This window comes from Arachis ipaensis, chromosome B3 (assembly GCF_059453495.1).
Source record: "Arachis ipaensis isolate K30076 ecotype BB chromosome B3, ASM5945349v1, whole genome shotgun sequence".
NCBI classification, from domain to species: Eukaryota; Viridiplantae; Streptophyta; class Magnoliopsida; order Fabales; family Fabaceae; genus Arachis; species Arachis ipaensis.
Genome location: NC_142438.1, coordinates 96,773,358 through 96,845,446, shown reverse-complemented (window position 1 = coordinate 96,845,446; position 72,089 = coordinate 96,773,358). Strand labels below are relative to the sequence as shown.

The 72,089-nt window shown below is 39.4% G+C and overlaps 2 non-coding genes across 2 annotated transcripts; both read right to left on the bottom strand.

Annotated features, from left to right (window-relative positions):
* Nucleotides 1-23,821: 23,821 nt before the first annotated feature.
* LOC148571688 (small nucleolar RNA R71) lies at nucleotides 23,822-23,929 on the bottom strand. Its single transcript, XR_015880399.1, has one exon. It is a non-coding gene; the product is annotated as a small nucleolar RNA R71 (small nucleolar RNA).
* A 25,252-nt stretch (nucleotides 23,930-49,181) lies between these two features.
* LOC148571687 (small nucleolar RNA R71) lies at nucleotides 49,182-49,289 on the bottom strand. Its single transcript, XR_015908686.1, has one exon. It is a non-coding gene; the product is annotated as a small nucleolar RNA R71 (small nucleolar RNA).
* Nucleotides 49,290-72,089: the final 22,800 nt, after the last annotated feature.

Sequence of the window (72,089 nt, the reverse complement as noted above, 5' to 3'; positions counted from 1 at the left end):
TAAAAATAATCCAATGATAACTCTGAACAAATTAAGGATATGAAAGAGTAAGTAAAAAAAATAGAGAAAACAAACTAGAGAGTTGAAGTCTTGCGGAGGTAATAACTCTTCTCTATATCCCAATCTAAAAAGCAATAAAAACGAAATCCGAAGAACTATGAATGTGTAGAGAGAAAACCTAGAGGAGGAGTAAATTCAGATCTAAAACTAAAAATTATGCGGAATGAATGTCCTCTTCCTAGTCTCTGCATGTTCCCTGGCTCTAATCTGCGTTTTTGGGCCGAAAACTGGGTTGAAATGCGGCCCAGAATCCACGCCAGCGATTTTTACAAATTCTGCAGATTGCGCACGTCACGCGATCGCGTCATCCACGCATTCGCGTCATCCAGCGTTTTTTCTTGCCATGCGTGCGCGTCGTCCACGCATTCGCGTCACTCGTGCGGCTTCCAATTCATGCGTTCGCGTCACGCACGTGAGCGCGTCACTGCGATTTCCTCCATTTCGCGCGGTCACGTGAGCCATGTGTCTGTGTCGCTTCTCGCTGGTCATCTCCTCAATTTCTTGTGTTCTTTCCATTTTTTGTCAGCTTCCTCTCCATTCTCTAAGCCATTCATGCCCTATGAAGCCTGAAACACTTAACACACAGATCACGACATCGAATGGTATAAAGGAGAATAAAAATATACAATTAAAAGATCTTTAGGAAGCAAGTTTTCAACCATGGAACAATTTTGGGAAGGACTTGTAATATCATGCTAATCATATGAATAAGTGGGTGATGACTTGATAAAACCACACAATTAAACACAATATAAATCATAAAATAATGGTTTATCAACCTCCCCACACTTAAACATTAGCATGTCCTCATGCTTAGTTGAAGGAGATAAATATGAATGAATAGGGACATGTAAGACTCATGCAATGCAACCTATGTATATGAATGCAACTATATGATTTTGTCTATCTAATTAAAAATAAATGAGTTCTCTAAGACAAAACATAGAGCAGATTCCACTAGTTTAAATCATACAGTAAAAGCAGGTAAATTTGTAAGAAGACAGCTCGTGAAAGCAAGGGACATGGAGTCGAGCATTGAACCCTCACTGATGGTGTGTGTGCACTCTAATCTCTCTAGTGTATAGGGTCATCACTCTATCCTTCTCTAATCATGATTTCTAATTTTTGTTCTTCACCTAACCAATCAACAACATTTAATGTACCAATGCAAACATCATGAGGTCTTTTCAAGGTTGTAATGGGGCTAAGGTAAGGGTAAGGGTATATGTGGCTAAGTGAGCTTATAAATTGAATCTTTAATTAACCCAAGCTTTCACCTAATCATATATGTATATTCTATATAACTTCAAATTTCATACCTAGCTACCCAGAATTTCCTTTTCACATTCCATACTCATGCATCAACCTTTGTTTTAATTTTTCTCCCATGTGCATTGATTGTTTAATTTAGCATTGGGGTAATTTTGTCCCCTTATTTAGATTTATTTATTCTATATATATATATATATATATATATATATATATATATATATATATATATATATATATATATATTATTTTTATTTGTATTTTTATTTTTATTTTTTTAAAAAATAAACATAGCTTATCAATGCACGTAGATTTTTAATTTTCTTTTATGGGTTCACATGAGTAGGTACCCAAATTCCCATCATGACACATTCCTTTATTAACCCTTGTTCCCACAATCTTTCCATACTCAATTAGCACACAATTTCTATATTAAGCTAACCAAAGATTCAGTTGGGATATTTAATTGTTTTTTCGCTTAAGGTTAGTAACGTGGTAAAATGTAGAACAAATGGGATTAAAACGGCTCAAAGGGTAGGCTTATTTGCGATAAGTGAGCTAAACAAATAATGGCCTCAATCATATGCATGCATATAACACTTTAACATTGGACATATAGGATAAAACAAAATTCAAATTACAATCATAGAGAAGTAAACACACAAGAATAAAATAGTTATGGTTAAATAATGTAACCATGTATTTGGGCTCAAAGTCTCACAGGTTGTGTGTTTCTTAGCTTAAAAACCATGTTCCAATTACAACTTCAAACAAATTTAACATAAAGGTTTTGATTTAAATTAGTGAAAAATTTCCGGTCTTAGGAGAAACTTATTGTCTTTTCAATCAAGTAGAACATGCATGCAATTAACCTATTACTATGCAATCTATCCTATTATAAAAAAAAAAAAGAAAAACTAACTAAATATTCTATTTTATTGGTGTTAAGGAAGAGAAATTACCTCTGAAAGTCAGGTACTGACCGACCGACCTCCCCACACTTAAGGCTTTGCACCGTCCTCGGTGCCATCTGTCAGGAACAAAGGTGGGCTGGTAGCAGTATCTCCACAGTTGGGACCATCATGGCTCCCTGTGCTGGTAAAGGAAGTGGAGTCTGGAGTGTCTGGGTCTTTGTCAGGTCTATGGTTGCCTGTGAGTAGCTCCTTGAGGTATTTGAATCTGCGCTGGTTGCGACGCTCTCGTAGCTTCGCTTTCAGGTCTTGCTGGTCCAACCTCTCCAGTATTTGATGGAGTAGCTGACTTGTTGAAGGTGCTTGTGGTGTGAAAGGGGGAATGTCTGCAGCTTGTTCTGCGGACTGGCTGGTAGTGGCTGTTGGTGGCTTGAGATATTTCCCGTTAGGGACGTATTGATCATCCCGTGGAAGCATGACTTTGGTGTCCCCAGCTCTGTAGGAGACTCCGGCCGCTGAGACAAGATCTGAGACCAAGGCGGGAAAAGGTAAGTTGCCCACAATTTGTACGTATCCCATGGCATTCCGGATGTGTCTTGGTAGGTTTAGAGACTGGTCTGTAAGGATGCACCATAGTAGAACGGTCATGTCTGCAGTGAAAGAGGACTCATGAGTACTTGGAAAGACGTAATGGGACATAATCTGTGCCCATACGCGAGCCTCCAGGTAAGTGCGGAAGCCGATATTCCCTTAGGTTGGGAACGATGGTATCCATAAATCCATCTGCTGCCAGGTTGTGCGATAACTCTGAGAACAGTGTCCCAGTCAAATTGGTACGTCTGGCGCTTGAGTGCGGCCTCTTGAAATGCGTCTAGTCCTTCTGGAGCAGGGGAGAGATCCAACGCTCATTGAATGACCTCTTCTGTAATGGGGATTTGCTTCTGACAGAGATAGACTGACTGCAGGGGTTGGCAAGTGGAAATTAGAGTAGAACTCGACTACCCATGAAAGATTAACCTGTCGTGGATGTCTTTGTAGGAATCCCTAGTGTCTTTGTTCAATTTGTGGGTCAACAAATTCAGCAATACGAGTCGGGAGGATAAGCAGGTATTCGTTGTTGTAATTCCTTGCTGCCAGGATGTGAAACATCTGCTCACAGTAGCGGTTGGGAAATCGCGCAGTGTCCTTTGCTGGGAAGGCTTTCTCTTTTTCATCGACCTTTATAATCCTCTTAATTCTTTTTGTTGAGGGCTTAACTGCAGTGGAAGATGGCTCTGCCACTAATGCTCTTTTTGTTCCTCTCCTTGCTGGTGGCTTGGGAGTAGCTTTCTCTTTTCCTTTCTTGGTGGCCATCCTGAAAGGGACAGAGTAAGGATGTTAAAACTTCAAGGGTTAGAGCAAGGTAGAGAATGGGAAAGGTGGTAACCAATGCACATTAAAGATGAATGATGTTAACAAATGGTCATGACTACATGTGAAAAATCATCAATGGAAATATAGCAAGGGCATATGACGACAGTTAAATGCAAGGTGTTTATTGGCATGCCGGCAAAGGCAAGAGTAGCACAGATCAAGCATTCAATGTCCAAGTTAGATTACCAAGTCTGTCAAACTAACTATGTTTGTAATAACAATTATATTTAATTAATAAAATATAAAAAGGGTTTTGTGAAAAGCAAGCATTTAGAGTAGTAGATTAAAAGAAATCTAAAAATAGGGCACAATGCCATACGGGCATTTTCACAAACACATAGCATGCATGGTAAATAAGCTATTGAAAGTATTAAATTGAACATGCAAGTAACCCGATAAAATTAATATATAATTGTCAAATAATTCCTTTACAATCCACAAGCAAAATATAAGAAATAATGACCCAAATAAATTTCCAATACCAATAAAAAGAAAAAGAAAGAAAAAGAAAACATGGATAGTGAAAGTATAAAGAAAAAGAAGAATAGAACATAAAAATAAGAAGAAGAATAGAAAAGGAAGGAGGGAAGAAAAAAGGAAAAACCTTGATAATTGTGGTGAGAGAGAGAAAGTAGAAAGGGAGAAAGAAGGAAGAAAGAAGAAAAGGGGGGGGGGAGAAAAGAGAAAAGAAAAGGTAGGATTTGGGGAAGAAAAAGATAAGATATTTTGGCATATTTGGATGAGTTGTGCGACGCAAGCGACGCAGACGCGTGACTTGATCTGTGCTAGTGGCGCGAGGGCAGCCTCACGCTCGCACAACTCTCTGTTCGAAACTCATTGTTGCCAAATTTCAAGGTGACGCGTTCGTGTGGTGGACGCGATCGCGTGAATGACCAAGATCGGAAAACAACGCGGACGCGTGGGGCACGCATTTGCGTGGTAGGGCTTGTGCGTCTAGCACCATTCCAGCCCCGGTCCAGCGTAACATTCTGCGATACACCCTCTCTTACGTCAATTTTCAGAGCGCGTGTTCACGTGCTTGACGTGGACGCGTGGGAGACATTTTTCCCACATGATACGGACGTGTCGGGGACGTGGTTGCGTGGATCAAGTTATGCCAAAAGCACGCCTCCAGCCATGCTTTCGCGTGACTCTCTGTAAGATTTACTTTTCTTCCTAGGGCCCATACGATGCGGACGCGTTGGTGACGCTGTCGTGTCGCAAGCCTCTTTCTTCCTCTCTCTTTTTTTTATGCAGTATGCAAATGCAAACTATATGAACTAGTACGGAGAAGAGTTATTGAAAAAGAAAACTAAGAAGAGAGAAAGGAACGATCATACCATGGTGGGTTGTCTCCCACCCAGCACTTTGCTTTAACGTCCTTAAGTTGGACGCTCCACTAGCTCAGTCTTCTGCTGTGGGTGGATCATCCAAGAGGAAGATCTCTAGCTCCTTCTTACTCTTCATCTTTTCACCATGATAAAGCTTTAAGCGATGTCCATTGAATTTGATGAATTCAGAGCTTGAAGGATAACTCAGGTGGAAAACTCCATATGGCTCAGCCTTCTCTACTCGATACGGGCCGTCCCATCTTGATCTCAACTTGCCTGGCATGAGCCTCAATCGGGAGTTGTAAAGGAGGACTAAGTCCCCTGGTTGGAACTCTCTCCTCTTGATGTGCTTATCATGCACAACCTTCATTTTTTCCTTGTAAAGCCTGGAGTTCTCATAAGCTTATAGGCAAAGGCTCTCTAATTCCTGCAGTTGCAAATTCCTTTCAGCTCCGGCCTTCTCAAATCCCATGTTGCACTCCTTCACTGCCCAAAGGGCTTTGTGCTCTACTTCAACTGGGAGGTGACAGGCTTTTCCATAAACTAAGCGGAAGGGACTCATCCCAATGGGTGTCTTGTATGCCGTTCTGTATGCCCAGAGTGCATCTTGTAGTCTGGTGCTCCAGTCTCTTTTATGAGGTTTGACTATCTTCTGCAGTATCCACTTTATCTCTCTGTTAGACACCTCGGCTTGCCCATTAGTCTGGGGATGGTAGGCTGGTGCACGAAATTGTGATTCACAACTCCGCACAACTAACCAGCAAGTGCACTGGGTCGTCCAAGTAATACCTTACGTGAGTAAGGGTCGATCCCACGGAGATTGTTGGCTTGAAGCAATCTATGGTTATCTTGTAAATCTTAGTCAGGAAATCAATTATGATTATCAGTTTGAATTGCGGAAAATAAGAGAGTATGAAATAAATACTTGTTATGCAGTAATGGAGAATATGTTGGAGTTTTGGAGATGCTTTGTCTTCTGAATCTCTGCTTTCCCCCTGTCTTCTTCTTCACGCACGCAAGGTTCCTCCTATGGCAAGTTGTGTGTTGGTGGATTACCGTTGTCAATGGCTACCATCCGTCCTCTAAGTGAAAAGGGTCCAGGTGCGCTGTCACTGCACGGCTAATCATCTGTTGGTTCTCACTCCTGCTGGAATAGGATCCATTGATCCTTTTGCGTCTGTCACTATGCCCAACCTTTGTGAGTTTGAAGCTCGTCACAGTCATTCAATCCCTGAATCCTACTCAGAATACCACAGACAAGGTTTAGACTTTCCGGATTCTCAAGAATGCTGCCAATGGATTCTAGCTTATACCACAAAGATTCTGATTAAGGAATCCCAGAGATATTCATTCAATCGAAGGTAGAATGGGAGTGGTTGTCAGGCACGCGTTCATAGATTGAGAATGGTGATGAGGGTCATGGATCATCACATTCATCATATTGAAGTGCGAATGAACATCTTAGATAGAAACAAGTGTGTTTGAATGGAAAACAGAAATAATTGCATTAATTCATCGAGACATAGCAGAGCTCCTCACCCCCAACAATGAAGTTTAGAGACTCATGCCGTCAAAGAGTACAAAGTTTAGATCTAAAAATGTCATGAGGTACAAAGTAAACCTCTAAAAGTTGTTTAAATACTAAACTAGTAACCTAGATTTACAGAAAATGAATAAACTAAGATAGATGGTGCAGAAATCCACTTTTGGGGCCCACTTGGTGTGTGCTGGGGCTGAGACTTAAGCTTTACACGTGCCTAGGCTGTTTCTAGAGTTAAACGCCAGGTTGTAACCTATTTCTGGCGTTTAACTCCACTTTGTAACCTATTTCTGGCGTTTAACGCCAGACTGCAACATGGAACTGGCATTGAACGCCAGTTTACGTCATCTATCCTTGAGCAAAATATGGACTATTATATATTTCTGGAAAGCCCTAGATGTCTACTTTCCAACGCAATTGAGAGCATGCCAATTGGACTCCTGTAGCTCTAGAAAATCCATTCCGAGTGTAGAGAGGTCAGAATCCAACAGCATCGGTAGTCCTTTTTCAGCCTGAATCAGATTTTTGCTCAGCTCCCTCAATTCCAGCTAGAAAATACCTGAAATTACAGAACAATACACAAACTCATAGTAAAGTCCAGAAATATGAATTTTTCCTAGAAACTAATGAAAATATACTAAAAACCAATTAGAACATACTAAAAACTACATGAAATTAACCCCAAAAAGCGTATAAAATATCTGCTCATCACAACACCAAATTTAAACTGTTGCTTATCCCCAAGCAACTAGACAAATAAAATAGAATACAAATAAGTCAAGAAGCAATAATATCTCAGAGTTTTTGAGTGAAGCTCAGATTCTAATTAGATGAGCGGGACTAGTAGCTTTTTGCTTCCGAACAGTTTTGGCATCTCACTTTATCCATTGAAGCTCAGAATGATTGGCATCTGTAGGAACTTAGAATTCAGATAGTGTTATTGATTCTCCTAGTTCAGTATATTGATTCTTGAACACAGCTACTTTATGAGTCTTGGTCGTGGCCCTAAACACTTTGTTTTCCAGTATTACCACCGGATACATAAATGCCATAGACACATAATTGGGTGAACCTTTTCAGATTATGACTCAGCTTTGCTAAAGTCCCCAATTAGAGGTGTCTAGGGTTCTTAAGCACACTCTTCTTTTTGCTTTGGAACTTGACTTTAACCGCTCAGTCTCAAGTTTTTACTTGACACCTTCACGCCACAAGCACATGGTTAGGGACAGCTTGGTTTAGCCGCTTAGGCCAGGATTTGATTCCTTTAGGCCCTCCTATCCACTGATGCTCAAAGCCTTTGATCCTTTTTATTACCCTTGCCTTTTGGTTTTAAGGGCTATTGGCTTTTTCTGCTTGCTTTTTCTTTTTTTTTCTTTTTCTTTTTCTTTTATTTTCGCCATTTTTTTTTTCTGCAAGCTTTTGTATTCACTGCTTTTTCTTGCTCAAGAATCATTTTTATGATTTTTCAGATTATCAAATAACATTTCTCATTTTTCATCATTCTTTCAAGAGCCAACATATTTAACATTCATAAACATCAAATTCAAAAGACATATGCACTGTTCAAGCATTCATTCAGAAGACAAAAAGCATTACCACCACATGTAAATAATTAGAATTTTTCTTATTAAAAACTCAAAAAATATTGCCTCCTTATTCTAAAGAAAATCTGCTATTTTATTCATGTTTAATGATGATGAGAAAAATAAATTATAGCTTAATTAGAGATAAAATCAGAATATAGATACTAATTACTACTACTCATATATAACTTCTAAGGTAAAACTCAAATAAGAACAATTATCACAGAGTTAAGGCTAAGATAAGAACTCAACAACCTTGAATTTGGGAGGTGGATGCCTCTTTAGTCTGTGAAGTACTTGGCCCTTCAAGAGATAGTTTCTGACGCTTTAATCCCTTCAGTTCACGCCCTTGCTCTTCTTGTTCTCTAAGCAATTTGCAGAGCATGCTGTTTTGATTTTGCTGTTCTTCCTTCAGTTGATCCACAGCTTCTTGCAACTTGGTGACAGATGCTTCTAGGCGCTCCCAGTATTCAATTTGAGGGATTTTTGGGAGGAACTCCTCTTCTTTTCTCTTGATGGGGTCGTCCTGCACTTGTTGTCCTTCCATAGACTTTTTAGTGATTGGTTGCTCAACTGAAATATACTTATCTACTCCCATCTTTATCCCAGCATCTTTACATAACAGAGAAACTAAGCTTGGATAGGCTAATTTGGCATCTTTGGAGTTCTTGTTTGCAATTTTGTAAAGCTCACAAGCAATCAGCTGATGAACTTTCACTTCTTTTTCCAGCATAATGTAATGAATCATCACTGCTCTTCTGATGGTGACTTTAGAGCGGTTGCTAGTGGGTAGTATAGAGCGCCCAATAAAGTTCAGCCAGCCTCTGACGACTGGTTTGAGATCTCCTCTCTTGAGTTGGTTTGGGGCACCCTTTGTGTTGGTTGTCCACTTGGCTCCAGGGAGGCATATGTCCTCTAAGATTTTATCCAAGCCCAGGTTTGATCTCATCATTCTCCTATTAAAGGAGTCTGGGTCATCTTGCAGTTGAGGCAGCTTGAAGATTTCCCTTATTTTATCAGGGTGGGTGTGAACAACCTTCCCTCTGACCAAAGTTCTATAGTCATAGAATGCGGTTCCAGCTATCCTCTGCCTGTCCGTCTGCCATAGATTAGCATAGAATTCCTGAACCATGTTTCTTCCCACCTTTGTTTCAGTATTAGCTACGACTTCCCAGCTCCTGTTTCAAATTTGCTCTTGGATCTCTGGATATTCATCTTCTTTCAGATCGAATTTAACTTCCGGGATCACTGACCTTAGACTCATTATTTTGTGAAAATGGTCTGAATGTTCTTTGGTTATGAACTTCCCTTGATTCCAAAGTGGTTTTGGAATGTTCTCTTTCTTGCCTCTTGAGCCGGTTTGTTTTTCCTTAGGAGCCATGATCTTAGTGGGTATTGGTTTAGTGATCACAGATAAACACACCAAACTTAGAGGTTTGCTTGTCCTCAAGCAAAAGAAAGGAAAGGAGAGGGAAAGAGGGAGAGCCAAGCGCAACTTGTGGAGGAGAGGGGGAGAGGCCGAACCAATATTTAAGGGGAAGGGGGGTGGGTTTCGAAAATTATTTAAAAAAGATATGATACAAAAAGTGATTTGGAAAAGATAAGTATGATAGGAAAAGATGTGATTTAGAATTGAAAAGATATGAAAGATATTTGAAAAAGATAAATCTGGATTTTGAAAAAGATAATGTGAAGATTTGAAAAAGATATTGATGAGTTGAAAAGATTTTAGAAGGAAAAGAGATAGATTTGTTTTGAAAAGGATTTGAAAATACTTTGAAGAGGATTAAGAAAAAGGGTTTATGAATTAAGATACATTTGATATCTTTTGAAAAAGGATTTGAAAAATTAGGATTTGTAACATGTTTGTGCAAGAAATCATGAATTGAAACATAAAAATTGGAAAAAATTTGAATTGAAAATGAAATTGCCTACTCCCCACAATCCTGGCGTTAAACGCCCAACTGCTGCATGTTTTGGGCGTTTAACGCCCAGTTGCTGCTTGGTTTGGGTGTTTAACGCCCAGCTGTTGCTTCTAGCTGGCGTTGAACGCCAGAAACCCCTTTGTCACTAGGCGTTTTTCTGAACGCCCATGATGCTGTAAATCTGGCGTTAAACGCCCAGAAGTTGCTTCTTTCTGCCATTTAACGCCCAGATGGCTATCTTTACTGGCGTTAAACGCCCAGCAGATGCTCCGTTTGGGCGTTTAATGCCCAGTTGTGTTTCTTACTGGCATTTTCTTGCCAGTAAGCTCCTTTTTCCCGTTTTGTGCTCTGAATTCTTCTGTAACCCTGTGGACTTATGCAATTGATTCTTTACCTTGTTAGTATTAAGCTCATATAAATAAAATGATGAATAAAATAAAATAAAATAACAGAAAAAGTTTTGCTGAAGGCTGGGTTGCCTCCCAGCAAGCGCTTCTTTATTGTCTTTAGCTGGACCTTGCTGAGCTTTTAATCTAGCGTCAGCCTTGAGCACTCTTGCTCAACATTGCCTTCAAGATAGTGCTTGATTCTTTGTCCATTAACAATGAACTTCTTATCAGAATCAATGTCTTGAAGCTCCACATAACCATATGGTGATACACTTGTAATCACATATGGTCCCCTCTACTGGGATTTCAGTTTCCCGGGGAATAGCCTGAGCCTAGAGTTAAACAACAGAACCTTTTGTCCTGGTTCAAAGACTCTAGATGACAGCTTTCTGTCATGCCACCTTTTTTATTTCTCTTTATAAAGCTTGGCATTTTCGAGAGCAGTGAGTCTGAATTCCTCTAGCTCATTTAGCTGGAGCAATCTTTTTTCTCCAGCTAATTTGGCATCAAAGTTTAGGAATCTGGTTGCCCAGTAGGCCTTATGTTCCAGTTCCACGGGCAAATGACAGGCCTTACCATACACAAGTTGGTATGGAGAGGTCCCTATAGGAGTCTTGAATGCTGTTCTATAAGCCCACAGAGCATCATCCAAGCTTCTTGCCCAATCCTTTCTACGGGTACTTACAGTCCGTTCCATGATTCTTTTTAGTTCTCTGTTAGAAACTTCAGCTTGCCCATTTGTCTGTGGATGATATGGAGTCGCCACCTTGTGGCGAATCCCATACCGGACCATGGCAGAGTAAAGCTGTTTGTTGCAGAAGTGAGTGCCCCCATCACTGATTAGTACTCTAGGGACACCAAACCTGCTGAAGATATGTTTCTGGAGGAACTTCAGCACTATTTTAGTATCATTGGTGGGTGTGGCAACGGCCTCTACCCATTTTGCTACATAGTCGACTGCCACCAGAATATAAGTGTTTGAGTATGATGGTGGGAAAGGTCCCATGAAGTCAATTTCCCATACATCAAACAACTCAATCTATAAGATTCCCTGTTGAGGCATGGCGTAACCATGAGGCAGATTACCAGCTCTTTGGCAACTGTCACAGTTACGTAAAAACTCTCGGGAATTCCTATAGAGTGTAGGCCAGTAGAAGCCACATTGGAGGACCTTGGTGGCTGTTCGCTCACCTCCGAAATGGCCTCTATATTGTGATCCATGGCAATGCCATAAGATCCTCTGTGCTTCTTCTCTAGGTACACACTTACGGATTATTCCGTCTGCACATCTCTTAAAGAGATAAGGTTCATCCCACAAGTAGTACGTTGCATCAGTAATTAATTTTTTCTTTTGTTGCCTGCTGTACTCCTTAGGTATGAACCTTGCAGCTTTATAGGTTGCAATGTCTACAAACCATGGTGTTTCCTGAATGACAAACAAATGCTCATCCGGAAAGGTTTCAGAGATCTCAATAGAGGAGGAAAACTCCCCTTCTGCTGGTTCTATCCGGGATAGATGATCAGCCACTTGGTTCTCTGTCCCTTTTCTGTCTCTTATTTCTATATCAAACTCTTGCAGAAGCAACACCCATCTTATAAGCCTGGGTTTTGAATCCTGCTTTGTGAGGAGATATTTAAGAGCAGCATGGTCAGTGTACACAATCACTTTTGATCCTACTAAGTATGATCTAAACTTGTCAATGGCATAAACCACTGCAAGAAATTCTTTTTCTGTGGTTGTGTAATTTTTCTGGGCATCATTTAAAACACGGCTAGCATAATAAATGACATGCAGAAGCTTGTCATGCCTCTGCCCCAACACTGCACCAATGGCGTGGTCACTGGCATCACACATTAGTTCAAATGGTAAAGTCCAGTCTGGTGCGGAAATAACTGGTGCTGTGACCAACTTAGCTTTCAGAGTCTCAAACGCCTGCAGACACTCTGTGTCAAACACAAATGGCGTGTCAGCAGCTAGCAGATTGCTCAGGGGTTTTGCAATTTTTGAAAAATCCTTTATAAACCTCCTGTAGAATCCCGCATGCCCCAGAAATCTTCTGATTGCCTTAACATTAGTAGGTGGTGGTAATTTTTCAATTACTTCCACTTTAGCTTGATCCACCTCTATTCCCTTGTTTGAAATTTTATGCCCAAGGAAAATTCCTTCAGTCACCATAAAGTGACATTTTTCCCAGTTTAGAACTAGGTTGGTCTCTTGGCATCTTTTCAGAACAAGTGTTAAATTGTTAAGGCAGGAGCTAAATGAGTCTCCAAATACTGAAAAGTCATCCATGAAGACTTCTAGAAACTTCTCTACCAAATTAGAGAAGATAGAGAGCATGCACCTCTGAAAGGTTGTAGGTGCATTACACAGACCAAAAGGCATTCTTCTGTAAGCAAATACTCCAGAAGGACATGTGAATGCTATTTTCTCTTGGTCCTGAGGATCTACTGCAATTTGGTTGTAACCTGAATAGCCATCCAAAAAGCAGTAATATTCATGACCTGCTAGTCTCTTTAGCATCTGGTCTATGAATGGTAAAGGAAAATGATCCTTTCTGGTGGCTGTATTGAGCCTTCTGTAGTCAATACACATGCGCCACCCTGTAATTGTTCTTATAGGAACCAGTTCATTTTTTTCATTATGAACCACTGTCATGCGTCCCTTCTTGGGAACAACTTGAACAGGGCTCACCCAGGGGCTATCAGAAATAAGATAAATAATCCCAGCCTCCAGTAATTTGGTGACCTCTTTCTGCACCACTTCCTTCATGGCTGGATTTAGCCGCCTCTGTGGTTGAACCACTGGCTTAGCATCATCCTCCAATAGAATTTTGTGCATACATCTAGCTGGGCTTATGCCCTTAAGGTCACTTATGGACCACCCAAGAGCTGTCTTGTGTGTCCTTAGCACTTGAATTAGTGCTTCCTCTTCCAGTGGATTTAAAGCAGAGCTTATGATCACTGGAAAAGTGTCACCTTCTCCCAGAAATGCATATTTCAGGGATGGTGGTAATGGCTTGAGCTCGGGTTTAGGAGGTTTCTCCTCTTCCTGAGGAAGTCTCAGAGGCTCTTTCAATTCCTCTGAACCCTCCAAATCAGGCTAAACATCTTTAAAGATGTCTTCCAGCTCTGATTCGAGACTCTCAGCCATGTTGACCTCCTCTACCAAAGAGTCAATGAGATCAACTTTCACGCAGTCTTTTGGTGTGTCTGGATGCTGCATGGCTTTGACAGCATTCAACTTAAACTCATCCTCATTGACTCTCAGGGTTACTTCCCCCTTTTGGACATCAATGAGAGTTCGTCCAGTTGCTAGGAAAGGTCTTCCTAGAATGAGAGTAGCACTTTTGTGCTCCTCCATTTCCAGCACTACAAAGTCAGTGGGAAAGGCGAATGGCCCAACCCTGACAATCATGTCCTCAATCACGCCTGATGGGTATTTAGTGGAGCCATCAGCAAGTTGGAAACATATCCGGGTTGGTTTAACTTCTTCAGTTAAACCAAGCTTTCTGATAGTGGATGCAGGTATTAGGTTGATGCTTGCCCTAAGATCATATAAAGCTGTCTTGGTGCAATTACCCTCTAATATGCATGGTATTAGAAAGCTTCCGGGATCTTTAAGCTTTTCTGGAAAGCTTTTCAGAATGACTGCACTGCATTCTTCAGTGAGGAGAACTCTTTCAGTTTCTCTCTAATCCTTCTTATGACTCAAGATCTCCTTCATGAACTTGGCATAAGAGGGTATTTGCTCAAGTGCCTCTGCAAATGGAATCTTTATTTCAAGAGTCCTGAGATAATCTGCAAAGCGAGAAAATTGCTTATCCTGCTCCTCTTGGCGGAGTTTTTGAGGATAAGGTATCTTGGCTTTATATTCCTCAACCTTGGTTGCTGCAGGTTTATTTCCTACAGAGGTGGTTGGAGAAGCCTTTTTAGAGGGGTTGTTATCAGCACTTGTGTGTGTCTGATCCCTCACTGGCATTTGAATGCCAGGGTTAGAAGCTGGAGTGGCATTGGATGCCAACTCCTTACTTGTTCCTGGCGTTTGAACGCCAGAACTAAGCTTCCATTGGACGTTTGACGCCAACCCCTTGCTTGTTTCTGGCATTTGAACGCCAGAGTTATTTCTCTCTGGGCTCTTACTGTCCTCAGAGGAATTTTGGATAGCATTTTGTTCATTTCTTGGCTTCCTGCTGCCTTGAAGTGAGGTATTTAATGTTTTCCCACTTCGTAATTGAACTGCTTGGCACTCTTCTGTTATTTGTTTTGATAACTGTTGTTCTGTTTTCTTCAACTGTACCTCCATATTTATATTAGCCATTCTTGTGTCTTGTAGTATCTCCTTGAATTCGGCCAGCTGTTTTGTTAGAAAGTCTAATTGCTGATTGAATTCAGTAATTTGTTCTGCAGGACTGAGTTCAGCAGTTACTGTTTTAGCCTCTTCTTTCATGGAAGATTCACTATTTAGGTACAGATGTTGATTTCTGGTAACTGTATCAATGAGCTCTTGAGCTTCTTCAATTGTCTTTCTCATGTGTATAGATCCACCAGCTGAGTGGTCTAGAGAAATCTGAGCTTTCTCTGTAAGCCCATAATAGAAGATGTCTAGCTGCACCCATTCTGAAAACATTTCAGAGGGGCATTTTCTTAGCATCTCTTTGTATCTCTCCCAGGCATCATAAAGAGATTCATTATCTCCTTGTTTAAAGCCTTGGATATCCAGCCTTAGCTGTCTCATCCGTTTTGGAGGGAAGTATTGATTCAGGAATTTTTCTGACAGCTGTTTCCATGTCCTTATGCTAGCCTTAGGTTGGTTATTTAACCACCTCTTAGCTTGGTCTTTTATAGCAAATGGAAACAGTAATAATCTGTAGACATCCTGATCTACTTCCTTATCATGTACTATATCAGCAATCTGTAAAAACTGTGCCAGAAACTCTGTAGGTTCTTCCTGTGGAAGACTGGAATACTGGCAACTTTGCTGCACCATGATAATGAGCTGAGGATTCAACTCAAAGCTACTGACTCCAATGGAGGGTATACATATACTACTCTCATATGAAGCAGTAGTGGGGTTAGCATATGACCCCAGGGTCCTTCTAGACTGTTCATTTCCACTTAGATCCATGATAGAGAAAAGGTAATTGATATGAATAGTGATGCCAGGGCATTTTGGCCAGTTTCACTGACCTTTTCTTTACTGTTTTTAAGGTAGTTTCATGTATTTTCTTAGAAAATAAGCTAGTTTTGGGTAGATATTCACTTACATCTTGATTCAAGCATACATTGTGCACTTTACATGATTTCATGAGAATTTTGCATGAATTATATGACAAATTAGAGGATGCATGTCTCATGATTTGGATTAGAACTTTGATGCACTTTATTGCTTGATTTCAGGACAAAGGAAGCATGGAAGAACCACGTTAGCAGCCACGTTAGTCCCACTAACGTGACCTCTAACGTGGAATGGGTGCTAACTTGCAAAGTTAATGAGAAAGGTAATCGCCAATAACGCCCTCGAAGCCATCATAAGCCCACGTTAAGAGTCATGTTAACTAAGTTAACGTGAACTCTAACGTGGAAGAAGACAACAAGGCCAACGTTAGTGACACTCTCCTTTGTCACTAACGTTGGACCAAGCTCATAATTGGCCATGTTAGTTGCCACGTTAACTTAGTTAACATGGACTCTAATGTTAAGAAGCAAAAAAGAAGCCAACGTTAGTGACATTCACCTTTATCACTAACGTTGGCCAAGCCTCCATAAGCCACGTTAACTCCCACGTTAACTTAGTTAACGTGGAAGCTAACGTGGAGAGAGCAATTGATAGCCAATGTTAGTGATACTTACCTTTGTCACTAACGTTGGGGTGAACCACCAAGAGCCACCATGAGCAACGTTAACTCCCATGTTAACTTAGTTAACGTGGAAGCTAATGTGGATAAAGAAATGATGAGCCAACGTTAGTGACAATTGCCTTTCTCACTAACGTTGGAGATGGCTAGCATGACTACGTTAGAAGCCACGTTAACTTAGTTAACGTGGACTCTAACGTGGGAAATAGGGGCACATTGGAACGTTAGTGACAAAGGTAAGTGTCACTAACGTTCCTGAAGAATTGGCACTGCTACGTTAGAAGCCACGTTAACCTAGTTAACGTGGACTCTAACGTAGGGACAAGGGAGGACTCTCCACGTTATTGGAAAAGGTAAGTCCCAATAACGTGTGCGAAGGACCAAGAGGCAACGTTAGTGGTCACGTTAGTGCCACTAACGTTGAAGTCAACGTAATCATATTTGGGTTAGGAACGTTAGTGAAAAAGGTGATTGTCAATAACGTTCTCGAACCCACACTTTCACTTAACGTTGACACCACTAACGTCCTGAGTCAAAGTCCCTGCCTACTTCACCTTTTCTCTCTGCAAGCAAAGCTAAGCCCAATGAAAAGGATAACTGCTTCAAACTCAAGATTCAGAGGCCCATACCCAAGACTTGAAGAGCCAACTAGAAGATGAGAAGAGTAGTATATATAGGAGTAGCTTTGAATTAGTTAGAGAGTTGGAAAACTTTAGGGAGCCTTTGGCATAGAACTACTCTCTGTATTTTACTTTCTCTGCACTTCTAGTTTTTCTTTCATCATGTATTCTCCATCTTTGTTTTCATTTTCCAGAGCTATGAACAACTAAACCCCTTTCATTGGGTTAGGGAGCTCTGTTGTAATTTGATGTTCCTTCTTCTATCTTTTCTCTTGATTTTACTAGAAAGCTTTCGATCTTCATCCAATTGGGTAGTTATCTTGGAAAAGAAGCTATTCAAACTTGGATCTCTTCTGAACCTTGAAAGAGGAATGAAGAGATCATGCTAGAAATGCTTTCTCATGCTGGACTAAATTGGGTTTGGATGGATATGTGACTATAATCCTACCAACACTTGATTTGGGAAATGCATGTGGTATAATCAGTGACCATACTTCATCTCTTCTCATGAGCAATTGACCAAGGAATTGGCTATTGATCAAGATTTGAGAGATTGAATTACCAAGAAATTGGAATTCGATCACTTAAGATTGCCAAGGAGATCAATGAATGCATTGATTTAGGAAGAGATGAAGATGAACTTGATCCAGAGAATGCAACATCTCCTGAGCCCAATGAACTCCCCATTTCTGATCTTACCCATTCTCTTTAATTTCTGCCATTTACTTTTATGAGCAATTACCCCATTCCCGTTTAAGATTCTGCAATTTACTTTCCGCCATTTACATTCAGCTCTTTAATTCTAGCATTTATTGTTTCTGCTATTTACTTTCCCGCCATTTAACTTTCTGCAAATCTCAAATCAAATTCTGGTTCGCTCAACTAGAACATTCCTCTAATTAAAGTTGCTTGATCAATCAATCCCTGTGGGATTTGACCTCACTCTATTGTGAGTTTTTACTTGACGACAAATTCGGTACACTTGCCGAAGAAAATTTATTGAGAGACAAGTTTTGTGCGTATCAAGTTTATGGCACCGTTGTCGGGGATTGATTTTGTATCAACAATTATTAAGTTGGAGGATCACTAGATTGAGCATTTTTTCTATTCTGTTGATTTAAATTTCTGTTTGAGCAATTTACTTTCGGTTTCAGTTGTTTTTATTCCCATCCCTTTAACCCCTTTATTCCAGTTGTTCACACTTTGTTTCACTCACCCACTAACTGTTTGATATATTGCATCACTCACACTAACAGCATTTTTTTTAGAATAGTTTCTGCATCTATTTCCTTGCTTGCACCTTGTTGGTTGTATGACAAGGAGGAGAAGCAGGGCTTCAAGTTCCTTTGATTCTGAACCAGAGAGGACCTTCCTTAGATTAAGGAGGGAAGCAAGAGGAAAAAGAGTAGTTGGTGCTGAGGAAGAGGAGGAATACTTTGAACCAAACATGGAAGAGAATATGGAAAACCATCATGAAGAAGAAGCTCACAACCATGGCAGAGAAGGTCTAGCAAATCATGCTGGGCAAGAGAGAAGAGTTCTGGGTTCTTACATCAACCCAAACCCAGAAAACTGTGGTAGTAGCATCCAAAGGCCAACCATACATGCCAACAACTTTGAACTAAAGCTACAGCTCATCACCCTGTTCAGAACAACTGTTCATTCGGAGGGAGTGTCCAAGAAGACCCCAATCAACATCTAACCACCTTCCTGAGGATACGTGACACTGTGAAGTCTAATGGTGTTCATCCTGACACCTATAGACTACTTCTGTTCCCTTTCTCACTCAAGGACAAAGCATCTAAATGGCTGGAGTCCTTCCCAAAAGAGAGTTTGGCAACCTGGAAAGATGTGGTGAATAAATTCTTAGCAAGATTCTATCCTCCTCAACGGATTAACAGGCTAAGAGCTGAGGTGCAAACATTCAGGCAGCAGGATGGTGAGACTCTATATGAAGCATGTGAGAGGTTTAAGGACCTAACAAGGAGGTGTCCACCAGATATGTTCAATGAATGGGTGCAGCTGCACATTTTCTATGAAGGCCTTTCTTATGAATCAAAGAAAGCAGTAGACCACTCATCCGGGGGATCTCTGAACAAGAAGAAGACCATTGAGGAGGCCATAGATGTCATTGAAACTGTAGCAGAGAATGACTACTTCTATGCCTCCGAAAGAGGGAACACTAGAGGAGTGATGGAGCTAAACAATGTAGATGCTCTGCTGGCCCAAAACAAGCTCATTACCAAGAAATTAGCTGACCTCACCAATAAGATAGAGAGGAACTAAGTAGCAGCAATCACCACCTCATCAACTACCCAAGAGGGAGTGAATGCAGAGGCAGAGAGTGAGCAGGAGCAAGCCAACTACATTGGGAATTCACCTAGACAAAATCATGACCCATACTCCAAGACCTACAACCCTGATTAGAGGAATCATCCAAACTTTGGGTGGGGGAATCAACAAGATCAAAGCCAAGATCAGAGACGTCACAACCCCAACAACAATGCAGCTCACCAACAATTCACACAGAGAACATATCAACACCACCATAACAACATCTCTCCACATCCATATCAAAACCAAAATAACACTCCTTATCATTCTACCTCCAATCCCAACCTACCATCATCTGATGACAGACTCTCAAGGATTGAGAACCTGCTTGAAGGCATATGCAAAGAGATTCAAGACAACAAGGTGTTCAAGGAGGAAGTGTGAGCAAATTTTAAGAACTAGGGAGACACCATCAAGAGGTTGGAATCTCAAGTGGGGTATCTCTCTGAGCAGATTCTCAAACCTACAGATGGATTCCCAAGTGACACAGAGAAAAATCCGAGAGGTGAAACAAAGAAAGTGATGAGCGGATAATTTATACGCTTTTTGGCATTGTTTTTAGTATGTTTTTAGTAGAATCTAGTTACTTTTAGGGATGTTTTTAATAGATTTTATGTTAAATTCACATTTCTGGACTTTACTATGAGTTTGTGTGTTTTTCTGTGATTTCAGGTATTTTCTGGCTGAAATTGAGGGACCTGAGCAAAAATCAGATTCAGAGGTTGAAGAAGGACTGCTGATGCTGTTGGATTCTGACCTCCCTGCACTCAAAATAGATTTTCTGGAGCTACAGAACTCAAAATGGCGTGCTTCCAATTGCGTTGGAAAGTAGACATCCAGGGCTTTCCCGCAATATATAATAGTCCATACTTTGGCCAAGAATAGATGACGTAAACTGGCGTTCAACGCCAGCTCTCTGCCCAAATCTGGCGTCCAGCGCCAGAAAAGGATCCAAAACCAGAGTTGAACGCCAGAAATGGATCAAAACCTGGCGTTCAACTCCACAAATGGCCTCTGCACGTGAAAAGCTAAAGCTCAGCCCACGCACACACCAAGTGGGCCCCGGAAGTAGATTTATGCATCAATTACTTACTCATGTAAACCCTAGTAGCTAGTTTATTATAAATAGGACATTTTACTAGTGTATTTGACATCCTGGATTGTATTTTGATCCTGTGATCACGTTTTAGGGGGCTGGCCATCTCGGCCATGCCTGGACCTTTCACTTATGTATTTTTAACGGTAGAGTTTCTACACTCCATAGATTAAGGTGTGGAGTTCTGCTGTTCCTCAAAGATTAATGCAAAGTACTACTGTTTTCTATTCAATTCTCCTTATTTCGCTTCTAAGATATTCATTCGCACTTCAACCTGAATGTGATGAACGTGACAATCATCATCATTCCCTATGAATGCGTGCCTGACAACCACTTCCGTTCTACATTAGAATTGAATGAGTATCTCTTAGATCTCTTAATCGGAATCTTCGTGGCGTAAGCTAGAATAATGGCGGGATTCAAGAGAATCCGGAAGGTCTAAACCTTGTCTGTGGTATTCCGAGTAGGATTCAATGACTGAATGACTGTGACAAGCTCCAAACTTGCGATTGCTGGGCGTTAGTGACAGACGCAAAAGGATAGTAAATCCTATTCCAGCATGATCGAGAACCGACAGATGAATAGCCGTGCCGTGACAGGGTGCGTTGACCATTTTCACTAAGAGGATAAGATGAAGCCATTGACAAGGGTGATGCCTCCAGACGATTAGCCGTGCCGTGACAGGGCATTGGATCATTTTCCTGAGAGATGACCGAAAGTAGCCATTGACAGTGGTGATATATCACATAAAGCCAGCCATGGAAAGGAGTAAGACTGATTGGATGAAGATAGCAGGAAAGCAGAGGTTCAGAGGAACGAAAGCATCTCCATTCGCTTATCTGAAATTCCTACCAATGAATTACATAAGTATTTCTATCCCTATTCTATTAATTATTATTCGAAAACACCATTATCAATTTATATCTGCCTAACTGAGATTTGCAAGGTGACCATAGCTTGCTTCATACCAACAATCTCCGTGGGATTCGACCCTTACTCACGTAAGGTATTACTTGGACGACCCAGTGCACTTGCTGGTTAGTTACACGGAGTTGTGAACCGTGGTCTTGGCATCATGTTTTTGGCGCCATTACCAGGGAAAGAAAGAGCGATGAATTTTACATAATTAAAGTGTAATCACGATTCCGCGTACCAAGTTTTTGGCGCCGTTGCCGGGGATTGTTCGAGTATGGACAACTGACGGTTCATCATGTTGCTCAGATTATGTAATTTTCTTTTTGTTTTGTTTTCAAAAATTTTTCAAAAAAATTTTTCAAAAATTTCTCCCTTGTTTTCGAAAAAAAAAATAAAATAAAATAAAAAATAAAAATATTTTCAAAAATATATTTTTCTTCAAAATTTTTAAGAATGAATTCTAGTGTTTCATGAAGCATGTTGAAGCCTGACTGGCTGTAAAGCCATGTCTCAATTCTTTTGGACTCAAGAGAAGAGCTTCTTTATCTTTCTTAGCAAATTGGCTACTGAATGTAAAGTTCTGCTAAAGCTTGACTGGCTATTAAGCCATGTCTAACCCTCAGATTGGAGCTTTAGACTAACATGGCAAGATTCCTGGAATTCATATTAAAAATTTTGGAATCCTTATTTTTCTTTTTTAAAATGATTTTCGAAAAAATTAAAAGAAAATACAAAAAAAAAATTATAAAATCATAAAAATCAAAAAATATTTTGTTTTTCTTGTTTGAGTCTTGAGTCATGTTATAAGTTTGGTGTCAATTGCATGTGCATCTTGCATTTTTTCGAAAATTTCATGCATCCATAGTGTTCTTCATGATCTTCAAGATGTTCTTGGTAAGTCTTCTTGTTTGATCTTTGCATTTGCATGCTTTGTGTCTTTTCTTGTTTTTCATATGCATTCTTGAATTCTTAGTGTCTAAACATTAAAGAATTCTAAGTTTGGTGTCTTCCATGTTTTCTTTGCATTAAAAATTTTTCAAAAATATGTTCTTGATGTTCATCATGATCTTCATAGTGTTCTTGGTGTTCATCTTGACATTCATAGCATTCTTGCATGCATTCATTGTTTTGATCCATAACTTTCATGCATTGCATCATTTTTCTTGTTTTTCTCTCTCATCATAAAAATTCAAAAATAAAAAAAATATCTTTCTCTTTTTCTCTCATCAAATTCGAAAATTTGGTTTGACTTTTTCAAAAATTTTTAAAATCAAGTTGTTTCTTATGAGTCAAATCAAATTTTCAATTTGAAAATCTTATCTTTTTCAAAAATCAAATCTTTTTCAAATTTCTTAGTTATTTTCGAAAATTCCAAAAAAAAATTTTCAAAAACCTTTTTCTTATTTTTATATCATATTTTCGAAAATAACAATCATCAATTAATGTTTTGATTCAAAAATTTCAAGTTTGTTACTTGCTTGTTAAGAAAGATTCAAACTTTAAGTTCTAGAATCATATCTTGTGATTTCTTGTGAATCAAGTCATTAATTGTGATTTTAAAAATCAAATCTTTTTCAAAACCAAATTCAATCATATGTTTTCAAAAATATCTTCTTATCTTATATTTTTCAAAAATTTGATTTCAAAATATCTTTTCTAATCTCTTATCTTCTTATCTTTTCAAAATTGTTTTTCAAATTTGTTTCAACTAACTAACTAACTTTTTGTTTGTTTCTTATCTTTTTCAAAACCACCTAACTAACTCTCTCTCTCTAATTTTCGAAAATATCTCCCCCCTTTTTCAAAATTTCTTTTTAATTAACTAATTATTTTAATTTTTATTTTAATTTTCGAAAATTACTAACCTTTTTCAAAAACTATTTTCGAAAATCACTAACTCTTTTTTCAAAAATAATTTTTGAAAATTCTCTTCTCTCTCATCTCTTTCTATTTGTTTATTCATCTACTAACATCTCTCTCTCACTCACAAAAAAAAAGAGGATCTCTATTATTATTATTTTTCTGTGCCCTCTTCTTTGTCATATGAGCAGGAGCAAGGACATGAATATTCTTGTTGAAGCAGATCCAGAACCTGAAAGGACTCTGAAGAGGAAACTAAGAGAAGCTGAATTACAACAAACCAGCAAGCACTTGTCAGAAATTATCAAACAGGAAAAGAAGATGACAGATGAAAATAATAATAATGCAAGGAGAATGCTTGGTGACTTTACTGCACCTAATTCCAATTTACATGGAAGAAGCATCTCCATTCCTGCCATTGGAGTAAACAACTTTGAGCTGAAACCTCAGCTAGTTTCTCTGATGCAGCAGAACTGCAAGTTTCATGGACTTCCATCTGAAGATCCTTTTCAGTTCTTAACTGAATTCTTGCAGATATGTGATACTGTCAAGACTAATGGAGTAGATCCTGAAGTCTACAGGCTCATGCTTTTCCCTTTTGCTGTAAGAGACAGAGCTAGAATATGGTTGGACTCTCAACCTAAGGATAGCCTGAACTCTTGGGATAAGCTGGTCAAGGCTTTCTTAGCCAAGTTCTTTCCTCCTCAAAAGCTGAGTAAGCTTAGAGTGGATGTTCAGACCTTCAGACAGAAAGAAGGTGAATCCCTCTATGAAGCTTGGGAGAGATACAAAGGACTGACCAAAAAGTGTCCTTCTGACATGCTTTCAGAATGGACCATCCTGGATATATTCTATGATGGTTTATCTGAGTTATCAAAGATGTCATTGGACACCTCTGCAGGTGGATCCATTCACCTAAAGAAAACGCCTGCAGAAGCTCAAGAACTCATTGACATGGTTGCTAATAACCAGTTCATGTACACTTCTGAGAGGAATCCTGTGAGTAATGGGACGCCTATGAAGAAGGGAGTTCTTGAAGTTGATACTCTGAATGCCATATTGGCTCAGAATAAAATATTGACTCAGCAAGTCAATATGATCTCTCAGAGTCTGCATGGAATGCAAGCTGCATCCAACAGTACTCAAGAGGCTTCTTATGCAGAAGAAGCTTATGATCCTGAGAACCCTGCAATAGCAGAGGTAAATTATTTAGGTAAACCTTATGGAAACACCTATAACTCATCATGGAGAAATCATCCAAATTTCTCATGGAAGGATCAAAAGCCTCAACAAGGCTTTAATAATGGTGGAAGAAACAGGTTTAACAATAATAAACCTTTTCCATCATCCACTCAGCAACAGACAGAGAACTCTGAACAAAATACTTCTAATTTGGCAAACTTAGTCTCTGATCTGTCTAAGGCTACTGTAAGTTTCATGAATGAAACAAGATCTTCCATTAGAAATTTGGAAGCACAAGTGGGCCAGCTGAGTAAAAGGATCACTGAAATCCCTCCCAGTACTCTCCCAAGCAATACAGAAGAGAATCCAAAAGGAGAGTGCAAGGCCATTGACATAAGCAAAATGGCCGAACCCAATGAGGGAGAGGAGGACGTGAATCCCAAGGAGGAAGACCTCCTGGGACGTCCAGTGACCAATAAGGAGCTTCCCTCTGAGGAACCAAAGGAATCTGAGACTCATCTAGAGACCATAGAGATTCCATTGAACCTCCTTATGCCCTTCATGAGCTCTGATGAGTATTCCTCTTCTGAAGAGAATGAGGATGTTACTGAAGAGCAAACTGCCAAGTTTCTTGGTGCAATCATGAAGCTAAATGCCAAATTATTTGGCATTGATACTTGGGAAGTTGAACCTCCCTTGTTCATCAATGAACTAAGTGATCTTGATCAACTGACATTGCCTTAGAAGAGACAGGATCCTGGGAAGTTCATAATACCTTGTACCATAGGCACCATGATCTTTAAGGCTCTGTGTGACCTTGGTTCAGGAATAAACCTCATGCCCCTCTCTGTAATAGAGAAACTGGGAATCTATGGGGTGCAAGCTGCTAAAATCTCATTAGAGATGGCAGACAGTTCAAGAAAATAGGCTTATGGACAAGTAGAGGACGTGTTAGTAAAGGTTGAAGGCCTTTACATCCCTGCTGATTTCATAGTCTTGGATACTGGAAAGGAAGAGGATGAATCCATCATCCTAGGAAGACCTTTCCTGGACACAGCAAGAGCTGTGATTGATGTTGACAGAGGTGAAATAGTCCTTCAATGGAATGAGGACTCCCTTGTGTTTAAAACTCAAGGATCTCCCTCTGCAACCATGGAGAGGAAGCAGAAAAAGCTTCTCTCAAAGCAGAGTCAACCCAAGCCCCCACAGTCAAACTCTAAGTTTGGTGTTGGGAGGCCACAACCAAACTCTAAGTTTGGTGTTGAACTCCCATATCCAAACTCTAAGTTTGGTGTTGGGGAGTTTCAACAATGCTCTGAACATCTGTGAGGTTCCATGAGAGCCCACTGTCAAGCTATTGACATTAAAGAAGCGCTTGTTGGGAGGCAACCCAATGTTTATTTATCTAACTCTATTATTCTTGTTTTTCATGTTTTCTTAGGTTCATGATCTTGTGGGGTCACAAAATAAATATAAAAATTGAAAACGGAGTCAAAAACAGCAGAAGAAAAATCACACCCTGGAGGAGCATCTGCCTGGCGTTCAACGCCAGAACAGAGCATGGTTCTGGCGCTGAACGCCCAGAACAAGCATGGTCCTAGCGTTCAACGCCAGAAATGGCAACAAATGGGTGTTGAACGCCCAAAATGGGCACCAACCTGGCGCTGAACGCCCAGAGTTGTGTGCAAGGGCATTTTACATGCCTAAATTGGTGCAGGGATATAAATGCCTTGACACCTCAGGATCTGTGGACCCCACAGGATCATCTCAGGATCTGTGGACCCCACAGGATCATCTCAGGATCTATGGACCCCACAGGATCCCCACCTACCTCATCATCTCTCTTTCCATTCATGATCATCCCTTCTATTTTCCATTTACCACTCACATCCATACACCCACTACCTCCAAAATTCAACATCTCTCTCCCACCCAATCCCACCCATATGGCCGAATAAACTCATCCATCCATCTCCTCCATATCTTCTTCTTCTTCTTCTATTCTTTCTTCTTTTGCTCGAGGGCGAGCAACATTCTAAGTTTGGTGTGGTAAAAGCATAGCTTTTTTGTTTTTTCCATAACCATTGATGGCACCTAAGGCCAGAGAAACCTCTAGAAAGAGGAAAAGGAAGACAAAAGCTTCCATCAAGGGTCTATAGCTCAGTGGTAGAACATTTGACTGCAAATCAAGAGATCCCTGAGATACCTCAGGAGATACATTTTCTTCCACACAATTATTGGAAGCAACTAAGGGTGGAACATCAAGAGCACTCCATCATCCTTCATGAAATAAGAGAAGATCAAAAAGCAATGAGGGAGGAGCAACAAAGACAAGGAAGAGACATAGAGGAGCTCAAGGACATCTTTGGTTCCTCAAGAAAGAAACGCCACCATCACTAAGGTGGATTCATTCCTTGTTCTTATTTCTTCTATTTTTCATTTTCTATGTTATGTGCTTATCTATGTTTGTGTCTTCATTACATGATCATTAGTAGTTAGTAACTTTGTCTTAAAGTTATGAATGTCCTATGAATCCATCACCTCTCTTAAATGAAAAATGTTTTAATTCAAAAGAACAAGAAGCACATGAGTTTTGAATTTATCCTTGAACTTAGTTTAATTATATTGATGTGGTGACAATGCTTCTTGTTTTCTGAATGAATGCTTGAACAGTGCATATGTCTTTTGAAGTTGTTGTTTAAGAATGTTAAATATGTTGGCTCTTGAAAGAATGATGACTAGGAGACATGTTATTTGATAATCTGAAAAATCATAAAAATGATTCTTGAAGCAAGAAAAAGCAGCAAAGAACAAAGCTTGCAGAAAAAAAAAAATAGGCGAAAAAAAAATAGAAAGAAAAAAGAAAAAGCAAGCAGAAAAAGCCAAAAGCTCTTAAAACCAAGAGGCAAGAGCAAAAAGCCAATAACACTTAAAACCAAAAGGCAAGGGCAAACAAAAAGGATCCCAAGGCTTTGAGCATCAGTGGATAAGAGGGCCTAAATGAATAAAATCCTGGTCTAAGCGGCTAAACCAAGCTGTCCCTAACCATGTGCTTGTGGCGTGTAGGTGTCAAGTGAAAACTTGAGACTGAGCGGTTAAAGTCAAGGTTCAAAGTAAAAAAAAAAGGAGTGTGCTTAAGAACCCTGGACACCTCTAATTGGGGACTTTAGCAAAGCTGAGTCACAATCTGAAAAGGTTCACCCAGTTATGTGTCTGTGGCATTTATGTATCCGGTGGTAATACTGGAAAACAAAGTGCTTAGGGCCACGGCCAAGACTCATAAAATAGTTGTGTTCAAGAATCATCATACTGAACTAGGAGAATCAATAACAATATCTAAACTCTGAGTTCCTATAGATGCCAATCATTCTGAACCTCAATCGATAAAGTGAGATACCAAAACTATTCAAGAGGCAAAAAGCTATAAGTCCCGCTCATTTGATTGGAGCTATGTTTCATTGATAGTTTGGAATTTATAGTATGTTCTATTCTTTTTATCCTAATTTTGATTTTCAGTTGCTTGGGGACAAGCAACAATTTAAGTTTGGTGTTGTGATGAGCGGATAATTTATACGCTTTTTGGCATTGTTTTTAGTATATTTTTAGTAGAATCTAGTTACTTTTAGGGATGTTTTTAATAGATTTTATGTTAAATTCACATTTCTGGACTTTACTATGAGTTTGTGTGTTTTTCTGTGATTTCAGGTATTTTCTGGCTGAAATTGAGGGACCTGAGCAAAAATCAGATTCAGAGGTTGAAGAAGGACTGCTGATGCTGTTGGATTCTGACCTCCCTGCACTCAAAATGGATTTTCTGGAGCTACAGAACTCAAAATGGCGCGCTTTCAATTGCGTTGGAAAGTAGACATCCAGGGATTTCCAGTAATATATGATAGTCCATACTTTGACCAAGAATAGATGACGTAAACTGGCGTTCAACGCCAGCTCTCTGCCCAAATCTGGCGTCCAGCGCCAGAAAAGGATCCAAAACCAGAGTTGAACGCCAGAAATAGATCAAAACTTGGCGTTCAACTCCACAAATGGCCTCTGCACGTGGAAAGCTAAAGCTCAGCCCAAGCACACACCAAGTGGGCCCCGGAAGTGGATTTATGCATCAATTACTCACTCATGTAAACCCTAGTAGCTAGTTTATTAAAAATAGGACATTTTACTAGTGTATTTGACATCCTGGATTGTATTTTGATCCTGTGATCACGTTTTAGGGGGCTGGCCATCTCGGCCATGCCTGGACCTTTCACTTATGTATTTTTAACGGTAGAGTTTCCACACTCCATAGATTAAGGTGTGGAGCTCTGCTGTTCCTCAAAGATTAATGCAAAGTACTACTGTTTTCTATTCAATTCTCCTTATTTCGCTTCTAAGATATTCATTCGCACTTCAACCTGAATGTGATGAACGTGACAATCATCATCATTCCCTATGAATGCGTGCCTGACAACCACTTCCGTTCTACATTAGAATTGAATGAGTATCTCTTAGATCTCTTAATTGGAATCTTCGTGGCGTAAGCTAGAATGATGGCGGCATTCAAGAGAATCCGGAAGGTCTAAACCTTGTCTGTGGTATTCCGAGTAGGATTCAATGACTGAATGACTATGACGAGCTCCAAACTCGTGATTGCTGGGCATTAGTGACAGACGCAAAAAGATAGTAAATCCTATTCCAGCATGATCGAGAACCGACAGATGAATAGCCGTGCCGTGACAGGGTGCGTTGACCATTTTCACTGAGAGGATAAGATGAAGCCATTGACAAGGGTGATGCCTCCAGACGATTAGCCGTGCTATGACAGAGCATTGGATCATTTTCCAGAGAGATGACCGAAAGTAGCCATTGACAGTGGTGATATATCACATAAAGCCAGCCATGGAAAGGAGTAAGACTGATTGGATGAAGATAGCAGGAAAGCAGAGGTTCAGAGGAACGAAAGCATCTTCATTCGCTTATCTGAAATTCCTACCAATGAATTACATAAGTATTTCTATCCCTATTCTATTAATTATTATTCGAAAACACCATTATCAATTTATATCTTCCTAACTGAGATTTGCAAGGTGACCATAGCTTGCTTCATACCAACAATCTCCGTGGGATTCGACCCTTACTCACGTAAGGTATTACTTGGACGACCCAGTGCACTTGCTGGTTAGTTACACGGAGTTGTGAACCGTGGTCTTGGCATCATGTTTTTGGCGCCATTACCAGGGAAAGAAAGAGCGATGCATTTTACATAATTAAAGTGTAATCACGATTCCGCGTACCAGAAAGTAAGATGGGAAGATTGCAAGATGGTCACTACAAGTGATAAGGAGACTGAGGACAAGCCAAACAAGCCGTCAGAACAACCTGGAGATACCTCAGCAGAGAAGAAGGAAAAAGATCACCAAGAACCAAAAATCTCACAACAGGAGCTGCTGAGACTCTATGCACCCTTTCCCCAACTACTCAATGGTGCTGTGGAGAAGAGAATATACTCAAGATTTCTTGACTTGTTTGCATCTCTGCATGTAAACATACCATTCATCAAGGCCATCCAACAAATGCCTGCATACATCAAGTATATGAAGGAACTGCTTCCCAGGAAAAGCTCACTCAAGGGAGGCCAAACTATAGTGATGAACAAGGAGTGCAGCGCCCTCATTCAACCAGAGTTTCCTACAAAAAGAAAGGACCCAGGGAGTTTCTACATTCCTTGTGCCATTGGAGAAACCATGTTTGATAAGGGACTCTGCGATTTGGGAGCAAGCATCAACTTAATGCCCTTATCCCTTATGAAGAGGCTGCAGATCAATGAGATAATGCCCACAGATGTAGTCATCAGGCTGGCTGATAAAACTCAAAAACAAGCAATAGGAGTGATGGAAAATGTGTTGGTAAAGGTTGGGAAATACTTCCTTCCAACAGACTTTTTCATATTGGACATGGAAGAGAGTCACACTCACCCAATCATATTGGGAAGACCATTCCTAGCTACAGCCAGAGCACTCATAGATGTAGAGCGAGGGGAGCTAATTTTGAGGATCCATGATGAACAACTCAGGTTTAATGTCTTCAAACTCTCACAAGAAACAGATCAAGAGAACAAGGAACCAAGAAAAAATCACAGTGAGATACTGAAGGAAGAAACAAGCACTGAAGCACAACCAGCACATCTGGGAACTCCCTTGATTGATGAACAAGGCAAACAACAATTGCAACAGCTCAAAGAAAATCAGAAGGAACCCAAACCACCAGAATCATATGAAACCAGTAACCACATTTCCTTAGAGGAGGAGGTCACAAAGAGTAAGACAACATCACAAGGAACAAAGAAGAAGGTACCAAGGAGGTGGAGGAACAAGAAGATCCCTACCGAGGACTTCCCTCTAGGGGATAAAGTGATCTCAGCTTACTTCCCAGATATCCCCCCTGATCTCCCCACTGTACCATCTCAGTTACCTAAGGTCTTCACTATCAACAGAGTTCTCTCCTTGGAACATGTAGAGATCATTGATACAACCAATGGATATAGGTCCACAGCAAGAGGGGAGGACTTGAAGCATTATCAACCTCCCTGATGAAGGAGAAATGTCAAGCTAGTGACGCTAAAGAAGCACTTCATGGGAGGCAACCCATGTTTTATATGCTTTTAGAAAATAGTGAATAAGTTAATATTCATGAATTCCAACCCAAACTTGACAAACACTTGGTGAAATTCTTATTATACAGTATATAGTGAAGAATAAGTTTGGTGTTCAGAGCATGCCAAGAGAGCATGAATGCAACTCAGAGCATGCTAGTCTTGGAGCCTTGAACAAAACTTTTTCATCACAGTGCTACAAACTAAGTTTGGTGTCACCCAAGGTACCACCAATGTGCATATAAGGATACACAGTTAGTTAGTTAGTTGGTGTTCATGAATAAACAATCTAGTTATTTTTCTTTATTATTCTAGCCATAAAATTTCTCAATGATATTAATTTTTCTTGTTTTATTTTATAGGAAAAGGGAAAGGAGCATTGAAGGGAATTGATTGGACAATTAAATAAGGAAGGCTCGGACACCACAAAAGGAGGGTACTACACACGTGCCTCAAGGAGGGACGCATTGGAAAATGTTGCCATGCAACATTGAAAAAGATGAGGACCCCGTGTGGATAAAAGAGGGCATTCCAATAACCGTTCGACGGATGCATGCTGCCGCATCCCCCCTGCCTCAACAGAAGCAAAGGAAGAGGCCAGCACCTCAAGTAGTAGAAGGACAAGTCTTAGAGGGGCAAACACCAGCCACTTTGGATATGCACCAACTACAGGAAGCCATTGATGGCCTATCTAGACAATATTTGGAAAGCCAAGGAGCACAGAAAGAGCTTCAATTACAGATGATGGGACAGCAAGAGGAATCACTCTCAAGATGGATGACTCAACAAGAGAAGTGGCAAAAGCAAATGATGGATCAGCAACTGAGTCAAGGACAACAATGGAGTGAAACATTCCACAGGATAAAACAAAGGCAAAATGAACAACAAGAATCCATCCAGAAGCTAATCAACATCCAAGCACATCAAGGTGCACATATACATGAGATGCATCGAAGACAAATAGAACAGGCAGAACTATTAGACGAGCAAAGGGCATTCGCAGAAGGAGTTTACATGAGCGAGACTAGGCATCATATAAACACTCAAGCCAGGCTCAGATACTTAGTAGGACAGCTGCCTATATTGCATTCGGGAATCGCAAGGTATGAAGAAATGAAGGATGAATTAGCACGAGAAGAAAGACAAAAGGTGGAAGAGAGTCATGAATCAGTGAGGAAGGCACTTGAGGATTGGAAGCAAGCAGGATTGGCACGGATGCGAGGAAATACAAGAGGACACAAAGAAGACAAACAAGGAGGGGAGCATGGGCATCCTCATGAGTAAAAGGTGGTGGAGTTCCTTCTTTGATCCATTTTTTTCTATGCTTTAAATAAGGAAGATCTTGTATGAAATAGAACATGCTTCCATGTTAGTTGAAACCCTTTTAAATTCTGTCTTTTAAGTTTTTTATTGCTTAGGTCTAGGATTGCTAGTCTGAATGTCATTACTGCGTCATTTCCTTACTTACTTGTATGCTTGTCCTTTTGAATCAAATGAAAAGAGAATGAGTGTTTTATAAAAGACCAGAGTGGAGTTCATACTATGGAGTAAGTTCCTGAGTTTGTGGTGTGGTCATAAGTTAGCTAAGTTGGTTCAACCACAAGGTGGGAAGACAACTATCTGTCATGAATCATATGCTTGAACACACCCCATGAGACTAGCTAAATAACAAGATCCTAATAAGAAAAAGGGAAAGAACAATCAAAGTTGAAGAATAAAAGAAAAATAGCAAGAAAAGAGGCTAGGCACCAAGGGTTTGAGTCTTGAGGGATGTGTCTGTGGTGTTCCTGTACCAAGGATCTGCTTGGATTACTAAGCTCTCAGGGGTGCTTTATCACCTGGTAACTTGGGTTAACTAACCCGGGATTATCAGCTGAAAGTCCACTATCAAGAGCAATCTTTGCTACAGAACATTTAGTAACCCAAAGAGGTGCTGGACACCAAGACCTCAAGGAAAGAAAATAAACAAACCATGTGCCTGTGGTGTGTATGTATGGGGGAGAGACTTGAGGAAGTAAGTCCTTAGGGGTGCTCCAACACCTAGCACCTTGAACCAACTGGTTCGGGAGTGTTGGCTGAAAGCTTATTCTAAAGAGTTGCCCCCTTACAGAGCACTTAGCCTAAGAACACAAATAAGCCCTGAAATGACAACAAAAGGATCAATGAATAAAAGTCTCATGGGATGCAATCAAGTGAGTATTCTAGAACATGATAAAGGTCTGAAATCCAGCGAAGGAATGAACCTAAGTTGCTATGCATGAAACCACCATAAAACCAGGGACATGACTTCCACAAGAATGACTCATTTTCTCTTGGCATTCCATTCATCATTCTCTTGTTCCAGTACTTGCTTAGGGACAAGCAAGCTTTAAGTTTGGTGTTGTGATGCCAGGGCATTTTGGCCAGTTTCACTGACCTTTTCTTTACTGTTTTTAAGGTAGTTTCATGCATTTTCTTAGAAAATAAGCTAGTTTTGGGTAGATATTCACTTACATCTTAATTCAAGAATACATTGTGCACTTTACATGATTTCATGAGAATTTTGCATGAATTATATGACAAATTAGAGGATGCATGTCTCATGATTTGGATTAGAACTTTGATGCACTTTATTGCTTGATTTCAGGACAAAGGAAGCAAGGAAGAACCACGTTAGCAGCCACGTTAGTCCCACTAACGTGACCTCTAACGTGGAATGGGTGCTAACTTGCAAAGTTAATGAGAAAGGTAATTGCCAATAACGCCCTCAAATCCATCATAAGCCCACGTTAAGAGTCACGTTAAATAAGTTAACGTGAACTCTAACGTGGAAGAAGACAACAAGGCCAACGTTAGTGACACTCTCCTTTGTCACTAACGTTGGACCAAGCTCATAATTGGCCACGTTAGTTGCCAAGTTAACTTAGTTAACGTGGACTCTAACGTTAAGAAGCAAAAGATAAGCCAACGTTAGTGACATTCACCTTTGTCACTAATGTTGGCCAAGCCTCCATAAGCCACGTTAACTCCCACGTTAACTTAGTTAACGTGGAAACTAACGTGGAGAGGGCAATTGATAGCCAACGTTAGTGACACTTACCTTTGTCACTAACGTTGGGGTGAACTGATGACGAGTCATCTTAGCCTATTTTAACTAGTCTTTTTCTTGTGTTTTCATTAGAATTATGCACTTTCTTGAGCTACAAGCAAGCTAATTGAGTAGATTTTCATGTTTCCCTTGATTGAACCAACCATATATGAATTCATGCCATTTCATGAGGTTTTATGCTATATTTGTTGCATATTATGAAAGATTGAATATCTCATGATTTTGAGCATAGCTTTGATGAGTTTGGTTGATTAATGATAGGTGAAGAAAACTTGGAGAAAGGTTGAAGCAAAGAGGAATGGCTAGGAGTGAAGAGAGGACAATGAAATAAGTGAAATTGAACCAGGAAGCAAGAAGTTAGCCCCAACGTTAGCCCCCTAACTTAGAGGCTAACGTTGGAACTTGAAATTTCCTCCCTGGCCATCCCACGTTTGCGCCAACGTTAGCCCCCTAACTTGGAGGCTAACGTTGGCACATGAATTACAAAGGGAGAAGGGCCAACGTTAGCCCCAACGTTAGCCCCCTAACTTGGAGGCTAACGTTGGAACTTGAGAAGATCTCCCCTGGGCACCAACGTTTGCGCCAACGTTAGCCCCCTAACTTGGAGGCTAACGTTGGAACATGAATTACAAAGGGAGAAGGGCCAACGTTTGCGCCAACGTTAGCCCCCTAACTTGGAGGCTAACGTTGGCGCCACTAGCATACAAGACAAGGCCAACGTTAGGGTCAAAGTTAGACCCCTAACGTTGGCACCAACGTCCATACCAGAAAAATGTGTTGTCCGCTATGAAAAGTTGGAGCCAAAGTTAGACCCCTAACTTTGGCTCAAACTTTTGGTCCAACTTTGGCTAACCTCAAAACCAGTTCAATTGGTTCACTTTGGTTCTTCTTCAAACTTCAAGAGCAATCAACCAAGGCCTCTTTCAACCCAATTCCACCAAGAGCAAAGGCCCAACTCAAGGCTTGAAGATCATTTGAAGAAAGTGTATAAATAGGATAGAATTCAAGTTCTTCGGGGAGCTTTCCTTTTGGAATTTTCATAATAGTTTTCGGAGAGCTTTTGTGAACTTTAATTTCTTTGTTTCCATTGCTTTCAATTTCATTTTACATTTGTCTTGGATCTTGGATTGGAGAATTGAAGAAATTCTGTTTCAATCTCAATCTTGGATCTCTCTGTTTCTTTACTGTTAATTGAATTTCATTTCTGGTTAATTGCTCTTCATCTATTTTCTTTGCAATTTACAATTTCCTTGCAATTGTTCTTGTTGGATCTAGGAAGGCATTGAGATCTAGACTTGGTTTTCTAGTCTCTGGGTCCTGAGATCTAAATTTCCCATTTCAATTCCTTGTTTACTGCTTCTTATGTTCATTTACTTTTCTGCTTCATATCCGGTTCAATCCCAATTCCCTTTCCCTCTTCTGTTTAATGCAATTTAATTTTTCCTTGTTCAATTTCTGCAAATCCACATCCCAATCCCCTTTACATTTCAAGCAATTTACATTCCTTGCACTTTAAGATTCCGCAATTTACATTTCTTGCACTCTAAGCTTCCGCCATTTAATTTCTTGTTCTTTACATTTCAGCAATTTATTTCTTGTTCTCTTTACTTCAATGCAATTTAATTCTGCAAGTCACAAAACCATCAATCAAATCTTGATTCGCTTGACTAAATCAACCACTAAACTAAAATTGCTCAATCCTTCAATCCCTGTGGGATCGACCTCACTCCCGTGAGTTTTTATTACTTGATACGACCCGGTACACTTGCTGGTTAGTTTTGGGTGTTTTTGGAGAAATTTATTTTTCCTCCAAAATATCTCATCAAGTTTTTGGCGCCGTTGCCGGGGATTGATTAGATTGACAATGATTAAGTGAGGTGGTAATCTAGATCAAGCATTTTTTCTTTAATTTTTGATTAACCCACTAACTGTTTGAAGTTTTGCCTGAGCTAATAGAAACCTCATTCTAGCAATAGAGTGAAATTTCCTTGTCTCATCCTGCTGAATATGATTCTCATAGCTTGATAAATAAACAAGAGAAGTGATTTTCGTTCATTAATCTCTTAAGTTTACCAACTGTTTGACACATGGTGTCAACCAATCCTCTGACTACATTCTTGGATGAGAATATCCAATTTTCATTTGGATTGTTTGTGATTGTGCAGGTCATGGAGGAAAGGAATCCTACGGCAAGAGGAGAAAAACTGAGGCATTATGATTTCCAGCCTCCATAATCAAAGAGCAAGATGTCAAGCTAGTGACAATAAAAGAGCGCTTGTTGGGAGGCAACCCAACCGGAGGTAGTTTTCTTTTCATAGCTCTTTTAATAAAAGGTTAGTTAGCTTTACCTATATTGCAAGAAGCTAAGTTTGGTGTTGCACACCAAAACAATATAAGGGAGAATGAAGGATTCTAAGTTTGGTGTTCCACCAAAATCTCATTTAAAAACATATTCTCACCTTTTGCATAATGCTAGCTTCAAGCAGTTAGATAAACTAATTAACTGTTTTGCTAGTTTAGTTTTCAGTTTTGTTACTGTTGAAAAAGAAAAACAAAGAGTTTTACACATGGTTAATCTGATGCACAAGAACCATTGGCAAGGTACTAAGTTTGGTGTTCTCACACCAAAGTAAGTACAAAGGCCCACAAATAAATCCTGCATACTAACCATTGTTTCTAAGTGCTTGGGAAACAAGCAACTTCCAATATCAGTGCAGAGCATCATACAAGCCTTTGGAGGGATTAAGAATCATCAACCAAAGAAACAAAAGATGAACATAAAGGCCAGCAATGATGATGATGAGAAGAAGGAAAGCAAGCGAACTCCAAAAGGTTGTATTGTTAAGTGATTATCTTACATCAAACACTGCTATGATTGAGAGTGGTTTAGTTTCCCTGATTATCTGTCTGCATAGCATAGTTTTTTTGTAATTCAATAAGCAAGATGTTTGATCATTCACAACATTCTTATCTTCAAAATTTGTTTGCACTCAATTTTCAAGAAATGCATCAAATGAAAGTTCTTTGAAAAGAAGGATTGAGGAATTAAACAATTTTGAGGCAAGCAAAAGATTAGGAGAAGTGGTGGTTCTAGTTGTATGATTTTGTATTGAGGTTGCATGCTTGTGAAAACTTGCATGGGAGCTCATAGGCAGGACATGAAGTTCAAAGAAGTATTATGGAGATTCTCAAAAATCAATTGATCCGAGAAGCAGCAAGCAAAACAAAAATAAAGTAAAGAAAATACAAAAGCAAAAAGAACATGGCCCAAGGCTCTGAGCATCAATTACTAGGCAGAAAAAGAAAGAAAGAAATAAAAACTCAAAGAGTTGTTATCCTAGTAAATGCTTGTGGTTGAAGTGTGTCAAGGAAAGAGGCTTGAGCAAGTAAATCCTTAGGGGTGCTTTAACACCTAATACCTTAAAACCAACTGGTTTAGGAGTATTGATTGAAAGCTTATCTAAAGAGCCGCTTTGAGACATGATACTTAGAGTCGAGGCCAAAGCACAGAAACTATAAGCTGCTTCAAGGTGATTACATATAAAGAGATCTCCATGGTACCATTAGGATGAAAATCCTAAGACCTACGACTCCCAATATGTAAGGACTAGTGAGCACTGAAGCCCTTGCATGAGCATATGATTTAGAGTTCACCCCACTGATACTTGATCACTTCACTCACTGCACTTTACAAGTGTTCCTCAATCCATCTTAATTGGAAGAATCTCTGAACATAATTCATTTCTTGCTTGGGGACAAGCAAGCTTTAAGTTTGGTGTTGTGATGACGAGTCATCTTAGCCTATTTTAACTAGTCTTTTTCTTGTGTTTTCATTAGAATTATGCACTTTCTTGAGCTACAAGCAAGCTAATTGAGTAGATTTTCATGTTTCCCTTGATTGAACCAACCATATATGAATTCATGCCATTTCATGAGGTTTTATGCTATATTTGTTGCATATTATGAAAGATTGAATATCTCATGATTTTGAGCATAGCTTTGATGAGTTTGGTTGATTAATGATAGGTGAAGAAAACTTGGAGAAAGGTTGAAGCAAAGAGGAATGGCTAGGAGTGAAGAGAGGACAATGGAATAAGTGAAATTGAACCAGGAAGCAAGAAGTTAGCCCCAACGATAGCCCCCTAACTTAGAGGCAAACGTTGGAACTTGAAATTTCCTCCCTGGCCATCCCACGTTTGCGCCAACGTTAGCCCCCTAACTTGGAGGCTAACGTTGGCACATGAATTACAAAGGGAGAAGGGCCAACGTTAGCCCTAACGTTAGCCCCCTAACTTGGAGGCTAACGTTGGAACTTGAGAAGATCTCCCCTGGGCACCAACATTTGCGCCAACGTTAGCCCCCTAACTTGGAGGCTAACGTTGGCACATGAATTACAAAGGGAGAAGGGCCAACGTTTGCGCCAACGTTAGCCCCCTAACTTGGAGGCTAACGTTGGCGCCACTAGCATACAAGACAAGGCCAACGTTAGGGTCAAAGTTAGACCCCTAACGTTGGCACCAACGTCCATACCAGAAAAATGTGTTGTCTGCTATGAAAAGTTGGAGCCAAAGTTAGACCCCTAACTTTGGCTCAAACTTTTGGTCCAACTTTGGCTAACCTCAAAACCGGTTTAATTGGTTCACTTTGGTTCTTCTTCAAACTTCAAGAGCAATCAACCATGGCCTCTTTCAACCCAATTCCACCAAGAGCAAAGGCCCAACTCAAGGCTTGAAGATCATTTGAAGAAAGTGTATAAATAGGATAGAATTCAAGTTCTTCGGGGAGCTTTCCTTTTGGAATTTTCATAATAGTTTTCGGAGAGCTTTTGTGAACTTTAATTTCTTTGTTTCCATTGCTTTCAATTTCATTTTACATTTGTCTTGGATCTTGGATTGGAGAATTGAAGAAATTCTGTTTCAATCTCAATCTTGGATCTCTCTGTTTCTTTACTGTTAATTGAATTTCATTTCCGGTTAATTGCTCTTCATCTATTTTCTTTGCAATTTACAATTTCCTTGCAATTGTTCTTGTTGGATCTAGGAAGGCATTGAGATCTAGACTTGGTTTTCTAGTCTCTGGGTCCTGAGATCTAAATTTCCCATTTCAATTCCTTGTTTACTGCTTCTTATGTTCATTTACTTTTCTGCTTCATATCCGGTTCAATCCCAATTCCCTTTCCCTCTTCTGTTTAATGCAATTTAATTTTTCCTTGTTTAATTTCTACAAATCCACATCCCAATCCCCTTTACATTTCAAGCAATTTACATTCCTTGCACTTTAAGATTCCGCAATTTACATTTCTTGCACTCTAAGCTTCCGCCATTTAATTTCTTGTTCTTTACATTTCAGCAATTTATTTCTTGTTCTCTTTACTTCAATGCAATTTAATTCTGCAAGTCACAAAACCATCAACCAAATCTTGATTCGCTTGACTAAATCAACCACTAAACTAAAATTGCTCAATCCTTCAATCCCTGTGGGATCGACCTCACTCCCGTGAGTTTTTATTACTTGATACGACCCGGTACACTTGCCGGTTAGTTTTGGGTGTTTTTGGAGAAATTTATTTTTCCTCCAAAATATCTCATCATGAACCACCAAGAGCCACCATGAGCAACGTTAACTCCCACGTTAACTTAGTTAACGTGGAAGCTAATGTGGATAAAGAAATGATGAGCCAACGTTAGTGACAATCACCTTTGTCACTAATGTTGGAGATGGCTAGCATGACTACGTTAGAAGCCACGTTAACTTAGTTAACATGGACTCTAACGTGGGTAATAGGGGCACATTGGAACGTTAGTGACAAAGGTAAGTGTCACTAACGTTCTCGAAAAATTGGCACTGCTACGTTAGAAGCCACGTTAACCTAGTTAACGTGGACTCTAACGTAGGGACAAGGGAGGACTCTCCACGTTATTGGGAAAGATAACTCCCAATAACGTGTGCGAAGGACCAAGAGGCAACGTTAGTGGTCATGTTAGTGCCACTAACGTTGAAGTCAACGTGATCATATTTGGGTTAGGAACGTTAGTGAAAAAGGTGATTGTCACTAACGTTCTCGAACCAACACTTTCACTTAACGTTGACACCACTAACGTCCTGAGTCAAAGTCCCTGCTTACTTCACCTTTTCTCTTTGCAAGCAAAGCTAAGCCCAATGAAAAGGATAACTACTTCAAACTCAAGATTCAGAGGCCCATACCCAAGACTTGAAGAGCCAACTAGAAGATGAGAAGAGTAGTATATATAAGAGTAGCTTTGAATTAGTTAGAGTTGGAAAACTTTAGGGAGCCTTTGGCATAGAACTACTCTCTGTATTTTACTTTCTCTGCACTTCTAGTTTTACTTTCATCATGTATTCTCCATCTTTGTTTTCATTTTCCAGAGCTATGAACAACTAAACCCCTTTCATTGGGTTAGGGAGCTCTGTTGTAATTTGATGGATCAATATTAGTTTTCATTCTCCTTCTTCTATCTTTTCTCTTAATTTTACTAGAAAGCTTTCGATCTTCATCCAATTGGGTAGTTATCTTGGAAAAGAAGCTATTCAAACTTGGATCTCTTCTGAACCTTGAAAGAGGAATGAAGAGATCATGCTAGAAATGCTTTCTCATGCTGGACCAAATTGGGTTTGGATGGATATGTGACTATAATCCTACCAACACTTGATTTGGGAAATGCATGTGGTATAATCAGTGACCATACTTCATCTCTTCTCATGAGCAATTGACCAAGGAATTGGCTATTGATCAAGATTTGAGAGATTGAATTACCAAGAAATTAGAATTCGATCACTTAAGATTGCCAAGGAGATCAATGAATGCATTGATTGAGGAAGAGATGAAAATGAACTTGATCCGGAGAATGCAACATCTCCTGAGCCCAATGAACTCCCCATTTCTGATCTTAACCATTCTCTTTAATTTCTGCCATTTACTTTTATGAGCAATTACCCCATTCCCGTTTAAGATTCTGCAATTTACTTTCCGCCATTTACATTCAGCTCTTTAATTCTAGCATTTATTATTTCTGCTATTTACTTTCCCGTCATTTAACTTTCTGCAAATCTCAAATCAAATTCTGGTTCACTCAACTAGAACATTCCTCTAATTTAAGTTGCTTGATCAATCAATCCCTGTGGGATTCGACCTCACTCTATTGTGAGTTTTTACTTGACGACAAATTCGGTACACTTGCCGAAGAAAATTTGTTGAGAGACAAGTTTTGTGCGTATCAAATAGCAAATAGAATATATTCTTATTATTAATTTTTTTTTGAATACTGATAATTTGAAAACGCACAAGAAAAACAAGAAAAAAAACACAAAACAAGAAAAACTAAAGATCAAACAAGGAAAATAAACAAGAACAACTTGAAGATTAAGAAAGAACTAAGAACATATAATTCGAAAAATTGAAAGAAAAATAAAATTATGCAATTGACACCAAACTTAAATTATAAAACTAAACTCAACAAAAGACTAAATGATGAAGTTATTGGTTTAAAGAAAAAATTTCGAAAATAATTTAGAAAAATAAAATAAGGATTTCAAAATTTTAACCAAAAACAATAATAGAAGACTCTAAACCAAAAAGAAAAATTTTTCTTAATCTAAGCAACAAAATAAACCGTCAGTTGTCCAAACTCGAACAATCCCCGGCAACGGCGCCAAAAACTTGGTGCACGAAATTGTGATTCACAACTCCGCACAACTAACCAGCAAGTGCACTGGGTCGTCCAAGTAATACCTTACGTGAGTAAGGGTCGATCCCACGAAGATTGTTGGCTTGAAGAAATCTATGGTTATCTTGTAAATCTTAGTCAGGAAATCAATTATGATTATCAGTTTGAATTGCGAAAAATAAGAGAGCATGAAATAAATACTTGTTATGCAGTAATGGAGAATATGTTGGAGTTTTGGAGATGCTTTGTCTTCTGAATTTCTACTTTCCCCCTGTCTTCTTCTTCACGCACGCAAGGTTCCTCCTATGGCAAGCTGTGTGTTGGTGGATCACCGTTGTCAATGGCTACCATCCGTCCTCTCAGTGAAAAGGGTCCAGGTGCGCTGTCACCGCACGACTAATCATCGGTCGGTTCTCACTCCTGCTGGAATAGGATCCATTGATCCTTTTGCGTCTGTCACTACGCCCAACCTTTGTGAGTTTAAAACTCATCACAGTCATTCAATCCCTGAATCCTACTCGGAATACCACAGATAAGGTTTAGACTTTCCGGATTCTCAAGAATGCTGCCAATGGATTCTAGCTTATACCACGAAGATTCTGATTAAGAAATCCCAGAGATATTCATTCAATCGAAGGTAGAACGGGAGTAGTTGTCAGGCATGCGTTCATAGATTGAGAATGGTGATGAGGGTTGATGTGCGGAAAACGATCCGACACAAAACTCACCGGCAAGTGCACCGGGTCACATCAAGTAATAAAAACTCACGGGAGTGAGGTCGATCCCACAGGGATTGAAGGATTGAGCAATTTTTGTTTAGTGGTTGATTTAGTCAAGCGAATCAAGATTTGGTTGAGAGATTTGTAATTTGCAGAATTTAAATTGCATAGAAAGTAAAGGGAATGGGTAAATTGCATGAAATTAAAGAGAACTGAAATTTAAAGTGCTAAATCTTAAAGAACAAGAAATTAAATGGCAGAAACTTAGAACGCAAGAAATGTAAATTGTAGAATCTTAAAGTGCAAGAAATGTAAATGGCTTGAATTGTAAAGGGAATTGGGAATTGGATTTGCAGAAATTAAACAAGGCAAAGTAAAATTCAACAAACATAAGAGTGGAAGATGAATTGGGTTGAATCGGATCTTGAAACAGAAATGTAAATGAGCTTGAAAGCAGTAAACAGAGAATGTAAAATGATAATTCAGATCTCAGGACCCAAGAGACTAGATAACCAAGTCTAGATCTCAATGCCTTCCTAGATCCAACAAGAATAATTGAAAAGGAAATGTAAATTGCAGAGAAAGTAGATGAAGAAGCAATTAACAGAAATTTAAATTCAATGATGCGAAAAATTAAACAAGATCCCAAGGTGAGATTGAAACAGAATTTCTTCAATTCTCCACCCAAGATCCGAAGCAAGAAAAGTAAAGAGTATTCAAGCAAGAACAAGGAAGAAGAGAGATCAATTCTCCTCCAAATTCTCTTGAATTAAAACAACAAACCCAAAATGTAAAGGTAAGCTCTCTACAAAACTATTAAATCAAAACCGAAAAGAAAGCTCCTCCAAAAAATTAAATCCTATGCTATTTATACACTTTCTTCAAATGGTCTTCAAGCCTTCAATTGGGCCTTTGCTCTTGATGGAATTGGGTTGATAGAGGCCTTGGTTGATTGCTCTTGGAGTTTGGAGAAGAACCGAAGTGAACCGGGTTTGGAATCATGAAAGCTTGAGTAAAAGTTTGAGTAAAAGTTTGAGGCAAACTTTTACTCAAACTTTTCACATCAGCCACCCCATTTTGCTGCTACCAACATTTGAGCCAAAGTTTGGGGTCAAACTTTTGCTCAAACGTTGGCCTCCCCTTGCACACTCATGGCGCCAACGTTTGCCAAAAAGTTTGAGGCAAACGTTGGCGCAAACTTTTGCTCTCCAGGGTGTTGATTTGTGATGCCAACGTTTGCCAAAAAGTTTGAGGCAAACGTTGGCTCAAGCTTTTCTCCCAAAAGTTTGCGCAAAAGTTTGAGGCAAACTTTTGCTCAAGCTTTTTGCCTAAAAGTTTGCACAAAAGTTTGAGGCAAACTTTTGGTCAAGCTTTTTGCTCCCTGGTTCGTTTTCACTTATTCCAAAAGTTTGAGCTAAAGTTTGAGGCAAACTTTTGCTCAAACATTTTGTCCTCTCTTCCTCCTAGCCATTCCTTCTTGCTTCAACCTTTCTCCAAGCTTTCTTCACCTATCATTAATAAACCAAACACATCAAAGCTATGCTCAAAATCATGAGATATTCATTCTTTCATAATATGTGACAATTATAGCATAAAACCTCATGAAAGTGCATGAATTCATACATGGTTGATTAAATCAAAGGAAGCATGAAAATCTACCCAATTGGCTTGCTTATGGCTCAAGAAAGTGCATAATTCATTTGAAAACAAAAGAAAAAGACTAGTGAAACTAGGCTAAGATGACTTGTCATCAAGGGTCACAGATCATCACATTCATCATATTGAAGTGCGAATGAACATCTTAGATAGAAACAAGCGTGTTTGAATGGAAAACAGAAATAATTGCATTAATTCATCGAGACACAGCAGAGCTCCTCACCCTCAACAATGGAGTTTAGAGACTCATGCTGTCAAAGAGTACAAATTTCAGATCTAAAAATGTCATGAGGTACAAAGTAAACCTCTAAAAGTTGTTTAAATACTAAACTAGTAACCTAGGTTTACAGAAAATGAATAAACTAAGATAGATGGTGCAGAAATCCACTTCTGGGACCCACTTGGTGTGTGCTGGGGCTGAGACTTAATCTTTACACGTACCTAGGCTGTTTCTGAAGTTAAACGCCAGGTTGTAACCTGTTTCTGGCGTTTAACTCTACTTTGTAACCTGTTTCTGGCGTTTAACGCCAGACTACAACATGGAACTGGCGTTGAACGCCAGTTTATGTCGTCTATCCTAGAGCAAGGTATGGACTATTATATATTTCTGGAAAGCCCTGGATGTCTAATTTCCAACGCAATTGAGAGCGCGGCAATTGAACTCCTGTAGCTCTAGAAAATTCATTTCGAGTGCAGAGAGGTCAGAATCCAACAGCATCAGCAGTCCTTTTTCAGCCTGAATCAGATTTTTGCTCAGCTCCCTCAATTTCAGCCAGAAAATACTTGAAATTACAGAAAAACACACAAACTCATAGTAAAGTCTAGAAATATAAATTTTGCCTAGAAACTAATGAAAATATACTAAAAACCAATTAGAGCATACTAAAAACTACATGAAATTAACCCCAAAAAGCGTATAAAATATCCGCTCATCATAGGCTGTTGCCACTTTGTGAATTATCCCATGCTTCTTCAGTAATCATGTTAGTCTTCTGTTACAAAAATGGGTGCCTTGATCGCTCACGATTGCTCGTGGTGATCCAAAGCGATAGATGATATGGTTTCTAACAAAGAAAACAACAGTGTTAGCATCATCGGTGTGGGTAGGAATCGTTTCCACCCATTTAGAAATGTAATCCACAGCTAACAATATATAAAAATAACCATTAGAATTTGGAAATGGACCCATAAAGTCAATGCCCCAAACATAAAAAATTTCACAGAAAAGCATAATCTGTTGAGGCATCTCATCCCTCTTGGATATATTACCAAACCTTTGGCATGGGGAACTGATGAGCGGATAATTTATATGCTTTTTGGCATTGTTTTTAGTATGTTTTTAGTAGAATCTAGTTACTTTTAGGGATGTTTTCATTAGTTTTTATGTTAAATTCACATTTCTGGACTTTACTATGAGTTTTTGTGTTTTTCTGTGATTTCAGGTATTTTCTGGCTGAAATTGAGGGACTTGAGCAAAAATCAAATTCAGAGGTTGAAGAAGGACTGCTGATGCTGTTGGATTCTGACCTCCCTGCACTCAAAATGGATTTTCTAGAGCTACAGAACTCAAAATGGCGCGCTTCTAATTGCATTGGAAAGTAAACATCTAGGGCTTTCCAGAAATATATAATAGTCCATACTTTGCTCAATTTTAGATGACGCAAACTGGCGTTCAACGCCAGCTATCTGCCCAATTCTGGCGTCCAGCGCCAGAAACAAGTTGCAAAGTGGAGTTCAATGCCCAAACTGGCACAAAAGCTGGCCTTCAACTCCAAGAATGACCTCTGCACGTGTAACATTCAAGCTCAGCCCAAGCACACACCAAGTGGGCCCCGGAAGTGGATTTATGCATCAATTACTTACTTCTGTAAACCCTAGTAGCTAGTTTATTATAAATAGGACTTTTTACTATTGTATTAGACATCTTTTGATCATCTTTGAATCCGGGATTGTATCTTTGAACATCTTTGGACGCCTGGTTCTTAGATCATGGGGGCTGGCCTCTCGGCTATGCCTGGACCTTTCACTTATGTATTTTTAACGGTAGAGTTTCTACACTCCATAGATTAAGGTATGGAGCTCTGCTGTTCCTCAAAGATTAATGCAAAGTACTACTGTTTTTCTATTCAATTCAACTTATTCTGCTTCTAAGATATTCATTCGCACTTCAACCTGAATGTGATGAACGTGACAATCATCATCATTCCCCATGAACGCGTGCCTAACAACCACTTCCGTTCTACCTTCGATTGAATGATTATCTCTTGGATCTCTTAATCAAAATCTTCGTGGTGTAAGCTAGATTGATGGCGGCATTCATGAGAATCCGAAAAGTCTAAACCTTGTCTGTGATATTCCGAGTAGGATTCTGGGATTGAATGACTGTGACGAGCTTCAAACTCGCGATTGCTGGGCGTAGTGACAGACGCAAAAGGAGGGTGAATCCTATTCCAGCATGATCGGGAACCTCAGATGATTAGCTGTGCTGTGACAGAGCATTTGGACCATTTTCACAAGAGGAGGGGAGGTAACCATTGACAACGGTGATGCCCTTGCATAAAGCCAACCATGGAAAGGAGTAAGACTGATTGGATGAAGACAGCAGGAAAGCAGAGATTCAGAGGAACGAAAGCATCTCTACACGCTTTTTTGAAATTCTCACCAATGAATTACATAAGTGTTTCTATCCTTATTTTCTGTTTAATTAGTATTATTTTCAAAAACTCCATAATCAATTATTATCCGCCTGACTGAGATTTACAAGGTGACCATAGCTAGCTTCATACCAACAATCTCCGTGGGATCGACCCTTACTCACGTAAGGTTTATTACTTGGACGACCCAGTGCACTTGCTGGTTAGTTGTATCGAAGTTGTGAAAAATTATGAATTGAGATTAGAGCACCAAGTTTTTGGAGTCATTACCAGAGATCACAATTTCGTGCACCAAGTTTTTGGCGCCGTTGCCGGGGATTGTTCGTGTTTGGACAACTAACGGTTCATCTTGTTGCTCAGATTAGGTAATTTTCTTTTTGTTTTATTTTCAAAAAATTTTTCAAAAAACCTTTCCAAAATTTCTCCTTTGTTTTCGAAAAAAATTTTAAAATAAAAATGTTTTCAAAAATATATTTTTCTTCAGAATTTTTAAGAATGAATTCTAGTGTTTCATGAAGCATGTTGAAGCCTGGCTGGCTGTAAAGCCATGTCTAATTCTTCTGGATAGGGAATGTCAGGCGTGTCATGTCTGAATTACATACTAAAACTTGGCTGGCTATTAAGCCATGCCTGACCCTTTGATTGGAGCTTTAGACTAAAGAGCATAAGATTCCTGGAATTCATATTAAAAATTTTGGAATCCTTATTTTTCTTTTTCAAAATGATTTTCGAAAAAAATTAAAAGAAAATACAAAAAAATCATAAAATCATAAAAATAAAAAATATTTCATGTTTCTTGTTTGAGTCTTGAGTCAAGTTGAAAGTTTGGTGTCAATTGCATATTCATCTTGCATTTTTCGAAAAATTCATGCATTCATGGTGTTCTTCATGATCTTCAAGTTGTTCTTGGTAAGTCTTCTTGTTTGATCTTGATGTTTTCTTGTTTTGCATCTTTTCTTGTTTTACATGTGCATTTTTTGCATCCATAGAGTCTAAACATGAAAGATTTCTAAGTTTGGTGTCTTGCATGTTTTCTTTGCATATAAAAATTTTTCAAAAATATGTTCTTGGTGTTCATCTTGACATTCAAAGTGTTCTTGATGTTCATCTTAACACTCATAGCATTCTTGCATGCATTCACATACTTTGATCCAAAATTCTCATGCATTGCATCATTTTGCATGTTTTTCTCTCTCATCATAAAAATTCAAAAATCAAAAAAATATCTTCCCCTTTTTCTCTCTCAAAATTTCGAAAATTAGATTTGACTTTTTCAAAAATTTTTAAAATTCAATTGTTTCTTATGAGTCAAATCAAATTTTCAATTTAAAAATCTTATCTTTTTCAAAATCTTTTTCAAAAATCAAATCTTTTCCATTTTTCTTAGTTATTTTTGAAATTTCTAAAAATATTTTTCAAAAATCTTTTTCTTATTTTTATATCAAATTTTCGAAAATAACAACTTCCTATCTTCTTATCTTTTCAAATTGATTTTCAAATCTGTTTCAACTAACTAACTAACTTTTTGTTTGTTTCTTATCTTTTTCAAAACTACCTAACTAACTCCCTCTCTCTCTAATTTTCGAAAATATCTTCCCCCTTTTTCAAAATTTCTTTTTAATTAACTAATTATTTTAATTTTTTATTTTAATTTTCGAAAACTACTAACCTTTTTCAAAAACTATTTTCGAAAATCACTAACTCTTTTTCAAAATAATTTTCGAAAATTCTTCTCCCTTATCTCCTTCTATTTATTTATTCATCTACTAACACTTCATCTCACCCAAATTCGAACCCCCTCTTCCATCTGTGTTCGAATTTCTTCTTCTTCTTTTCCTCTATTCACAGAGGGACCTCTATACTATGGTAAAAAGGATTCCTATTATTATTATTATTATTTTTCTGTCCCTCTTTCTCATATGAGCAGGAGCAAAGACAAGAATATTCTTGTTGAAGCAGATCCAGAACCTGAAAGGACTCTGAAAAGGAAACTAAGAGAAGCTAAAATACAACAATCCAGAGATAACCTTACAGAAATTTTCGAACAGGAAGAGGAGATGGCAGCCGAAAATAATAATAATGCAAGGAGAATGCTTGGTGACTTTACTGCACCTAATTCCAATTTACATGGAAGAAGCATCTCCATTCCTGCCATTGGAGCAAACAACTTTGAGCTGAAACCTCAGCTAGTTTCTCTGATGCAGCAGAACTGCAAGTTTCATGGACTTCCATCTGAAGATCCTTTTCAGTTCTTAACTGAATTCTTGCAGATCTGTGATACTGTTAAGACTAATGGAGTAGATCATGAAGTCTACAGGCTCATGCTTTTCCTTTTTGCTGTAAGAGACAGAGCTAGAGTGTGGTTGGACTCTCAACCCAAAGACAGCCTGAACTCTTGGGATAAGCTGGTCACGGCTTTCTTAGCCAAGTTCTTTCCTCCTCAAAAGCTGAACAAGCTTAGAGTGGATGTTCAAACCTTCAGACAGAAAGAAGGTGAATCCCTCTATGAAGCTTGGGAAAGATACAAGCAGCTGACCAAAAAGTGTCCTTCTGACATGCTTTCAAAATGGACCATCCTGGATATATTCTATGATGGTTTATCTGAGCTATCAAAGATGTCGTTAGATACTTCTGTAGGTGGATCCATTCACCTAAAGAAAATGCCTGCAGAAGCTCAAGAACTCATTGACATGGTTGCTAATAACCAGTCCATGTACACTTCTGAGAGGAATCCTGTGAGTAATGGGACGCCTATGAAGAAGGGAGTTCTTGAAATTGATACTCTGAATGCCATATTAGCTCAGAACAAAATATTGACTCAGCAAGTCAATATGATTTCTCAGAGTCTGAATGGAATGCAAGCTGCATCCAACAGTACTCAAGAGGCATCTTCTAAAGAAGAAGCTTATGATCCTGAAAACCCTGCAATAGCAGAGGTAAATTATATGGGTGAACCTTATGGAAACACCTATAACCCATCATGGAGAAATCATCCAAATTTCTCATGGAAGGATCAAAAGCCTCAACAAGGCTTTAATAATGGTGGAAGAAATAGGTTTAACAATAGTAAACCTTTTCCATCATCCACTCAGCAACTAACAGAGAACTCTGAACAAAATACTTCTAATTTAGCAAACTTAGTCTCTGATCTATCTAAGGCCACTGTAAGTTTCATGAATGAAACAAGGTCCTCTATTAGAAATTTGGAGGCACAAGTGGGCCAGCTGAGTAAAAGGATCACTGAAATCCCTCCTAGTACTCTCCCAAGCAATACAGAAGAGAATCTAAAAGGAGAATGTAAGGCCATTGAATTAACTACCATGGCCGAACCTGTAAGGGTGGGAGAGGACATGAATCCCAGTGAGGAAGACCTCCTGGGACGCCCAGTGATCAATAAGGAGCTTCCCTCTGAGGAACCAAAAGAATCTAAGGCTCAACTAGAGACCATAGAGATTCCATTGAACCTCCTTATGCCATTCATCAGCTCTGATGAGTATTCCTCTTCTGAAGAGAATGAGGATATTACAGAAGAGCAAGCTGCCAAGTTTTTTGGTGCAATCATGAAGCTGAATGCCAAATTATTTGGTATTGAGACTTGGGGAGATGAACCTCCCTTGTTCACCAATGAACTAAGTGATCTGGATCAACTGAGATTGCCTCAGAAGAAACAGGATCCTGGAAAGTTCTTATTACCTTGTACCATAGGCACCATGATCTTTAATGCTCTGTGTGACCTTGGTTCAGGAATAAACCTCATGCCCCTCTCTGTAATAGAGAAACTGGAAATCTTTAGGGTGCAAGCCACTAAAATCTCATTAGAGATGGCAGACAATTCAAGAAAACAGGCTTATGGACAAGTAGAGGACGTGTTAGTAAAGGTTGAAGGCTTTTACATCCCTGCTGATTTCATAGTCCTAGATACTGGGAAGTATGAGGATGAATTCATCATCCTTGGAAGACCCTTCCTAGCCACAGCAAGAGCTGTGATTGATGTGGACAGAGGAGAATTGATCCTTCAAATAAATAAGGACAACCTTGTGTTTACAACTCAAGGATCTATCTCTGCATCCATGGAGAGGAAGCATAAAAAGCTTCTCTCAAAGCAGAGTCAAACAAAGCCCCCACAGTCAAACTCTAAGTTTGGTGTTGGGAGGCCACAACCAAACTCTAAGTTTGGTGTCAAACCCCCATATCCAAACTCTAAGTTTGGTGTTGGGAGGTCTCAACAAAGCTCTGAACATCTGTGAGGCTCCATGAGAGCCCACTGTCAAGCTATTGACATTAAAGAAGCGCTTGTTAGGAGGCAACCGAATGTTTATTTATCTAATTTTCATTGTTTTTCATGTTTTATTAGGTTCATGATCATGTGGAGTCACAAAAATATAAAAATTGAAAATGGAATCAAAAACAGCAGAAGAAAAATCACACCCTGGAGGAAGACCTTACTGGCGTTTAAACGCCAGTAAGAAGCATGTTTTGGGCGTTCAACGCCAGAACAGAGCATGGTTCTGGCGCTGAATGCCAGAAATGCACCCTGGAGAAGAGCTGGCGCTGAACGCCCAGAACAAGCATGGTTCTGGCGTTCAACGCCAGAAATGGGCAACAAATGGGCGTTCAACGCCCAGAACAAGCACCAATCTGGCGCTGAATGCCCAGAGTTGTGTGCAAGGGCATTTTGCAGGCCTAATTTGGTGCAAGGTTGTAATTCCTTGAGCACCTCAGGATCTGTAGACCCCACAGGATCACCGCAGGATCTGTGGACCCCACAGGATCCCCACCTACCTCTACTCACTTCTTCTTATCCCTCTTTCACACAATCCCATAAACACTCTTCCCCAAACCTCTTCACCAATCACCTCAATCTCTCTTCCCTATCACCACTTCACCACTCACATCCATCCACTCTTCCCCATAAACCTACCTCATAAACTCCACCTACCTTCAAAATTCAAAATCAATTTCCCACCCAAACCCACCCTAAATGGCCGAACTTACCCCCCCTCCCTTCCCTATATATAACCCTCCATTCTTCCTCATTTTCACACAACACAACCCTCTTTTCTCTTCTTGGCCGAAACACACCTCCCCCCTCCTCTCCATATTTTCTTCTTCTTCTTCATCTATTCTTTCTTCTCTTGCTCGAGGGCGAGCAAAATTCTAAGTTTGGTATGGTAAAAGCATAAGCTTTTTGTTTTTCCATTACCATTGATGGCACCCAAGACCGGAGAATCCTCTAGAAAAGGGAAAGGGAAGACAAAAGCTTCCACCTCCGAGTCATGGGAGATGGAAAGGTTCATCTCCAAAGCTCATCAAGACCACTTCTATGATGTTGTGGCCAAGAAGAAGGTGATCCCCGAGGTCCCTTTCAAACTCAAGAAAAATGAGTATCCGGAGATCCGACATGAAATCCAAAGAAGAGGTTGGGAAGTTCTAACAAACCCCATCCAACAAGTCGGCATCCAAATGGTTCAAGAGTTCTATGCCAATGCATGGATCACTAGGAACCATGATCAAAGTAAGAACCCGAATCCAAAAAATTATGTTACAATGGTTCGGGGGAAATACTTAGATTTTAGCCCGGAGAATGTGAGGTTGGCGTTTAACTTGCCTATGATGCAAGGAGATGAGCGCCCCTACACTAGAAGGGTCAACTTTAATCAAAGGTTGGACCAAGTCCTCATGGACATATGTGTGGAAGGAGGTCAATGGAAGATTGACTCCAAGGGCAAGCTGGTTCAACTAAGAAGACTGGACCTCAAGCCTGTGGCTAGAGGATGGTTGGAGTTCATCCAACGCTCCATCATCCCCACTAGCAACCGATCTGAAGTTACTGTGGATCGGCCCATCATGATCCATAGCATCATGATTGGAGAGGAAGTAGAAGTTCATGAAGTCATCTCCCTTGAACTCTACAAAATAGCCGAAAAGTCCTCCCCAATGGCAAGGCTAGCTTTTCCCCATCTTATTTGCCATCTATGTTACTCAGCTGGAGCTTTCATAGAAGGAGACATTCACATTGAGGAAGAGAAGCCCATCACTAAGAAAAAGATGGAGCAAGCAAGAGAGCCCATTCATGGAGCTCAAGAGGTGTAGGAAGCTCATCACCATGAGATCCCGGAGATGCCTCAAATGCATTTTCCTCCATAAAACTATTGGGAGCAAATCAACACCTCCCTAGGAGAATTAAGTTCCAACATGGGACAACTAAGGGTGGAACATCAAGAGCACTCCATCATCCTTCATGAAATCAGAGAAGATCAAAAAGAAATGAGGGAGGAGCAACAAAGACAAGGAAGAGACATAGAAGAGCTCAAGGACATCATTGGTTCCTCAAGAAGAAAATGCCACCATCACTAAGGTGGACTCATTCCTTGTTCTCACTTTCTGTTTTTCGTTTTCTCTATGTTAAGTGCTTATTCATGTTTGTGTCTTCATTACATGATCATTAGTATTTAGTAACTTTGTCTTAAAGTTATGAATGTCCTCTGAATCCATCACCTCTCTTAAATGAAAACTATTTTAATTCAAAAGAACAAGAAGTACATGAGTTTCGAATTTATCCTTGAACATAGTTTAATTATATTGATGTGGTGACAATACTTTTTGTTTTCTGAATGAATGCTTGAACAGTGCATATGTCTTTTGAAGTTGTTGTTTAAGAATGTTAAATATGTTGGCTCTTGAAAGAATGATGACAAGGAGACATGTTATTTGATAATCTGAAAAATCATAAAAATGATTCTTGAAGCAAGAAAAAGCAGCAAAGAACAAAGCTTGCAGAAAAAAAAAGAAGAAAAAAAATAGCGAAAAAAATAGAAAGAAAAAGAAAAAGCAAGCAGAAAAAGCCAAAAGCTCTTAAAACCAAGAGGCAAGAGCAAAAAGCCAGTAACCCTTAAAACCAAAAGGCAAGGGCAATAAAAAGGATCCCAAGGCTTTGAGCATCAGTGGATAGGAGGGCCTAAAGGAATAAAATCCTGGCCTAAGCGGCTAAACCAAGCTGTCCCTAACCATGTGCTTGTGGCGTGAAGGTGTCAAGTGAAAACTTGAGACTGAGCAGTTAAAGTCAAGGTCCAAAGCAAAAGAAGAGTGTGCTTAAGAACCCTGGACACCTCTAATTAGGGACTTTAGCAAAGCTGAGTCATAATCTGAAAAGGTTCACCCAATTATGTGTCTGTGACATTTATGTATCCGGTGGTAATACTGGAAAACAAAGTGCTTAGGGCCACGGCCAAGACTCATAAAATAGCTGTGTTCAAGAATCATCATACTGAACTAGGAGAATCAATAACACTATCTGAACTCTGAGTTCCTATAGATGCCAATCATTCTGAACTTCAATAGATAAAGTGAGATGCCAAAACTATTCAAGAGGCAAAAAGCTACAAGTCCCGCTCATCTGATTGGAGCTATGTTTCGTTGATAGTATGGAATTCATAGTATATTCTCTTCTTTTTATCCTATTTGATTTTCAGTTGCTTGGGGACAAGCAACAATTTAAGTTTGGTGTTGTGATGAGCGGATAATTTATACGCTTTTTGGCATTGTTTTTAGTATGTTTTTAGTAGAATCTAGTTACTTTTAGGGATGTTTTCATTAGTTTTTATGTTAAATTCACATTTCTGGACTTTACTATGAGTTTGTGTGTTTTTCTGTGATTTCAGGTATTTTCTGGCTGAAATTGAGGGACTTGAGCAAAAATCAGATTCAGAGGTTGAAGAAGGACTGCTGATGCTGTTGGATTCTGACCTCCTTGCACTCAAAATGGATTTTCTGGAGCTACAGAACTCAAAATGGCGCGCTTCCAATTGCGTTGGAAAGTAAACATCCAGGGCTTTCCAGCAATATATAATAGTCCATACTTTTCCCAAGTTTAGATGACGCAAACTGGCGTTCAACGCCAGCTATCTGCCCAATTCTGGCGTCCAGCGCCAGAAACAAGTTGCAAAATGGAGTTCAACGCCCAAACTGGCACAAAAGCTGGCGTTCAACTCCAAGAATGACCTCTGCACGTGTAACATTCAAGCTCAGCCCAAGCACACAACAAGTGGGTCCCGGAAGTGGATTTATGCATCAATTACTTACTTTTGTAAACCCTAGTAGCTAGTTTATTATAAATAGGACTTTTTACTATTGTATTAGACATCTTTTGATCATCTTTGAATCCGGGATTGTATCTTTGAACATCTTTGGACGCCTGGTTCTTAGATCATGGGGGCTGGCCTCTCGGCCATGCTTGGACCTTTCACTTATGTATTTTTAACGGTAGAGTTTCTACACTCCATAGATTAAGGTGTAGAGCTCTGCTGTTCCTCAAAGATTAATGCAAAGTACTACTATTTTTCTATTCAATTCAACTTATTCCGCTTCTAAGACATTCATTCGCACTTCAACCTGAATGTGATGAACGTGATAATCATCATCATTCCCCATGAACGCGTGCCTGACAACCACTTCCGTTCTACCTTCGATTGAATGATTATCTCTTGGATCTCTTAATCAGAATCTTCGTGGTGTAAGCTAGATTGATGGCGGCATGCATGAGAATCCAGAAAGTCTAAACCTTGTCTGTGGTATTCCGAGTAGGATTCTGGGATTGAATGACTGTGACGAGCTTCAAACTCGCGATTGCTGGGCGTAGTGACAGACGCAAAAGGAGGGTGAATCCTATTCTAGCATGATCGGGAACCTCAGATGATTAGCCGTGCTGTGACAGAGCATTTGGACCATTTTCACGAGAGGAGGGGAGGTAATCATTGACAACGGTGATGCCCTTGCATAAAGCCAGCCATGGAAAGGAGTAAGACTGATTGGATGAAGACAGCGGGAAAGCAGAGATTCAGAGGAACGAAAGCATCTCTACACGCTTATCTGAAATTCTCACCAATGAATTACATAAGTGTTTCTATCCTTATTTTCTGTTTAATTAGTATTATTTTTGAAAACTCCATAATCAATTATTATCCGCCTGACTGAGATTTACAAGGTGACCATAGCTTGCTTCATAACAACAATCTCCGTGGGATCGACTCCTACTCACGTAAGGTTTATTACTTGGATGACCCAGTGCACTTGCTGGTTAGTTGTATCGAAGTTGTGACAAATTATGAATTGAGATTAGAGCACCAAGTTTTTGGAGCCATTACCAGAGATCACAATTTCGTGCACCAGGAACAAGATTTGCAAAATTCAGCAACGTCTTTAAAAAGAGTAGGCCACCAGAATCCACAGTCTAAAATTTTTCTAGCTGTTCTTTGAGGACCGAAATGTCCTCCACTCTTAGATGAGTGGCAGGCCTCTAAAATAGACTGGAATTCTGATTGAGGCACACATCGTCTAATTACCTGGTCAGCACCACACCTCCATAAATATGGGTCATCCCATATATAATATTTTGACTCGCTTTTTAGCTTGTCTCTTTGATACTTAGTAAAGTCTGGAGGAAAAGTGCGGCTGACTAGATAATTAGCTACAGGCGCATACCAAGGGACTACTTCAGATACTGCTTGTAAGTTGTCGAATGGGAAATTATCATTTATAGGAGTGGATGCATCCTTAATGTGCTCAAGGCGACTCAAATGGTCTGCCACTAGATTCTGGTTACCACTCCTATCCTTAATTTCTAAATCAAATTCTTGTAGTAGTAGTATCCAACGTATAAGCCTTGGTTTGGACTCCTTTTTAGCTAATAAGTACTTTAGAGCTGCGTGGTCTGAGTACACTACTACTTTAGTACCAAGTAAATAGGCTCAGAATTTATCCAGAGCGAACACAATAGCTAAGAGCTCTTTTTCAGAAGTAGTGTAATTATATTTATTTATTTATTTATTTATTTATTTATTTATTTATTTTTATTTTTATTTTTATTTTTTTTAAAAAAATAAACATAGCTTATCAATGCACGTAGATTTTTAATTTTCTTTTATGGGTTCGCATGAGTAGGTACCCAAATTCCCATCATGATACATTCCTTTATTAACCCTGGTTCCCACAATCTTCTCATACTCAATTAGCACACAATTTCTATCTTAAGCTAACCAAAGATTCAGTTGGGATATTTAATTGTTTTTCCGCTTAAGGTTAGTAACGTGGTAAAATGTAGAATAAATGGGATTAAAACGGCTCAAAGTGGCTAACAACGGTAATTTCAAGGGTAGGCTTATTTGGGATAAGTGAGCTAAACAAATAATGGCCTCAATCATATGCATGCATATAACACATTAACATTGGACATATAGGATAAAACAAAATTCAAATTACAATCATAGAGAAGTAAACACACAAGAATAAAATAATTACGGTTAAATAATGTAACCATGTATTTGGGCTCAAAGTCTCACAGGTTGTGTGTTTCTTAGCTTGAAAACCATGTTCCAATTACAACTTCAAACAAATTTAACATAAAGGTTTTGATTTAAATTAGTAAAAAATTTCAGGTCTTAGGAGAAACTTATTGTCTTTTTAATCAAGTAGAACATGCATGCAATTAACCTATTACTATGCAATCTATCCTATTCTAAAAAAAAAAAAAGAAAAACTAACTAAATATTCTATTTTATTGGTGTTAAGGAAGAGAAATTACCTCCGGAAGTCAGGTACTGACCGACCTCCCCACACTTAAGGCTTTGCACCGTCCTCGGTGCCATCTGTCAAGAACAAAGGTGGGATGGTAGCAGTATCTCCACAGTCGGGACCGTCATGGCTCCCTGTGCTGGTAAAGGAAGTGGAGTCCGGAGTGTCTGGGTCTTTGTCAGGTCTGTGGTTGCCTGTGAGTAGCTCCTTGAGGTATTTGAATCGGTGCTGGTTGCGGCGCTCTCGTAGCTTCGCTTTCTGGTCTTGCCGGTCCAACCTCTCCAGTATTTGATGGAGCAGCTGACTTGTTGAAGGTGCTTGTGGTGTGGAAGGGGGAATGTCTGCAGCTTGTTCTGCGGACTGGCTAGTAGTGGCTGTTGGTGGCCTGAAATATTTCCCGTTAGGGACGTATTGATCATCCAGTGGAAGCATGGCTTTGGTGTCCCCAGCTCTGTAGGAGACTCCGGCCGCTGAGACAAGATCTGAGACCAAGGCGGGAAAAGGTAAGTTGTCCGCAATTTGTACATGTCCCATGGCATTCCGGATGTGTCTTGGTAGGTTTAGAGACTGGTCTGTAAGGATGCACCATAGTAGAACGGCCATGTCTGCAGTGAAGGAAGACTCATGAGTGCTCAGAAAGACGTAATGGGACATAATCTGTGCCCATACGTTAGCCTCCAAGGTAAGTACGGAAGCCGATATTCCCATAGGTCGGGAACGATGGTACCCATAAATCCATCTGCTGCCAGGTTGTGCGATAACTCTGAGAACAGCATCCTAGTCAAATTGGTACGTCTGGCGCTTGAGTGCGGCCTCTTGAAATGCGTCTAGTCCTTCTGGAGCAGGGGGGAGATCCAACGCTCGTTGAATGGCCTCTTCTGTAATGGGGATTTGCTTCTGATGGAGATAGATAGACTGCAGGGTTGGCAAGTGGAAATTAGAGTAAAACTCGACTACCCATAAAAGATTAACCTGACGTGGCTGTCTTTGTAGGAATCCCAATGTCTTTGTTCAATTCGCGACTCAACAAATTCAGCAATACGAGTCGGGATGATAAGCAGGTATTCGTTGTTGTAATTCCTTACTACCAGGATGTGAAACATCTTCTTACAGTAGTGGTTGGGAAATCGCGCAGTGTCCTTTGCTGGGAAGGCTTTCTCTTTTTCATCGACCTTTATAATCATCTTAATTTTTTTTGTTGAGGGCTTAACTGCAGTGGAAGATGGCTCTGCCACTAATGCTCTTTTTGTTCCTCTCCTTGCTGGTGGCTTGGGAGTAGCTTTCTCTTTTCCTTTCTTGGTGGCCATCCTGAAAGGGACAGAGTAAGGATGTTAAAACTTCAAGGGTTAGAGCAAGGTAGAGAACAGAAAAGGTGGTAACCAATGCACATTAAAGACGAATGATGTTAACACATGGTCATGAATACATGTGAAAAATCATCAATGGAAATATAGCAAGGGCATATGATGACAGTTAAATGCAAGGTGTTTATTGGCATGCCGGCAAAGGCAAGAGTAGCACAGATCAAGCACTCAATGTCCAAGTTAGATTACCAAGTCTGTCAAACTAACAATATGTTTGTAATAACAATTATATTTAATTAATAAAATATAAAAAGGGTTTTGTGAAAAGCAAGCATTTAGAGTAGTAGATTAAAAGAAATCTAAAAATAGGGCACAATGCCATACGGGCGTTTTCACAAACACATAGCATGCATGGTAAATAAGCTATTGAAAGTATTAAATTGAACATGCAAGTAACCCGATAAAATTAATATATAATTGTCAAACAATTCCTTAACAATCCACAAGCAAAATATAAGAAATAATGACCCAAATAAATTTCCAATACCAATAAAAAGAAAAAGAAAGAAAAAGAAAACATGGATAGTGAAAGTAGAAAGAAAAAGAAGAATAGAACATAAAAATAAGAGGAAGAATAGAAAAGGAAGGAGGGAAGAAGAAAGGAAAAACCTTGATAATGGTGGTGAGAGAGAGAAAGTAGAAAGGGATAAAGAAGGAAGAAAGAAGAAAAGGGGGGGGGAAGAAAAGAGAAAAGAAAAAGTAGGATTTGGGGAAGAAAAAGATAAGATATTTTGGCAGATTTGGATGAGTTGTGCGACACAAGCGACGCGGACACGTGGGTTATGCGTTCGCGCGAGTGGCACTTATATGAACCGATGCGGACGTGTCGGTCGCAGACGCGTGACTTGATCTGTGCTAGTGGCGCGAGGGCAGCCTTGCTCTCGCACAACTCTCTGTTCGAAACTCATTGTTGCCAAATTTCAAGGTGACGCGTTTGCGTGGTGGACACGATCGCGTGAATGACCAAGATTGGAAAACGACGCGAACGCGTGGGGCACGCGTTCGCGTGGTAGGGCTTGTGCGTCTAGCACCATTCCAGCCCTGATCCAGCGTAACATTCTGCCATACACCCTCTCTTACATCGATTTTCAGAGTGCGCATTCGCGTGCTTGATGCGGACGCGTGGGAGACATTTTTCTCACATGATGCGGATGCGTCGGGGACGTGGTTGCGTGGATCAAGTTGTGCCAAAGGTACGCCTCCAGCCGTGCTTTCGCGTGACTCTCTGTAAGATTTGCTTTTCTTCCTAGAGCCCATATGACGCGGACGCGTCAATGACGCTGTCGCATCGCAAGCCTCTTTCCTCCTCTCTCTTTTTTTTATGCAGTATGCAAATGCAAACTATATGCACTAGTACGGAGAAGAGTTATTGAAAAAGAAAACTAAGAAGAGAGAAAGGAACGATCATACCATGGTGGGTTGTCTCCCACCCAGCACTTTGCTTTAACGTCCTTAAGTTGGACACTCCACTAGCTCAGTCTTCTGATGTGGGTGGATCTTCCAAGAGGAAGATCTCTAGCTCCTTCTTATTTTTCATCTTTTCACCATGATAAAGCTTTAAGCGATGTCCATTGAATTTGATGAATTCAAAGCTTGAAGGATGACTCAGGTGGAAAACTCCGTATGGCTCAGCCTTCTCTATTCGATACGGGCCGTCCCATCTTGATCTCAACTTTCCTGGCATGAGCCTCAATCGGGAGTTGTAAAGGAGGACTAAGTCCCCTGGTCGGAACTCTCTCCTCTTGATGTGCTTATCATGCACAACCTTCATTTTTTCCTTGTAAAGCCTGGAGTTCTCATAAGCTTCTAGGCGAAGTCTCTCTAATTCCTGCAGTTGCAACTTTCTTTCAGCTTCGGCCTTCTCAAATCCCATGTTGCACTCCTTCACTGCCCAAAAGGCTTTGTGTTCTACCTCAACTGAGAGGTGACAGGCTTTTCCATAAACTAAGCAGAAGAGACTCATCCCAATAGGTGTCTTGTATGCCGTTCTGTATGCCCAGAGTGCATCTTGCAGTCTGGTGCTCCAGTCTCTTCTATGAGGTTTGACTATCTTCTGCAATATACGCTTTATCTCTCTGTTAGACACCTTGGCTTACCCATTAGTCTGGGGATGGTAGGCTGTTGCCACTTTGTGAATTATCCCATGCTTCTTCAGTAATCCTGTTAGTCTCCTGTTAGAAAAATGGGTGCCTTGATCGCTCACGATTGCTCGTGGTGATCCAAAGCGACAGATGATATGGTTTCTAACAAAGGAAACAACAGTGTTAGCATCATCGGTGCGGGTAGGAATCGCTTCCACCCATTTAGAAACGTAATCCACAGCTAACAATATATAAAAGTAACCAATAGAATTTGGAAATGGACCCATAAAGTCAATGCCCCAAACATAAAAAATTTCACAAAAAAGCATAATCTGTTGAGACATCTCATCCCTCTTGGATATATTACCAAACCTTTGGCATGGGGAACAAGATTTGCAAAATTCAGCAGCGTCTTTAAAAAGAGTAGGCCACCAGAATCCACAGTCTAAAATTTTTCTAGCTGTTCTTTGAGGACCGAAATGTCCTCCACTCTCAGATGAGTGGCAGGCCTCTAAAATGGACTGGAGTTCTGATTGAGGCACACATCGTCTAATTACCTGGTCAGTACCACACCTCCATAAATATGGGTCATCCCATATATAATATTTGAACTCGCTTTTTAGCTTGTCTCTTTGATGCTTAGTAAAGTCTGGAGGAAAAGTGCGGCTGACTAGATAATTAGCTACAGGCGCATACCAAGGGACTACTTCAGATACTGATTGTAAGTTGTCGAATGGGAAATTATCATTTATAGGAGTGGAAGCATCCTTAATGTGCTCAAGGCGACTCAAATGGTCTACCACTAGATTCTGGTTACCACTCCTATCCTTAATTTCTAAATCAAATTCTTGTAGTAGTAGTATCCAACGTATAAGCCTTGGTTTAGACTTCTTTTTAGCTAATAAGTACTTTAGAGCTGCGTGGTCTGAGTACATTACTACTTTAGTACCAAGTAAATAGGCTCAGAATTTATCCAGTGCGAACACAATAGCTAAGAGCTCTTTTTCAGTAGTAGTGTAATTAGATTGAGCAGCGTCTAAAGTTTTAGACGCATAAGCAATGACGAAAGGGTCCTTACCTTTGCGCTGAGCCAGCGCTGCTCCTACTGCATGATTGGAAGCATCGCACATGATTTCAAATGGCTGGCTCCAGTCTGGTCCTCTCACAATTAGAGCTTGAGTCAGGGCGGTCTTCAGCTTATCAAAAGCTTACTCACAATCTTCACTGAACTCGAACTCGATATCTTTCTGCAGCAATCTGGATAAAGGTAATGCTACCTTACTGAAGTCCTTAATGAATCTCTTGTAAAAACCTGCATGGCCAAGGAACGAACGGACTTCCCTCACGGAGGAGGGGTAAGGTAAACTAGAAATAACATTCACCTTTGCTGGGTCTACAGAGATACCAGTATCAGAAACAACATGCCCTAGAACAATTTCTTGTTTCACCATAAAATGACACTTTTCAAAATTTAAAACAAGGTTTGAACTAACACACCTATTCAATACTCTAGATAAACTATCCAAGCAAAGGCTAAATGAATCACTATATACGCTAAAGTCATCCATAAAGACTTCCATATAAGTCTCAATAAGTTCAGAGAAAAGACTCATCATTCACCTTTGAAAAATAGCTGGTGCATTGCATAAACCAAAGGGCATTCTCTTACAAGCATAAGTTCCAAAAGGACATGTAAAAGTAGTCTTTTCCTGATCCTCAGGGGCTACATGAATTTGAAAGTAGCCTGTATAACCATCTAAAAAGCAGTAATGGGATTTACCTGACAGGCGATCAAGCATCTGATCAATGAATGGCAAGGGGTAATGATCCTTGCGAGTGGCTTGGTTGAGACGCCTATAGTCAATGCAAACTCTCCATGAATTCTGCACTCTAGTTGTCAGAAGCTCTCCTTGCTCATTTCTTACTGTTGTGACTCCAGACTTCTTGGGCACCACTTGTACTGGGCTGACCCATTTGCTATCTGAGATGGGATAAATGATATCTGCTTCAAGTAGCCAGGTCACTTTGATAAACCACTATTTTATGGTTTATCTTGTGCTCAATTGAGTGGTTTTTATTAACTCTTTACCCACTTGTTCATACTATTTGCATGGTTTTACATTTGCCTTCCTAATTATGTGCTTTGATTGAAAACATGCTTCTTTGGCCTTAAGTTCCCTATGTTTAAATTCTCTCTTATTACCATTAGATGCCTTGATATGTGTGTTAAGTGATTTCAGAGATTACAGGGCAGGAATGGCTCAGAGGATGGAAAGGAAGCATGCAAAAATGGAAGGAATACAAGAAGTTGGAGAAATAGCTAAGCTGTCCAGCCTGACCTCTTCGCACTCAAACGGCTATAACTTTAGCTACAGAGGTCCAAACGATGCGGTTCTAGTTGCGTTGGAAAGCTAACGTCCGGGGCTTAGATTTGATATATAATGCCATAGTTGCCCTGACGCTAGGCAATGCGACCACGTGACCCATGCGGCCGCGTCGCAGTGACGGAAATCAGCGTGTTTGAATTCTTCTCCAGCGAATTCTGGGCTGTTTCTGACCCAGTTTGCAGCCCAGAAAACACATATTAGAGGCTATAAAGTGGAGGAATGCATCCATACATGAAAGGCTCTCACATTCACAATTTTAGGAGTAGATGTAGTTTTTAGAGAGAGAGGTTCTCTCCTCTCTCTTAGAATCAGGATTTAGGACTTCTCTTAGTTTTAGGAGTGACTCTAAATCCAGGTTCAATGTTCTTTTATTTATTTTTCCAATTTAATTTATGAATGTCTATGTCAGATTTAAGTTCTTTTAATGCAATTTGAGGTATTTCAGTTTAATATTGCTTTCTTTTATTTACATGATTATTGCTTCCCGTCTGAAGGCTTTCTTTTTCCAATAGATTTATTTTCCTTCTTTTGGTTTTGGTTAAGAAAGCAGTAACTCAGGAGTTATCTTATCTTAATATAATTGATAACTGTTATCTTTGCTAATTGAATTGAGCTTCAATAATCCCAACCTTTTCTCAGGAAATAAATAGGATTCGAAGATCAAACTAATTAGTCCCTTGACTTTCCTTTATTTTAGTAAAGGTTGACCAAGTGGAATTAAGATTCGACTTTCATTGTTATTGATAAGGATAACTAAGTCTGGACTTCCAATTTCTCATACCTTGCCCAAAAGTTTGCTTTACAGTATTTATTTATTTTTAATTGCCATTTAAATTAATTGTCATATAACATATTCCCACCTTACTTCCAAAATCCTAATTTACAAACTCATAACCAATAATAAGAACATACCTCCCTGCAATTCCTTGAGAAGACGACCCGAGGTTTAAATACTCGGTTATCAATTTTATAGGGGTTTGTTACTTGTGACAACCAAAACGTTTGTATGAAAGGACTTTTGAAGGTTTAGAAACTATACTTGCAACGAGGATTTATCCGCAAATTTCTAGACCACGCAAAAGTTCTCTCATCAAAATGGCGCCGTTGCCGAGGAATTGCAAACGTGTGCCTTATTATTGGTTATTGTAAATATTTGCTTTTTGCTTGTTTATTTGTTTTTATTTTTGCTTTTATTTTTGCTTTTTCATTAAGAGGTTATTGGTTTTTATTTTGTTATTGAAAATTTTTTCAAAAATTTATTCTTAGTGTCCATCTTGATCTTCAAGTTGTTCTTCGTGTTCATCTTGACCTTCAAGTTGTTCTTAGTTGTTTTCTTCGTTTTGATCTAAAAATTTGAAATTTGGTGTCATTTTATTGTTTTTCTCTTTCCTCATTAAATTCAAAAATATTTTTAACTAATTTTTTTCGAAAAAAAAAATTTCAGATTTTGATTTTTAAATTTCTATCTTATCTTATCTTAGTTTTAAATTTCAAAATTCAATATTTAAATTTCAAATTTCAAATTTCAAAAAAAAAAAATTCAAATTTCAAAATTCAAAATTTTAAAATTTAAAATTCAAAAATTTAATTTTCAAATTCAAAATTTAAATAACCTTTTAATTTAAATTTGTTTTTATTTTTGTTTTTAAATTTTATTTGCTACTATGAACTCTCACCCCTTTGGCTATGAGTCTGGTTACAATTATTTTGCAGGAAGAAGAAATTACAATAAGAACAGGCATCAAGGTTGGAACAATCAAAGATAGGAGGAACCACAAGGTTTTGATCAACCTTCATGGCAACAACCACCTCCAATGGACTATCAACAACCACCACCATATGCCTATAAACCCTCTCCTCAACATGACTTTGGACCACCATACTCACAAGCCCCTTTTCACCATTCACCTCCATATGACCCTAACCCATATCCACCATACCAACCACCTTATGAGCCAAATGAAACCTCCTATCCACCCCAAACCTCCATGGAGAAAGCATTTGCCGATCTAAACTCTACTATACAAGCTTTCGCCGCCCAAATCGGACCACCAAATACCTTCAACAATCAACCCTCAAGCTCTAGTGCACTTCCTTTTCAATCACAGAATGATCTCCCCGTCCCACCACCACCTCAATATTTGCCATCTCCATATCCATCAATCCAAGAGCACTATGATCCTACCTATGATAGCCGAGCGCAACAAGAATCAACGGATCGTCTCAAGGATCAATTTCATGCAACCCTTTATCAATTAAATCAAGCGATAAGTCAATTAGGTTTCCGATGCTCGGACACTCAAAGTGCTCCCATGGCTACATATGAAGAATCAATAAAAGAGCGTAGCATGAAGGAGATACTAGAAACTCCAGTGAACAGTACGAAGCATGACTTTGTACTGGAACAAGTAGAGGAAGCCGGAATTATTGAAGAAGAAGAAATGGTTGAAGACTTAGGAGATGCTGAACCTCCATGGGAAAGTCCAGTCATAGAACCCCCTTCCAAGGCGTTTGAAATTGATGATGAGGAGGGTGTACAACCTCCAAAGCATATCACAGTTAAAGACTTGAAAGAGGATGATCATGAAATGGAGATTCAAGAAGAAGAAGCACAACCTCCCATGCCCTTGAAAAGCAATGAAGAGGAGATTGAATTGGAAGAAAGCTGCCGAGAGGAAGAGGTTGAAATTGAAGAAGCTTGCAAAGAGGTGGTAATTATCAGAGAAGAGCACAAGGGAGTGGAGCTTGCAATTTCATTGAAAATACCTCCCCCTAAGTTGCCATCATCCTTCACAACATTCAAGTGGGTAAATTTCATATCCCTTAGCTTTTTAATCCCACTTGAATATGGGCTACTGGAGACGGATGGTCAACTTAGAGCTCTTTGTGGCATTAAGAGTAAGAGGAAGATGGTCAGTGGTAAGAATTGTCCTGCAAGGTTCATCATGGTTGGAAGCTTTAAGTTTAAATGCAAAGGTTGGTGTAAAGCTCAACTGAATGGGTCTAGGAAGTTGTTTGGCCGCTTACGTGAGAATTCAGACTGCTTGCCACCCGGATGGAACAATATTGCTCAACCAAAAGACGGGTGCAAAGGCAAGGTCTGGGACCCCGGAATCCATTCTATCAATCACCACTCTTGGGGCGTGGTCACTTGCTTTAACTTACTTGAAGGCTTTGTGCGCCTAGTTTGGGACCCCAGAGGTTACTGGAGATACAAACATTGGTGGAGATTCCTGGATGAATACAAGCATAAGCCACCATAACAGGAAGCTCATCAAATGTCCAACTTAAGGACTCTAACTAAAAGTGCTAGGTGGGAGACAACCCACCATGGTATGATCGTTCTTTTTTCATTTTTATTTAGTTTTATTTGTTTTCGAGTTTTATTTTATTTTATTATATTGAACCTGGAGCTTTGCATCACATTCATATTAACACTGCATTCTATATTTTTTCATATTATGAAAAAAAAAAAGCACGCACGTGACGCGGCAGCGTCGCTGATACGTCCGCGTCACCAGTGCGTTAGGAGGAAAAGAAATTGAACAGAGAGTTACGCAGGAGCAGGGTTGGAGGCGTGCCAAGGGCACAAATTGTCCCACGCGACCGCGTCGCTGATGCGGCCGCGTCATTTGCAAAATGGCTTCCCCACGCGTCCGCGTCACCCATGTGACTGCGTGGCCCTGGATTTCGACGTAACAAGGTGTATGGCCGAAAGTTGAGCTGGAATTGGGCTGGACTCGTGCTGGAAGCCCAAGCCCTACCACACGACCGCGTACCCCACGTGGCCGCGTGCCCCACGCGGCCGCGTCATTTTAAGAAAAAGGCCACCCGCGTAATCGCGTCGACCACGCAACTGCGCCACCCTGGATTTTGGCAATACTATGTTTTGAACAGAGAGTTGTGCGACCGCGATGCTGCACTCGCGCCACTAGCACAAATAGAGTCACGCGATCGCGTGTCCCACGCGTCCGCGTCACCCAACCTTATCGCGCACCACGCGACCGCGTCGCCAGCGTCGCACAACCTCTCCAGATTAGTGCCAATTTTCTTATCTTTTCTTTTCTAATCCTAATTTCTTCCTTCTCTCTCCTTTCTCACTTTCTTTTTCTTCTTCTCATCCTTTTTCACCCTCATTCTATTTTATTTAATTTATTTGCATACTTTCATTCATTGCATTATTTTTATTGGTGTTAGAAATTTATTTGGGTCATTATTTTTATATATTTTTGTGGATTATTAAAATGGTTTAACAATTATATATTACTTTTTAAAGGGTTGCTTGCATGTTCAATTTAATACATTCAATAACTTATTTACCATGAATGCTATGTATTTGTGAGAAAGCCCATATGGCATTGAACACTATTTTAAATTATTCTACTATTAATGCCTGTTGTTTTTTCACAAAACCCCTTTCATGTTTTATTATTTAAATATAATTGTTATTACAAACATGTTGATAGTTTGAAAGACTTGGTAATCTAATTTGGACATTGAATGCTTGATCTATACTACTCATGCCTTTGCCAGCATGTCAATAAACACCTTGCATTCACTTGTCATCATATGCACTAGCTATTTTCCATTGATGACTTTTCACATGTACTCATGAGCGTGTGTTAACGTCATTCTTCTTTATTGTGCATTGATTACCACCTTTCCCGCTCTCTTCCTTGCTCTAACCCTTAGCTTTAAAAGTCACTTTCTTTTTCCCTTTTCAGGATGGCCACCAAGAAGGGTAAAGAGAAAGCTACTCCCAAACTACCGGCAAGGAAAGGAACAAAAAGAGCCCCAGCTGAGGAACCACAACCCCCGTCCACTTGCAAATCTCAGCATGCACCGAGGACGGTGCAATCTTTAAGTGTGGGGAGGTCGATACCAATCTCCGTGGGTTAGTACCTTCCTATCTCAAACACCAATGTTGTATTTTTTCTTGTTAGTTGTTGCATTTGCATATTTAATTGCATGTTTATTTGATTTTATGCATTTAGTTACTACTTGGTTGAAGTAATATTTTTTTTTTCAAGAAATTTTATAGCATTTCACTAATTTGAAAAGTTTTTGTGTTAAATTTGTTTGAAGTTGTATTTGGAACATGGTTTTTGAGCCAAAGAACACACAACCTGTGAGATTTTGAGCTTATTTACATGGTTACATTATTTAACCATAAATTTTTATTCCTGTGTGTTTCCTTCTCTATGATTGTAATCTATATTTTGTTCCAATCTATATGTCCATTATTTAGTGTATTTACATGCTTGCATATGATTGAGGCCATTGTTTGATTTTAGCTCACTTATCCCAAATAAGCCTACCCTTTAAATCACCCTTGTCAGCCACTTTGAGCCTTTTAATCCCCATTTATTCTATATTTTACCACATCACTAGCCTTAAGCGAAAAACAAATTAATTATCCCAATTGAATCTTTGGTTAGCTTAAGATAGTGTGTTAATTAAGTGTGGGAAAACTGTGGGAACTTGGGTTAATAAGAGAATGTATCATGTTTCTAATTTTGAATATTGAAAAATTTGGGTACCTACTCATGTAAAACAGAAAATTAAAAATTCCATATGCATTGATATGTTATTCTAGTTTTTATGTCTCTCTAAAAAAAATAAAAAAAAAGAGAGAGAGAGAAAAAGAAAAAAAAAGAAAAAAATATATAATATAAATAAATAAATAAGGGGACAAAATTACCCCAATGTTAAGTTAATAAAAGATCAATGCATATGTGATAAAATTAAAGAAAAATTGATTCATGAGTATGTAATGCAAAAGTGAAGACTATGGGTAGCTAGGCATGATTTTAGAGTTATATAGAGTATATGTATGTTAGGTGAAAGTTTAGGTTAATTAAAGATTCAATTCATAAAGCTCACTTAGCCATATACATCTACCCTTACCCTTACCTTAGCCCCATTACAACCTTGAAAAGACCTCATGATGTTTGCGTTGGTATATTAAATATTGTTGATTGGTTAGGTGAAAAACAAATTTTAGAAAGCACGACTAGAGAAAAGTAGAGTGATTGACCCTATACACTTGAGAGATTAGAGTGATATACACTACTAGTAAGGGTTCAAGGCTTAATTCTATGCTCCCTGCTTTCATGAGCTATCTTCTTACAAGTTTACTTGCTTTTTATTGTATGATTTGAATTAGTGAAATCTGATTTATTTTTGTCTTGGAGAACTTATTTATTTTTAACCAAGTAGGTAGAAACATTTCTTTGCATGTAGTTGCATTCATATAGATAGGTTGCATTTCATACATTCTACCATTCCTCTTCATCTTTATAGTTTCTCTTGAGCTTAGCATGAGGACGTGCTAATGTTTAAGTGTGGGGAGGTTGATAAACCACTATTTTATGGTTTATCTTGTGCTCAATTGAGTGTTTTTTATTAACTTTTTACCCACTTATTCATACTATTTGCATAGTTTTACATTTGCCTTCCTAATTATGTGCTTTGATTGAAAACATGCTTCTTTGGCCTTAAGTTCCCTATGTTTAAATTCTCTCTTATTACCATTAGATGCCTTGATATGTGTGTTAAGTGATTTCAGAGATTACAGGGCAGGAATGGCTCAGAGGATGGAAAGGAAGCATGCAAAAGTAGAAGGAATACAAGAAGTTGGAGAAATAGCTAAGTTGTCCAGCCTGACCTCTTCGCACTCAAATGGCTATAACTTTAGCTAGAGAGGTCCAAACGACGCGGTTCCAGTTGCGTTGGAAAGCTAACGTCCGGGCTTCAATTTGATATATAATATGCCATAGTTGCCCTGATGCTAGGCTACGCGACCGCGTGACCCATGCGGCCGCGTCGCAGTGACGAAAATCAGCGTGTTTGAATTCTTCTCCAGCAAATTCTGGGCTGTTTCTGACCCAGTTTGCGGCCCAGAAAACACATATTAGAGGCTATAAAGTGGAGGAATGCATCCATACATGAAAGGCTCTCACATTCACAATTTTAGGAGTAGATGTAGTTTTTAGAGAGAGAGGTTCTCTCCTCTCTCTTAGGATCAGGATTTAGGACTTCTCTTAGTTTTAGGAGTGACTTTCAATCCAGGTTCAATGTTCTTTTATTTATTTTTCCAATTTAATTTATGAATGTCTATGTCAGATTTAAGTTCTTTTAATGCAATTTGAGGTATTTCAGTTTAATATTGCTTTCTTTTATTTACATGATTATTGCTTCCCGTCTGAAGGCATTCTTATTCCAATAGATTTATTTTCCTTCTTTTCGTTTTGGTTAAGAAAGCAGTAACTCAGGAGTTATCTTATCTCAACATAATTGATAACTGTTATCTTTGCTAATTGAATTGAGCTTCAATAATCCCAACCTTTTCTCAGGAAATAAATAGGATTCGAAGATCAAACTAATTAGTCCCTTGACTTTCCTTTATTTTAGTAAAGGTTGACCAAGTGGAATTAAGATTCGACTTTCATTGTTATTGATAAGGATAACTAAGTCTGGACTTCCAATTTCTCATACCTTGCCCAAAAGTTTACTTTACAGTATTTATTTATTTTTAATTGCCATTTAAATTAATTGTCATATAACATATTCCCACCTTACTTCCAAAACCCCAATTTACAAACTCATAACCAATAATAAGAACATACATCCCTGCAATTCCTTGAGAAGACGACCCGAGGTTTAAATACTCGGTTATCAATTTTATAGGGGTTTGTTACTTGTGACAACCAAAACGTTTGTATGAAAGGACTTTTGAAGGTTTAGAAACTATACTTGCAACGAGGATTTATCCACAAATTTCTAGACCACGCAAAAGTTCTCTCATCACACTTCCTTCTTGACAACATCTAAGATGGTGGGACTCAATCTCCTTTGAGGATGACAGACAGGTTTTGCTCCCTCTTCTAAGAATATTCTGTGCTCACAAAATTGAGGGTTGATATCCACTATATCCGCCAAGCTCCATCTAATCACTTTCTTATGTTTTCTCAGTACACTGAGTAGCTGTTCTTCTTGTTGGGAAGTGAGCTCCCTCGCAATAATAAATGGAAACTTCTGCTTGTCCTCAAGGTAAGCATACTTGAGGTATGGATGGAGGGGTTTTAATTCTAATTTCTGGTCATGGCCAAGCTTTAGATTATCCAGAGCTGGTGATAATGGTAAAGTGCTCTCATTGTCCTCTGAGAATGTCCCCACACTCGGACCTTGCCCTATGTACTTCTTTTCTAATTCTTCCTGGTGAACTTCAGCTACGGTTTCATCAATGATGTCACACTGGGAGATAGAATGATCTTCTGGAGGGTGCTTCATAGCTTCATTTAAACTGAATTTTACTATTCTGCCATCTATTTTAAAAGAATAGTTCCTGAAAATGCGTCCAGCTTGAACTTTGAAGTCTTCATGAATGGTCTTCCAAGCAGGATTGATGATGGCCTCCCAGAGTCATTATGAGGCATTTCTAGGATATAGAAATCAATGGGAAACATGAGCTCCTTGATGCTCACTAATACATCTTCAGCAACTCCAATCACTGTAATAATGCTTTTATCTGCCAACACAAAACGAGATGCCGACCTTTTTAAGGGAGGGAGCCTTAAAGCATTATATATAGACAAAGGCATTATACTAACACACGCTCCTAAATCACACATGCAGTCAGAAAATATAACACCTCTAATAGTACAATTAACCATACATGGACCTGGATCACTATATTTTTCAGGTATACCTCCCATTAAAGCAGAGATAGAACTACCTAAAGGAATGGTTTCTAATTTATTAATTTTATCCTTATGTATACATAAATCCTTTAGAAACTTTACATATTTAGGTACCTGTTGAATAACATCAAAAAGGGGAACGGTTACCTCAACCTTTTTGAATATTTCTACCATTTTGGGATCGAGTTCCATCTGCTTCCTGGGCTTCCTTGTGAGTTGTGGAAAGGCGACAGGACGGGTATTATCAGCAGTTTCAAC